A 60,948-nucleotide genomic window follows, 5' to 3' on the forward strand; every position below is an offset into this window, starting at 1 on the left:
TTTTAATTGATCTTTACGAACACATGAGTATCTACACTCTGAACATGAAAAAGGTTTCTTACCAGTATGAGTGAGAATGTGTACTTTTAATTGATTTTTACGAATACATGAATACTTACATTCTGAACATACAAACGGTTTATCACTAGTATGAGTTAGCATGTGTCGTTTTAGATTATTTTTTAGAATACATGAATATTTACATTCTGAACATGAAAAGGGTTTCTCACCAGTATGAGCAAGAATGTGTGTTTTCAATTGGCTTTTACGAATACATAAATACTTACATTCTGAACATGAAAAGGGTTTCTTACCAGTATGGTTAAGAATGTGTCGTTCCAAATTAGTTTTTTTAATGCATGAATACTTACACTCTGAACATGAAAACGGTTTTTCACCTGCATGAATTAGATTGTGTCGTTTCAAATAACTTTTATCAATACATGAATATTTACACTCTGAACATGAAAAGGGTTTCTTACCAGTATGACCGAGAATGTGTAGTTTCAATTGACTTTTACGAATACATGAATACTTACATTCTGAACATGAAAATGGTTTCTGACCAGTATGATTTAGAACGTGATTTTTCGGATTACTTTTAAGAACACATGAATATTTACACTCTGAACATGAAAGGGGTTTCTTACCAGGATGAGTGAGAATGTGTACTTTTAGTTGATCTTTACGAACACATGAGTATCTACACTCTAAACATGAAAATGGTTTCTTGCCAGTATGAGAGAGAATGTGTACTTTTAATTGATCTCTACGAATACATGAATACTTACATTCTGAACATGAAAACGGTTTATCACCAGTATGAGTCAGCATGTGTCGTTTCAGATTATTTTTAAGAATACATGAATATTTACATTCTGAACATGAAAGGGGTTTCTCACCAGTATGTGTGAGAATGTGTTCTTCCAAATGACTTCTACGAATACATGAATACTTACATTCTGGACATGAAAATGGTTTATCACCAGGACGAGTGAAAATTTGTCTTTTCCAATTACTTTTTTTAATACGTAAATATTTACACTCTGAACATGAATAGGGTTTCTCCCCAGTATAAGTGAGAGTGCAAGTTTTTAATTTACCCTTCTTTAAACATTGCAGTGATGAGTCTAATTTCTTAACAGTATTGGCTGCGTTGTGTGAAGCTTCTGATGAACGTGTATCAGTGTCTTCGGGATATTTAGGACGAATCTCGCTCCTTCTAGGACCTAAAAAGAAAAACAATGAATTTTACCAGACTTAACGTAATATGTAAGTCTAAGCGTCTACAGGGCGTATGACCTGTCATTGGCTGGTTCAAGTGGCCACTTTACACACTGTGTAACATTCACCATTCTGTCCATATTTGAACATCGGTATTCCTTCAATTCTTTCATCTGTTTATGTTTGTGAAGTCAAAGAGCTGAACCTCTTTTTATGCCAGTAATCCAGGGTTAAATATACCAACCGGTGCAACGAATCTACTGCTACCACTACTACCATCACTCCATTTCTCCGTAGGGGTAGGCAGAGAGAATGGACAGTCACACACGTCTATCCTGTCATACATTCCTAGCTTCTTCCACATTCACACATTTCTAGCTTCTTCCACATTCACACATTCCTAGCTTCTTCCACATTCACATGTCTTGTCATACATGCCCTTCGGTTCTGCCTGCTTTTGACATGACCATACTCAAGATTTTGGTTTATCTGATCATGCCACGTCTTCCTCGGTCGTCCTCGTCTCACGCCACCGTTCATTTTTGCCATGTATACTTGTTTTACCATCCATTCGTCGTCTATTCGTTCTACGTGACCAAACCATTTCAGAGACCCTTTTTTAAATCTTATTTATTTATTTATTAACGAACATTGTTCATGTATACAATTTATAGGGTTTAAATATTACAATAAAATAATATTTTTAAAAAAGAAAAGAAGCATTGACAAACATAAGGGACATCGAGACAAGATCTGGACTATTTATTTAGTGCTCGTTTAAATCACTGCAAACCTAGACCATAAAAGTCCAGATTTATCTCGAGTTAACATTACGACAAATACGGGTCATTGGAGAATTACGGCCATAGTTTGTTCTATGCTGCTCGATGAACAGTACTTCATTGTTTCTCAACCTACGAGTCGGAATATTGAATTTTACTTGTCCCAGTAATGATGGAGCATCGATTATACCATTCAGTATGCCGAACATACACATGGAATCAATATTAGTTCTACGTTTTTGTAGACTAGAAATATTTAGCATTGACTCTTATATCAGCATAATTACCTCTCTCTAGTCCTAGCATCCACGCTACTTTTCGAAGCGAGCGATGTTGGACTGATTCAATGTGATTTATGCGATTCACATAAAATGGAGACCAGACCACGGAGGCATATTTTAGAAGAGGGCGAACAGTTGAACAAATAAAATATACTTGACTCAGATTTACACTCTCGCCTGATTTCATCATTTGTAATCCCTATCATACATTGATTTCCCACACATATGTCGAAGAGATCGCATTTCAACCGCGTTCACTCGGCTTTCATCCCTCATCTGCCAGTTTCATGTTTCACTTCCATACATAAGTATCAGGACTAAAGCTCCGTTGAAGACTGCCAGTTTAGCTTCGATTGACATATTTATATTTTCAATTACTGTGCTTAGTGCGCCGTTCATTTTTTTGCCCGCATTCACTCTCCTTTCCACATCTTTTTCTACTCTTCCATCCCTTGAAAACATGCTTCCCAGATACACAAATTCTTCTACTTTTGCAACGAATCCCCGAATATTAATGTGGAAAGTAGTAATAATCACCTTCAATAGATGATTTCAAACATTCCTGTTTTATATCAGGATAATCTATGTCAATTTCCGTAAAGATCAGTATATCACTTTCTATTTTATAATGTTGTTTAAGACTGGTCTTCGGATCAGCCTTCGCGGTGGCGAAATATGGTCCCTCGCTTCTATAGGGGCAAAACGGCCCTTCTCCAGTATGGAGAATATCTCCTTTTACGTCGCCGGTCCCCGGTTCAGCCTTAACTGAAGCTAATTCCATAATCATGTACTCGAGAATGAATATAAATTAAATCTTCTAAACTCCTGAAAAAACAAATTAGCTAATTCGGTTATTCGAACTATTAGTATTGATAATAATAAATTAACATCGGTTACGATTAAGCACACCCCAACAGAATTTGTCAGATTTTTACAACACGTGTGAAGAGGTGACACGTTTTGTATGCGTTTGCTCCTGCCGGGTGGATTTGCGTGGCATGTGTGAAAACGGCCATAGGGGTCATCGGTTCAAGGCTTAAAGGGCTGGTTTTAAAATAATCTACCGAATTTCCATAAATGCATGAACCTTCCATAACGATAGCGGATGTTTTTGTATTTTTGCTAACTTAATATAATCAACCAATTACAACAAGAATGGAGAACGTTTTAGAAAAGAGAATATGTAAGTCAAGGCATTTACAGGGCTAATGACCTGTCATTGGCTGGTTTAAGTGGCCACTTTACACACTGTGACGTTTGAACATCCATATTTCTTCGATTCTTCCATTTGTTGATTTGAATGAAGTTAAAGAGCTGAAACTTTATTGTTGTGAAGAGATTCATCTGACCAGTCCAGTCTTTTGTCTACAAATATTTGCACAAACTGAAAATATTGTGGTATGTTTTGTTTTCATTTTAATAATAAGTTCAATTAATGGTATGAGACGTGATTTATTTACTAGAATCATATATTTTTTTTGTTATAGTCCTTAAAATATAGCTTGATTTGAATGGCGGTTATTAGAAAAAGTGACGATGTAATTTTGTACTAACGTCTAAGTAGTGATTTATATTGACACACGAAAAATCATTCGTATCTGGCACGTTAATGTTTGAACGTCTATATTTCTTCAATTCTTCCATGTGTTGATTTTAGTGAAGTTAAAGAGCTGAAACCTTTATTGTTGCGAAGAGATTTCTCTGATGAATTATTCCACATACTAGGCTACGCCTTAAAACAATTGTCGAATTTTCAAACTTCTTGGACCAGTTGGTTTTATATCAATATTTTGAGTTTGTCCAAATGTTTGTAGACAAAATACTGGATTTCACCATCTAGGGGGTCATTAAGATTAACTAATTACGACGGGGATGGAGAATAATTTAGAAAAGGATTTATTGAAGTCTTGGCAGTTACAGGGCTTATGACCTGGCATTGGGTGATTTAAGTGCCCCCTTTATCCCTGTTGTAATTTTTCAATCTTAATGACTCCCTAGGGGGTGAAATTCAGTCTTTTGTCTACAAACATTTGGACAAACACAAAATATTGTATCCAATATAATTTTTATTTTTTTTGAATAATACATTTTATCATATTCACTTTTTTGTACGCTTTGCCCAGCTAACAAGTGTACATACCCTGTTCTGTAGGAAATTACATTTTAATACTTTACAAGTTATATACATATACACAATACACACATACATATACCTATGCAGCGTTGGATGTATTTATCTAAAGCACATTACATGGGGTGGTACCGTAAAAGCATACAACGTGAGATTTTCATGCAGTTTGAGACAAAACTTCCGCGGCACATAATATTACATGTAATATCATTGCTATTCAGCCAGCACTGGCAGTGTCCTTCCAATTTTTTTGTTTGTGAACGTATAATTGCTGTCAAGAGGAAATTTAGACAAAGTAATACTTATTGAAAAATTGACGTTGATTTTTAATTACATATGCCTCCAAACTCTATTATTCGTAAAACAAAACTGTAGTGATCTAAATCAATTCAATAATACGATCTCGTGAGGCACTTTTCCGTAAACAAGTCAACGCCATGTTTGAAACTTTCGGCGTAGGTTGGTAAAGTGAAATAAAAAATTCCCAGAAATGAAAGCATTTTTTTTTTGGAAGGTAAATTGAGACTCTCAAATTAGGTGCATAAGTCTCAATTATTAAGTCTCAAACTGTCTCAAATCTCTACTGATAGTTATGTTTAATAATTAGGATCAAAATCAATTATTTTATAAATAGGTACGACTACAGTAGTTATTTTATAACAGAAAAGTACGGACTGTGAAGACAGTGTATGCATTTAAATGTGTTTATTGTTCTAGCATTATACATGTCTCAAATTACACGTCTCAATTTGAGACGTCTTTTCTTTTGGCATGGTAGGCAAACGCACTGGCCACTACACCACGCGGCCAAGAATTGTTTTAATACAAAAGAAAATAAATATCGATTTAAAACACTTGAAAAATTTACCATTCTGCTCATGTTTATATTTATTTTTTTATAAATTTATCGATTATAATTTTAAGTTGCTAGAATTCCTCTCGTCCATGCACTTCTATATATAAATACATAGAATAATAATATACATGTAGGATTAGGTTGCTGAGAGTTGGGCTCCTACTCTAGTCAGAGATTAACAGAAGACACAGGTTACTGTTTAATACGCATTTATTACATGGGGAATAAATAATGAATTATGCCGCGCGAGTATTACAGCGATGTGGTGTTAAAGTAACTGTAACTAATTGAACTAGACTGACTGGGCGTTGCCTGCGCCCTGTGGTCTCTTTACAGGCCACGTTTCTTTGTTCTTCATATCTCCATGGTAGGGACGATGCTAATGTACTGCAGGACGTTGATCTCGTGTTTCGCAAAATTATTGAATTATTAGTATTTAATTAAATGCACAATAATTTCACATGGATTATTCAGCAAGTGTGTGTTTCATCGATCATGGACCATAGTCCATGGGTTCATAAACCCCTCATACAGAAGGAGCGTAGAATCATAATGATTTGAATACATCGTAAAAGCCAAAAATTGGCCAAAAGCCCACCGAACGTCCCCCCTCTACCCTGCTTTCGCTAGCGCGCATGCGTGAAGTCACCGCGTAATGTTGCCAGATCGCGAACAATATTATCAAAACACAAATATAAGATAATTAGTTAAATAGGTGCGAAGGTTTTCACGGTCACTGTTATAATATTGATAAGATAATTATATTGAGAAAAAAAACATTTCTTTAAAATTTTATTGTACTCACGGAAATATTTATTTATTTAAAACTTCAAGTACAAAGAAATAAGTACTTAAGAGGATTTCTTGCTAAAAGCAATATTTTCCAGCCATCCAAACATCCAAACAGACCGGTCAAAAGAAGAGATTGGTCAAAATTTTGTACTAAAAACCATAAATATATATTAAAAGATACGCACGTGTTTTAAACAAAATATTTTTTAAAAAACGAATTAATTAAAAAGTACAGCTGTTTTTTAATTGGAAGATGAGGCTTGCATATGATAATAATTATAATCGTAGTTTATTAACAAAAATAACAATAACTTTATCTACTACATACACACTAATGTAATAGATTTCTCCGGATCATCTAGTCTGCCTAACTAGGTATAACTATATAATATAACACTCAAATAATATTAAATTCAATACATTAAAAAAAATCGTATTCCTACATAAGTACACCACTTTGTTGGTGAGACGACCGGAGTTTGACGTTTGCAAAAAGAATGCCATATTTGAAAAAATATTTATTTTATGTTTTGAAATTCAACCATAAACAAGTACCTACTTAAATTAATATTTTTTGAATATCAACAATTTTTAGTTTTGGAATTTAATCACAAACAAGTACCTAGATGAAAAGTATTTTTCCAAGATGATAGCAGGCAAGCCAACGTTCGGGCAGGACAACGTCTGTCGGGTCCGCTAGTAATGTATATATTTATTTAATTGAAAACATTTAAAAGAAATTTATAAGGAGCCTGGCATATCGTTTTGGTAACATTGAAAATGATTACGGTGCATCTTGGATTAATTTTAATATGGAATCACTACAAAAAGGCGCCTTGCGTGTGATTTAACTTTTCTTTTCAAAATTCTAAATAATCTGGTTGATTCGCCGCATCTTTTACAAAATATTGGTTTCCGTTGTCCTCTTCGCTATACCAGATTAAATTCCCTTTTTTATGTACCAATTTGTAAAAACAATTATACCTCATTAGAATTAAATTCATTCATTAGACGTACCTGCAGACATTATAATGGACTCGGTATTGATGTAGACATTTTTAACTGCACGTTGCATTTGTACAGAAAATTTCTTCATGGGGTCGATTATTTGGGATAGTTGCTGAATGTGCATATTGAGTGGTTTGTGCTATGTATATGTGCCGCATTAATTTTATATGTTTGTGTATGTTTTATATGTGCGTTCATGTATTTGTGCGTGGATGGCTCGGAGTGTGCATTCGGTATTTTTATTTATTACCAACGATAACCTCCATAGAAAACGAAAATGTCAATTATTTTTTTCTCAATCAAATTTATTTATTTATTTTTTTGACACATTTAATGTTTACATCTTTTGCATAATTTATGAAAACTGAATTGGTCTTTTTGTGTTAAAAAATTGTTAATACTTATTGTGTATGACTGTATGTTTTCTGAATAAAATAAAAATAAAAATAGTATTTTATGTCAAAAATGTCGGGAATCGAACCCGAAACCTCATGTGAGGCAGGCAAACGCGCTGAGCACTACACCACGAGGCCGAATTTGTATAATACTTGCTGCCATTATGTTTTAAAGATAATGTCGGTCAAATGTCCACCACGGCTTTGTTCAATAGTCGTAGAGGTCCAATTTTCGATATAATTTGTGAATTCGCTATGAAATGTGATCCCATCCTATTTCTTTTTTATCCCAGCAGTATTTTTACACTTTAAAACGATACAACACGGTATTCAAATCGGGAGTTACGTACTGAGCGACGTCTATAAGGTAGTTAATGGTCAAAACATAAAACTAAAGCTAGGGTTTCCTAGGACAGCGGTGCCCGTATTTTAACGGCCGTAGTGAACGGTGATGCAGTGGACAGCCGTCGTAAAGGTGACTAGAGTGTGGTTTTCTAGGAAAACGTTGTTATTAACACCGTTTTCCTAGGAAACCACTCTTTAATCACCTTTACGACGGCTGTCCACTGCATCACCGTTCACTACGGCCGTTAAAATACGGGCACCGCTGTCCTAGGAAACCCTAGCTTTATCGAAAACAAGACCAACTTACTTCAAGGTCGGTTTCAACTGTCAAAACCAGAATAATCCCAACTGTAGACTAGGGTTCCCACAAGGACAAGGCAAGAGATCACCCCATCGCGCGCCGCGGGGAATATAAACTTAGCTGGGGATGTATACAGCGTTTTTCCTGGGCAACTGTCATCTGCCGCTATCAGTACACAGAATGGCGGCCATCCTGCGGATAATGTTGCCAGCCTAAAGGTATTTTATGTTCAATTGTTATGAAGGAGCAAGACTTAATATAATTATAAACACGTTTTTTAAATAGGTACCGTCAAACGTAACAATTCTGTCCAGTTTTAACAAACTTTTATAATATCATATTTTTTTGTATCGGACTACTCCTATCCCTTTTGTTGAATAGTGATACTAATTATTCTGAGCATTTTTACAAGTACAAAACGTTTGCTTTTCTTTTATTTATGCAATTTTAAAAGACAAAACATGCTGGGCAAAATTATCTCCACTTGTTGACAATTTTGCCCACTTGGTAATTAACTGTTATTTTTGGTTTTATCATCCTTATCATACGGTTTATTGCTACTTTTTGGGCGAAAAAAACTGTTTATGTTTAAACTATAGCATCATTGAGGCATCACCATTATAAAATCAATGAAAAAAACCGGTGGGCAAAATTGTCAACTATTTCCTCAATTTTTCTATACAATGTGGATCTGTGGGCCAGGGTTGGCACATAATTGGATTTTTAACAAAACCAAAGGAGTTTGTCTCTAATCCTTTTAATTTGTTCGTGTTTGACTATGCATAAGCTATTTTTTTTTTTTTTTACAAACCATTTCAGTTCGGATGCGATTTTCGTAATTAAGGGAGCTTGCCCCCAAAACGATTTTTCTTTAAATGTGTATAAAAAAAAAAACGATCTTTATTTTTTTTGTACAGCAGTGCAATTATTTGCCATATTATTCATTCTTTGAAATTGTATTTTATGTACAGAATTCATAATATTTTGAATGTTTTATTTTCTTCTTTAGACTGTTAAAAATATTTATACAAAAACATTTAAAATAAAAAATAAGTATAATATCACAAAAAGCTGGCAAATTTAATAAATAAAACTTTCTAAAATGTGGTCAGATATATTCTAACATTTTTTAAAATGGTTTAAATTATTTTTGAATGGTAAAAATTCAAATTGGTTTTTTTACAACAATTTTTAATTTACTCACAGAAAATGACTCAATCTTGCAGTTTTTAACATTGAATTTATGAAAACCTTGACGCAAGATTAAAAAATTTCACTATGTTCCAATTAAATACATCAGCAATACCCTCAACTTGAGATCACACAAAGCTCCATTACGTTTGTGTCTTACAAATGACATAACAAAATTAAAATTGTGGTAGTTGATGCGCTGATAACTTAACCAACATAATATTCGTCATTTCGCGTATTAACAGTGTTAAACTCTACTTAAACGAAAGCGACTTCTTCACCGTTATTAATTTCAAGCGGATCAGACACAGACACAGAAGATTCGGAGGCACGTTGTTCATATTCGTCGTAATGACATATGATGAATATCTCGAAATCTGTTGATTCATCAACTGAGTAGGCATCAAAGTCTGTTGTTTCCGTGTCGCTATGACATTTTTTTCAATGTTCTCCTCTATAAGGTGTAGGTATCTTTTGATCCTGATGGCAGAGAAAAATCGAATGGATTGTTTACCAATTGCTGTGTGGTATAAAAAGTTTAAATGAACAGCATAACTGGCTTGTCATTTCAGCGTGTATTTGAGTTAAAACCCCCATCAGATTTTGAAATCTCTTTTGTTAAATCTTTGGCAAAAAATCTTATTTATGGGCCAGATTGAACAAAACATCCCGTTAACTCGTTTAAAATCATGTTTTTGCCATTTACTTTATTTTCTTTTATATTTTTTACTTTGTTTTCTTCGACTTTCTTGGATAATGTTTTTTCAATGTAGTATGTAGCGACAACCCTAGACGTGGGCAAATTTGTCAAAACACTAGCTAAGAAATCTAAGACAATTTTGCTCACTTAAATATCTATTGTGTTTGTTCAAATAGATATACAGAAATACGTTCTATAGCGTCTTTATTATGTATGCAATTAAATATATAAAACTTACTTGCCTCCTTTCAACACAAACTCCGCAACAACAAAAGTTTTGACAATATTTGTAGATATACACAAACAGACCTTCAAGTTTAACTTCAAATTTCACGTGATCAACTGAAGCTGGCGGTAAACTAAATATTCAGTTTTGCCATGGAACTATCAAAATATACTTAACAAATGTAATTTTATGATACCAGTAACTTTTCTTACTTTAAAACTTGATTTTGTTAAGGATTTCGCCAGTGGGAAAAATTGTCATGGCGGGGCAAAATTGTCAAGTTTGACGGTACATATTTAATTACTAATACGACCAAGTACATTGATTAATGACAAAGGACTTATCCATATTTCTTTTCTTACATTATTTTCGTCAAAAGAGGCTCTAATTTATGAAACTCTTCATACAATGAATCTAAGTTAATAGGGAAAAATTTACAAACATAAAATATAGAACCGTTGTAGCCAAATAAATTAAAAATCATTATAATGTTTTTTTTAATACTTAATACGACAAAAGACAATAAATAATGGCAGTGGACTTATTCATGTTTATTTTCTGAGATTATTTCGTTAAGAGAGACTTTAGTTCACTTCACTAAAAAGGATAAAAAATTAAAAATACGTTTTTTCAGTACATATTTAATCAATAGGACAAAAGACAAAAATTATCGACAATGGACTTTTTCATATTTATTTTCAGAAATTATTTTTGCTAAGAGAGACTTTAATTTATTGAACTCTTCATACAATGAATCTAATTTCAAAGGGGAAAAGGTGTAAACATATAATTTAGTAATTTAGTAGGAAAATAAATTTAAAATTAAAACCATGTTTTTAAAGACTTACATATTTAATTAATAAAACGACAAAATACAAAAATTAATGGCGACGGACTTATTCGTATTTCTTTTCTGAAATTATTTTCGTCAAATGAGGCTCTTATTTACAGAACTCTTCATTCAATAAATCTTATATAATAGGAAATAAGAGATAAACGTAAAATTTAGTACTGTTAAAGCATACCAAAATAAATTCAAAATCATAATCGTTTAACTAGCGTGCGCTACCCCGCACTGCCAATAACCGACTGATTTTAACGAAAGAGAAAAACACACGACTGATGTTTTCCTTGTCTATTGCATGGTACATGTATCTATCGTCCTATCTGGATGCTCTTGTCTTTTTCACACAAACACCGACCACAAAACAGCGCCTCTAAACAGAGAACCAAAAAATCAATTTAAATAAATACAAAGAAGACTCTTTAATATGGGTTCTATACTTGTGTACTTTCTTATACATACTGATTTATTTTGTTATATTGGCATACATTTTATTAATTTAATTTTTCTTACATAGCAAGGACAAATATATTTTTTATTTAAATCCTGTTTATCTATACAAATTTTGCTTTCCAAATCCGGTGTGAAAATGTACATTTGAAGATTACAAAAAATACAACTCCTTAAAAAAATAAAAGAGATATAATATCAGTCTTGTATCCTGTGTAGACTCGTGTTACATCATAGCCACAAAAGAGTTTATTGACATTGACCCTCTATACTCTATAGAATGTTGGCAAGAAAAAAACTATATCTAAGATTGGAATTTTAGACCCAAGCCACAGAAATCGTAGATCGCAATTTTTTATTTTGTTTGATTCTTGAGACTGACAAAAATGTTTATTTCCAATTTCATAATTACTAATAAGAAACGGTATTTTGGTGTGCAATAATGTAAATGTTGGTTGGATCAAGTACCTTAATTTTTTAATGGGAGTTACTTGTTTTTTTCTTGCTCATTATGTGCAAATAGGTATGTTCATTCTAATTGATTAATTAATTTATTTATTTCGACGGCTTGCGCGTTTGACAAAGTATAAAATAATATCGAAAAACAATTATAATGAAACAAAACACCTGAACACAGTATAAAAAATATAAATACCTGCATGAAATAAAATCCGCAGAAAATAAGGAAATAATAGAGAAAAATTAAATAAGAAATTATAACATAAATATGCAGCAAATCAACCATAAATAAAGGGCTTTAATATAAAAAGTATTGACGTAACAGAGGCGATGTATCATGGCATAAACAATAACACAAGTATAACACTTCGTACATTTTTATAATTTAGAATAGAAGTGATTAAAACGTGATGATTTTAATTGATATACAGATAAATTAAATAAGTCTAAGTTTCCATGTTTGTTTGCTAACATGTGGAGCCGCGGAAGAGGTGAATATTTGGCATGGTTTGAACTATGCAAATCAACAGCAAAATAAATATTTTGGCTCGTCCTACGCTGTCTCACATAAAAATTTACACAGTTTAAAAGTTTGGGTTGCTTTAACTATTGACTCTGTAAGGATCTGATGGAATAGTTCGCTGTGGCCATGTTAAGGAATTTCTCCGCATATCCTTACTGAAGAGGAAACCACAAAAAAACTCAGCCATGGGTGCTATTCTGAGTCTTCTTTGCCCCCTGGGTAGTGTTTATGACTCATTACGGTTGCGATATCTCCCTGATCCTCATTTTTTTACATGGAGTCTCTAGCTAAATTTGCTCTAAAATGAAAAGGGGGTTTATAGTTGAATATTTTATTTCAAGCCTTTTTTTATGTTATTGTACAGATTAATTTGTGTTTGTTTAGTTTTAAAAATAGTTAAAGTGATTCAAAAATAAAATAATTTTGTACTTATTTATTTAATCACCAGGAGTTTTCCTTTTCTCTTTTTTTTCCTCCCTAGGGTTTAAATTAATTTAAAGTAGTCCCAAACCGATGATTATTATTTAATTCACACCCACTCTCCCATAAATCAAACACGGTACATTAAGAATCATAGGGGTGACATCATTGCTGAACTTATGTCCACTTAATTTTAATTTACTGAATTTTTATTATAAAATAATAGTCACTTAGTCCAAATTTTTAGTGGTATTTCACAGGTGGAACTATAAAATTCATTTAGTATTAAAGCGTATTTCTCACTACCCTCTTTCGAAGCATTTTAAGTTTAAAATTATACCAAATAAACAAACAAATACTCTGCAAAATGTCATATCGTAAGTACAACTTGCCCCGATTTCAACGGTATTAAATTGATCGTTTTTCAGGTTGTTGTCTATTCTCCATCCTTAACTGATCATAAAATGGCCGCTCGACATTGGGCGTCAGAACTGTCAGTTAGTAATTCATGTTATCCAGCGGTAAGTGATAATTGTCACGCCATATATAATTGTTTTACCACTCTCGAAACCCCCTTACTAGTTTCTTCTCTTGTATAGATTACTGTATAATGAAACCTGTCCGATATTAGCTCTTTCCCTGCTGATTCTATCTCATTGTCTCCATCAATACTTGGATTCTCCCATTAAGAGACGACAATTCAACCGTATTCATTCTGCTTTCATTTCTCCTCCGCCAGTTCCATGTTTCACATTCATACATAAGCGTTATGTGTAAAACCAACTTATATCCATGATATAACATGCCCGCGTTAAAAGTAATATTGTTTTTGTTTATCAACAAAATTCATTAATACAGTTTTATTATTTTGTTTATTGACCGACGAGGGCTTTCGCCTAAGTAGGCATCTTCAAGGCTCGTAAATCGTTTAGAGCATTAAACTTTTGTGATATTTTTTACAAGTTTTTAAAGGGTATTTGAATTAAGGAACAGACAACACATTTATAATAGCATACTCTTATAGATATACGGGCATACTATATCCGTAGGACAATGGATTGGCTATTTGGTATATTTACGAAAACTGTCATTAGATTACAGTGAATCATTTCATTCAACAGTGTTTTGAGTATGCCGAAATGCTTGCAAACTGGCTGGATTTTCTCCCTAATGAGTTGTTCATATTTCAATTTATTGCAACAGAGGGGGAAAACATGTTTGAGAAGGAAATATGGAATATACTCCTTAGGGAGAAAATCCAGCCAGTCTGCAAGCATTTGGACATACTCTAAACACTGTTGAATCAACTACCAGGTAAAAAAAGAAGTATAAAAAATTTGAAAATTGTTTTCAGGCGTTGAATAGGTGAATTGGTTCAGCCGGATGAATCTCACCCACATGATAAAGGTTTCAGCTCTTTTACTTTACAAAAGTCAACAGATGGAAGAGTTGAGTAAATGTGGATGTTCCACAGTGTGTAAAGTGGCCACTTAAACCAGCCAATGACAGGTCATTAGCCCTGTAAATGCCTAGACTCCCATATTCTCTTCTGAAAATGTTTTCCATCTCTGTTGCAATAAATTAGAATAATTTCATCTTGGGTCACGGTGGATCGTTTTTAAACAAATAAAAATTTTAAGTCATTTCCAGTTTCGTGGATTTTCAAAGGCAGGTCCGAGAAGAGAGAGAAGAGCAATCGGAGTTTGCTGCTTCCGTTATCTTTTTTTCTCATTTCTTACAAATTCAAACCACCAGACAAGTCGTTAGCCCTGTAAATATCTAGACTTCCATATTTCCTTCTCAAAAGTGTTCTCCGTCTCTATTGTAATATGTTAAGCTAGTTAGTTATTTAAATATAATATTATGCATTACATACTCCTTAATCAAGATGGACCTTATCGGAACTGTTAAAAGTGCGGAAGGTAATAAATATGAATTAAGCCGCAAAACATTTTTCAGTCTACACCCACTTAGAAGATTGCAAATTTTTTTGCCCATTAATACTAAATGCACTCTCGTACAAGCATAACTACTACCCATTCTAGATTACGCTGATGTTTCCATGACTGATTTATAAGCTGTGAGCAACGCAACTAACTTGAACGACTTCAGAATACATGCATAAGGTACATTTTTGGTCTAAGGAAATGTAACCACATTTCTGACTATCGTAGGCAACTGAAATGGCTCAAAATTAAACAGCGGAGAAACTATCACTCTCTCTCACTTCTTTTCAATGTGTTTCATAGTCCTAACGCTCATATATACCTGCGTTAAAAATTTCGACGCTTATCAGTTCATGGTTTACCTCTTCGTTCTAATTCTCAAGGCACTCTCTTAATACCCATCCACAATTCCTCTTGGTTCTCTAACTCATATAGTTTCCATGTGGCTTGACTGGGGAATCATCTCCCATCCACCATCAAAGATGTTACTACAATACCTCTGTTTAAATCACGTCTGAAGAAACATCTCCTTTCTCTTCCTTAATCTCTTCTCCTTTCCTCTTTCCTCTTTTTTCATTTTTCCCATTGAGTAATAGTTTTGATTTAAGGTAATTTATAAATAAATAAGTTTATTTCTATTTTTATATATCTTAAGCTTGTTAATCTTTATTTTCTATTGAATTGGTTGGTTGTAAGAAATTGCCATTTGGCAAAAAGTACAAAAAGTTAAATAAATAAAATAATAAATGATGTCAAATCTTTGTTTCAGGAATCCTTATTTAAGTTGTACGCAACATGAATTCGGATAATCCAAGCTCTAGAAGGGCTGATACTCCCTGTACCGTCAAACTGGAAATCGACGAAGATACGACTCCCGATGTTTTAAAAATTAAGACCGAACCGGGGACCAGACCTGAAAGGGAATTGGGGGGATTCACTGTAGAAAAGGACGCGCATACAGATAAGCATATTGGTTCTGCTAATCAAGATGAATCCCCGAGTACTGTGAAGCAGGAGCCACGAGATCATGGCATTCCCACCATTAAAGCTGAACCGGGGACCAATTATGAAATGGAACTAACGTTGTATACCGTTAAACACGAATCATATACTGAGACAGATATTAGTTCTGCTAATGAATATAAACCCCCGACTAGTACGGAGACACGCGACGTAGATGTTAAAGGATCTAGTGCTGTGAAGCGGGAACCACAGGACGATGGTTTTTCTGCCATTAAGACTGAACCGGGGACCAGCGGTACTACAGAACTCGGTGACCAAATTGACATTCAATATCCCGACATTAAAGAAGAATGCTTGCAATCCTCAAATAAGATAAAAAATGAATCGGGTAAGTTTACATTAATTAGTTTACGCAAATATCAACGCTAAATGACGGCTTTTAAAAAATAGTTTCCTAAAGAAGGCATTAGATACCCTAGGAATAAAAACCGCTAATATCAATGAATTATTTTTTTTTTTCGACAAAATGAGTATAAAATTACGAATGTTTTGTTCACACATAATTAATAGTAACGTTTCTACCTCTCTTATATAGTGAAAACTCGTGTTTGGAGAGGGAGCTCGTTATGCATTTTTTTGTATGTATAAATGGGGATATACAAATATTTACTCACATTCATTTAAATGTTTGACCCCAAAGTTAAAATTTAAATAATAATTTTTACTTTTCAGATGCTGAGCCGCCCGAATACCAAACAACATTATTAGAGTGTAAAGAGCTACCGTCTAGTAGCAAGAATAATGTTTCCCTCGCCAAAAGTGATAAAAGCTTCAAATGCCCAGAATGTGATTATTTCACTCTATGGAAAAGGTGTTTACAAGATCACATGGCGACTCATACTGGCGAGAAACCTTTCAACTGCTCGGAGTGCAGTTTTTCCACTTCACGAAACAATACATTAAAACAACACATGTTAATTCATACGGGAGAAAAGCCTCACCGATGCCCAGAATGTAATTATTGCGCTTCACGTAAAGGTAATATAAAAAAGCACATGGCAAGTGTTCACGCCAAAGAAATGCTGTTCGAATGCTCTAAATGTAATTTTTCTTCTTTTCAACATAGCGATTTGAAACAGCATATGATGGCACATTCTGGCAAAAGGCGTGTAATATGCCAAGAATGTAATTATTCCACCATATCAAAAACAAATCTTGAACGGCACATGCTGCGTCACACTAGAAAGAGACTTAAATGCTCGGAATGTAATTTTTCTTCTCCGTGGAAAACGGCTCTAAGGAGACACGTGTTGACTCATAGCAGTAAGAATTCTACTAATATCTTGGCTCATAGTGGAGAGAAATTTTTTAAATGCCCGAAATGTGAATATTCTACTACACATGGAAAGTATTTAAAATATCATATGTTGACGCATGCTAAAGAAAGACTTTTTAAATGCCCCGAATGTGATCATTCCACTACACATATAAAGTATTTAAAATTACATATGCTGACGCATCCTAGAGAGAAACTTTTCAAATGCCCTGAATGTGATCATTCTACTACAGATGCAAACAATCTAAAATTACACGTGTCTTTGCATACTAGAGAGAGACCTTTTAAATGCCCCGAATGTGATCATTCCACTACGCATGAAAGGTATTTAAAAATACATATGTTGACGCATACTAAAGAAAGACCGTTTAAATGCCCCGAATGTGATCATTCTGCTACACATGAAAGCTATTTAAAGATACACATGTCTACGCATATTAAAGAGAAACCTTTTAAATGCCCCGAATGTGATCATTCTACTACACAAGCAAGGTATTTAAAAACACACATGTCTAAGCATACTAAAGGGAGACCTTTTAAATGCCCCGAATGTGATCATTCTACTACACATGAAAGATATTTAAAAAGACATATGTTGACGCATACTAGAGAAAGGCCATTTTAAACCCCGAATGAGATTATTTTACTATGCATGCAAGATTTTTTTTTATTTAAGAGAGAGAGACCTTTTATTTATCCCGAATGTATCATTCTACTACATATGCGTTTAAGTTATTAAAAATTACTTATGTATACTAATACTAAAAGCGGGCCTTTTAAATGTTTTCTTCTTCTTCATCTTCGTAGCCCATTTCTCTCCACTGCTGGATATAGGCCTCTTCCAAACGTCTCCACGTTTTTCTGTCTTCTTTTCACGAGTTTGGCGACGTCGTCAGTCCATCTCCTCTGCGGTCTCCCTACTTTCCTTTTACTTTCTGCGGTCTTGAGTTTAGTATTCTGGGGGTCCACCTATTGACTTCGTGTCTCGCCACATGATCCGCCCACGGGCATTTTTGTCTTCCCACTCTTTCTGCGATATCGGTCACTTTCGTACGGCGTCTTATCTCCTCATTCCTTATTCGGCCTTTTAAGGAGACGCCCAACATTTGTCTTTCCATAGACCGCTGAGTGCACTTAATTTTGCGAAGACTTTACACGAGTGTGTAAAGTGGCCACTTAAACCACCCAATGACAGGTCATAAGCCCCGTAGATGCCTAGACTTCTATATTATCTTCTCTAAAATATTCTTCATCTGTGTTGTAATATGTTAATATATTTTTTTAGTCTATTGCAATATCGAAACTCGAAGGGCTTCGAACTGCGGTTTATTTGAAAATGTATGCGAACTATTTTATGGCCTTTTAGTGATAATAGATTTAAATCAAACCAGTTATTTAATAAATTTATGTCTATATAAACTTTTTCTTTAACTCCTTCCAAAGTTGGTTAATGTGCGGGAAATTTCTTTAGGTGAATTGAAAATTTTCCGTATCAAAACAATAAATCGCCCAAATTGCTAAAAAGCTCGGATATCGAATTGCCGTCAGCCAGGGAAGTAGTACTTATACGACCTTAATTCCCCACAGGAAGTATAGAGTATCAGCAGATACTCTGTTACCCTATCTAACAAAGTACTTCGTCTTATCTCTCAGTGTTCCTTATTGTCGCGCATTTCACAGTTGTAAAATCTCTGTTCTCTAAGATATTATTATACCTACTCAATTTCACTGTGTGTTTAGTATTGGGGTAACATTCAAACCCCTACAAATGTACTAATAGGACAGTATCATCAGTGTAATACTGCTTAAATTTAAAGTGAAAATTTCATTGCCAAAAGTGTCCGGGCGAATTGAAAACACAGTTCTATGCGTGAAATAAAACGAGAATCCTAGACGAGTGCTTCTGGCTCGACGGCTGCGCTCGGCTAAAAATTCTGAATAAGGAAATCGAGTGAAGTCCACTTCGTAGTGTAGCCGTCAGGGCGTTCGCCTACCATGAGATTAAGGTCCCGGGTTCCATTCATGGGAAGGTCGACATGAAATATTGATTATGATGGTGGTTCTGCACTGCAATATGTCACGTTCCTGGACTGGTACCTGAAGCGTAAGGCGTAATGTAGGGTATACCTTTATGTAACAGATGATCGATGTACGCTGCGTCAAGTATACCGATGCAGTGACCTATACACCATCGGGCGCAGACAGGGGTATGATGATGGTAAATAATAATGGACCCAAAACGCTCCCTTGGAGTACCGAACTGAAAGAATGTAGATGTAATTTTTTTAGATAAAATAAACACATTCCACGCTTTCCACTACTTAATTTTATTTTAATATATAATATAATTGTTTTTTTTATATAAGATTTTTACTGCTTGAAGCACTTTGTCAAAAAAATATTTATCGTAAGTAAAATTAGTCCAACTTTGTATTTTTTGTTTCCTTAGTTTTGAGTTATGACTAATTATTTCATTAACAAATAGATAGCTGTATCACAAGGTCGTAACCATTTAATCTGTCTATTGTTGGGATAAATATTAATCCCTATATTACCCCTTACTAAGAATACAATGCTCATATGTGTAATAATAATCTAGCCTCAATATTTGAGGGGTCGGATAGCTTTTTAGAAAATCTAGACAGTCACCAAAAACAAAATGATGAACCCCTCCACGAATGCCCAAAAATTACCGCTTTTATAAAGTAAATCTACATTTTGTGATTGGATGAACGACTGAATTCCAGCTTGTATTAAGTATTAAAAAAACTAGACTTATGCATAATAGGTGCGAAGGTTTTCGCGGTCACTGTTATCAATATGATTCTTTTTTGGGTGATACGTGTGTGTTAGATTTGTTCCGACATTTCGGCGACTATTGCAGGAGCCATCTTAAAAACGAGAATTAATCAATACATTGTTAACAAGAGCGACAGGAATATGCGAAGATTCCGAAAAAGAAGAAGAGGTCAACATAATTACAGATGCGTTGGAGCGTAACGGATATAAGAAACAGCAAATTGACAACATTATTAAATCGCAAGCTACAAAGAAGAACAAGGAAGAAGATTTTACCAGAGGGACTGCATACCTTCCATATTTACAGAATGTTACTGACAGGATAGCCAAAGTGCTGAAGAAACATAATATTGTAACAACGTTTGGGACTGTGGGAAAAATAAATAACCATTTATTGAGCCCAAAAGATAAGAATCCCCTGGGAACGGAAGCTGTTAATAAACTAAGTTGCCAAGGATGTGATAAAGTGTACATAGGGCAAACAGGGCGCGCAGCAAAGAAAGGGATTGACGAACACAAAAGAGCGTGTAAACTTGGGCATCCTGACAAATCTGCAATAGCGGAACATTTTATAGACACCGGACATTTTTTCGCTTTTGAACCGAAAATTTTGCATAAACCCAGTAATTACAGTGCACGAATAATAAAAGAGCCAATTGAAATACACAGACACCCAAATAACATAAACAAAGATTACGGGCTTAAATTAAGCTCAAAATGGTTCCCAGCACTACATACTACAAAAAAGAACAGAAATGTGCCTACTACCGACTGCGACACGGTACCAAAAAGAAACATTGAGAATGTTTATGTTGAGTTACGTTAGCAGGCGCTACTAAGAGCGATTTTTTTACGTTGCAAAATTGAACAGCGCTTATTGATAACGAGCGCCCGAGTGATTCCGAAACATCTAGAACTGGAGGCGTGGGGAAACCGAAGCATTTAAAATGATAACGCTTCGGGTATTTAGAAATATGCAGACGGGTACGACTCAGAACTGGTAGAGGTTAAAAATCGATATGTGATTATATGCACCTATTTAATAGCATAACGCGAAATTTTTGACCACATTTTAATACTTTAATAAAACAAATTAATTGATTGATAATGGACACTAAAACGCGACGCGAATACATTGCGAATGAGACGCAGCACAAGAAACCAGAAAAACTTAGTTTAATTTTAAGATCGTCTAAATCCTTTCTGAGATTTTAAACTATTAAAAAATACAAAGTTCGTCTAATTTTATGAAAAATTGTATAGATTAGTTTTGTTTCTTCAACATATGGAGGCGTTTATGTTTGCTCAGAGTACCAGACTCAGAGAAGCTAGCGCTGCATACGTCACAAGTAAACGGTCTCTCTCCCGTGTGGATCCGCATATGACGCGTGAGGTGACGCGATTCAGCGAACCCTTTACTGCACACCAAGCACACGAATGGTTTCACCCCGGAGTGACTGCGTTGGTGCCTTCTCAAATAGTAAGACTCGGTGAAGGTCTGTTTGCAGGCATCGCAGGAAAATGGTTTCACGGCGGCGTGGATCGCCCGGTGCCTCACCAAGCGATTGCGTTCGGAGAACGCGCGCAGGCAGATGTCGCAGGCGTACGGCTTCACGTCGGAGTGCGTTCTGACGTGTTTCTTCAAGGAGCTGGGGTCGGTGTAGCAGTCTCCGCACGTGGTGCAAGAAAATGGCTTGATTCCCAGGTGGAAGCGGTAGTGTCGCTTGAGAGAGTTCGCGTGGCTGAAGCTGGATTCGCATTGGTCGCAGATAAATGGTTTCGCAGTTGCGTGAGACTTCTGGTGTAGTTTCAGCTGACAATTGTACGGGAAGCATCTGCTGCAGATCTCGCACACATTGCTTCTCGCGTCGTCTTGTGGGTTGAGCGGCCATTTGATGCTCCCGGGTGGGTTTTGCGAGATCGCTTTTGATATTCGATCTTGTATCAACTCGATCGTTTGGCGGTGTCTACACCGCTCCGGTCTACTGCCGGAGTAGCGGCAACTGCAGTTTGCTGTAAAAAGGCAACAAAAACTGAAAATAAATCCAAAGTCGATAGTGGTAATAATTAATGATCATAATAGATTATTATCAAAAATAACAATTACTTTATCTACTACATACACACTTAGGTAATATATTTTTCTGGATCATGTCTAGTCTGCCTAGGTACAATCTGTTTTAAGGCAGACATTTTTATGCAAAAATAAACAATAACATTACTACCCACAGTTACATAAAATTAATATATTCCATTTATTATTTAAGAGTGTATTTTGAGTAAATTTTCTGATTTTTCTCGACCAAAACCCAGTAACTAATTTTGGACAAATTTATTAAATTGAATCCGGGTCGTGGTCTTCCAATATTTGGGTAACATATCGAAATTTTGGGGCCCAGAAACCTGTAATTTCTTTGCCCGAATTCAAAGTTTGTGATAGACCCCATGACCCATCCTCTAGTTTGACTTCTGGAAATGTGGAAGTGTTCCTTTGTATCATAAGTCAAGCAAAACTAGTATATTCAGTAGCTCAATCATAAATAACTATCGACGTGCTTATTAGCACGTGATAACAATTTCTCACCATGGTTGTTTATCGTATTCGCGATCACAATGCAACATCCGTGAACGCCTAATATTAAATGTCCAAATATTTACGTTTCGTGACGTATAATCCTGCTGCGCAATCACATATTTGAATTTCACCGGTGTATTTACAAAAATATTCTAAAACTGCCATTTTAATTTATTATTTATCATGCTATTTATTGCATTTAGCCGGAGGTTGGCGAGCCAAATGTCAAGGAAAGCAGTCGCCATAGTATTGTAATTTAATTTTCACTTTTTTGTATTAGATACTCCTTACTATTTTGCAAATGCAATATATTGTATTATTTTTTATAGTAAACGCCGATTTTTTGCCAATGAACTGTCTTTTATTTTTATCTTTATTTACGAGGAAAACAATAAACAAACAGACACGAGCGTTGACTTAGAGATTACACACGCGTTGACTTATGACTGCGATAACTTAAACATTGTGATCGCTCAAATGCTTAGCATGTTTTGAGCACGTCGATAGTTATTTGTGATAGAGCTACAGGTATACTCCTAACCAACTCAGACCAATGTGCCAGTATTTTATTTTACTGTGCATATTTACCTATTTTCTTTGCAGTGTTAGTGCATGAATTAAAAGAAGCATCTCACAGGTGACACGTGACTTCATTTGTGCCATAAGGAGGCGCGACTATCGGAGTGTTATTGATTTATTTACGGTTCTGTGAACCTTTTACATAGTTACAATAAAACCAATGAAAAAAAATACAACAAAAAATTGCATAATATTAAAAAAAAAACAAAAACATCGAGAAAAGTATGCAATGGTGAACAGTATTTATATTTTTTTTTTAAATATTACATCTGTAACAAATATAAATATTTACCTTTATAAAAGAAAGGTAAATTAAAGAAAACGGCAGTTTTAAAAAAGAGGAAGAGAAGAAAAAAAAAGAAAAAGAAAGTGCTTTAAAAGGAAAGTTAAAAAGTTTACTTCGTGGTTTATATAAATATTGATACTAGACAATAATAAATTTAAAAAATAATTATGCGCACAAGAGTAAAAAGTTGAAACAAAAGTGAAGAACTAATAATTATTTGAATTTTTAATTCTTTTTCAAAAAACAAGACTTGATCATCAGCGGCGTGGTGTAAAATAAATCTAAATCATCACTGTATTGATTTGCAAGTCGCTGCATGAGAATAATTGGTGAATTCAATGAATAATTAGAACCACAATGCTGACTGTAAAACAACAAATTTAGTATTGTTGGTCTATGTGGAATACGAAAGTTTATCAAAGTTAACAGTTCGGGGCAATCTATTTTATTATTTAATAATTTTTAAATATACAAAAGGTCATTTATTGTCCTCCTGCTTGACAGTAATGGTAAATTTAAAGCAGCCATCGGGGATTTATAATATAATTCTGACACAGGTAGAGCTAATTTAAATTGAATATCTCTTATATATAACAAAAAAAACCTTTAAGATATTTTTTTATACATGAAAACGTGGACATTAAACTTCGGATGATTTCGCCAGCTAATAAAGCTCGAAAAATGACATGTAACTCCATTTTTAACTTATTTTCTCAAATATTGTCATTTAGAGGGGTTTATCATTGCACCGACGATATTATTTTATTATTTGTAACGTTATTTTGGTCTAATAAATTAATTTGAACGCGTAATTCGCTAAATATTCGATGCAGCTAGTAATGGAATAACATGTCAATTTATTATACCATTGTACTCGGTGTTCGATATTCCCAAAGCTGTATTTTCAGAAGAAACACTACCAAAGGCAGGATCCATTTGTAATAATCGTCTTGTCTTGTAAGTTTGCGATCAGAAATTGATTTAGGACATTATTGTCGGCTTATATCGCGGCATTCGATTAAAAAGTACGTAAATATTTTGACGGTTTGACAGCTCGACCCCTCCTAAGACAGATTTCCATAGACGAATCGCGGCGCCATTTGCAATACGAAGCCACGATAAGGAAAAGAGTTGTCTTTGGTTTGTAAAAAATATCGTAGGTACCTACCCAATTAAATTAACACAAACAAATCATCACGCCATTTCTCCGTAAGGGTATGTAGAAAGGATAGAATGCCATATCACTGTCTTTGCATACAGATCTCGCTTTATACATTCATATTCGCCGTACCTTTTACAAAATATTGATTTCCGTTGTCCTCTTCGCTTTACCAGATTAAATTCCCTTTTTTATAAATCAACTTGTAAAAACAATTATACCTCGAATTCATTCATTAGACGTACCTGTAGAAATTAAAACGGACTCAGTATTGATGTAGACATTTCTAACTGCACGTTGCATTTGTACAGAAAATTTCTTCATGGGGTCGATTATTTGGGATAGTTGCTGAATGTGCATCTTGAGTGGTTTATGCTATGTATATGTTTGTGTATGTTTTATATGTGCGTTCATGTGTGTGTGCGTGGATGGCTCGGAGTGTGCATTTGGTATTTTTATTTATTTCTAATTATTACCAACGATAACCTCCTGAAAAACGCAAATGTTAACAATTATTCTTTCCTCACTTAAATAAATTTTTTTTAGTTACATTTAATTTTAATATCTTTTGCATAATTTATAAAAACTTAATTGGTCTTTTTATGTTAAAAAATTGTTGTTTTTAATACTTATTATGTGTGACTGTATGTTTTCTGAATAAAATCAAATAAAATAAATAAATACATTTTCTCATGAATGGGCGCCGACTATTTTTACGTTTGACATGCTGTATTTGTTAAATTAGAACATGCCGTGTCTCTTTCTCAGTCTTCCTCGTTTTCTGTATCCACCAATATTCGTTCTTGCGGCGTCCATTAGCTCCACATGTCCAAACTAACGCTGAACTCTCTTTTTTATGCTCATCTCTCATCTCAGCCTGACATAATGCAAGGATGTCGAATTTTTTTATTTTTTTTATTTGTTTATTTTTCCATACAAATATTATTTTCATAGAAATATAATTACAAAAATACACTTTAGAAAAATACATCTTAAAATCAAGCTATAAATTGCAAAAATGCCCACAAAGACTTCAGCATCTGAGCGTGGGCCATTCCTTTTTTAATTATTAATAAGTTTATAGCATATATATATATGGTGTGACATGAAAATAAAAGAAGAGAAAAGAAAAATAAAAGAAATAAAATAAAATAAATAATTTGTACACCCATCATAAATATAGTTTGATCACACAGAGATCACATTTCGATAGCATTTATCCATGTTTTCCCAATACCACACCTCACTCCCATGCATAAGGGTCAGCACCAGAACTTGATTGTGAACTGCTCATTTTGTCTCCTGTAACAAACATTCATTTGCCAAGGTTATTCTCTAGTCCAACGGTACATAAAAAGCGTTTCAAAAGGGTCACAGGGGTTTCACGCAATGCAAACTTTAAATATAAATGTACAGTCTACAGTCTAACTTATGGTAGAAGTTAATTACTAGAAAGCAGAGTAGCTGCTAAACTGCCGATATGTACAGGAAAATAGATCAATATTATCCGCAGAAAGTAAATTGCCTTATTGATGGGTGAATTCTGACTTGCATTAGTGTGCGTGCTTCTGGGTGTGTTGTGTATTAGGTGAAATAATTCGGCCAGATAAATCTTACCCACACCAATATAGGATTCAGTTCTTTTGCTTCACAAAAGTCAACAGATGGAAAAGTCGAGGAAATGTTATTTTATTATATTTATATTATTTTACATGCCCCTTAATTTATGTAAAAATTATGACTCATTCTTTCTGGCTGCAATACGATCCCACTTGCTATTTAATGATGCTCACACTTACACACATCTGAACACTTACTCCCACACAAATACACATAAGCACACCTCTACACTTACTCTCATACAAATACACATAAACACACCCTTTTGTTGTACCATAATTTCATATGTTTCTCTTTTGTGTATTTTTTTTTCTTTTTTATAATATGTACGTATTGAATATATTTTTGTAATGTATATGTTATATTTAAAATAAATGAATTAAATTGAATTGAACTGAACAATTTTCCAATTTTGATACTTCTTAGTTTAATCAACAATGTTTTTAGTATGTCAGGTCCCCTCGACGGTGGCGATCACTGCAGCGAAAGCATCTCGGTCCTGCGCTACTCCGCAGCCAGGACAACTGCTTATTGGAGAGTGGTTTCCCGTTGCCTTTTCTAGTGGATTTTTGTATCGGGGTTACCTTCCCTTAGCTGGTTGTTTCTAGTTTAGAGGCCCCAGAATCTCGCCTTTCATCCTCTCGTTATGTTTTATAAAGTATTTTTTCTTAAGTTAGCTTATATTACATAGTATATTATAAACTAATATTTACACAATTACTTACATATATATTAACGTAATTTTACATTAAACAAAAGATTTCTTTTTAAATTCATTCAAACTCTTTTCATTCTTCATACTTTCAGGCACCTCTTTATACATTTTCAAGCCTTTATAAATACACCATGATAGAGAGGGGTTATCTGTATCTCAGGGAGTATGGATATTAACCGTGGCTTTTCCAGACTGACTCCTTACTAGGAATGCTGGGCTACCAATCATTGTTGGGGAGAAGGGACATTCATTTGGGTGTTCACTTTTTTCAACTCATTGGTGGTCGCATACATAATTCCGATATTCTGAATGAATTCGGTCTATTTGTCCCCGATCTAAACACAGGTTGTCCTACCTACCATGATGCAGAACCAACCTGCCAATGGTTATGCCGGTGGGTAGAGCAATCGTGTTATTCAATGGTATCGCCTTGGATGTTGATGTATTTTGTGACAGTGGGATTTCTCTTAGGAAGGCAATTTCCAAATTGTAATATGTATTAACATATTACAACAGAGATGAAGAACATTTAAGAGAAGGTAATACAGAAGTCTAGGCATCTACAGGGCTTATGACATGTCAATGGCTGATTTAAGTGGCCACTTTACACACTGTGTAACATTCACCATTCTGCCCATATTTAAACATCTATATTCCTTCAATTCATTCATCTATCGATGTTTGTGAAGTTAAAGAGCTGAAACCTTTATTTATGCGGGTGAGATTAATCTAATTGGATTATTTCACCTACATACTAGGCAACGCCTGAAAATGTTATTTTTTCAATTTCTATACTTCTTCATGGATCAGGTGGATTTATCAACAATATTTTGAGTTTGTCCAAATTTTTGAAGACAAGGACTGGATTCAACTTCCCGGGGAGCTGTTTATATTAACATATTACAACAGAGATGAAGAACATTTAAGAGATGGTAATATAGAACCATTAAGCCTAGGCATCTAGATGCCAATTTTTTTAAATATTTGTTTGTTTTTGTTAATCTTTGCTTTTAATTTTTGTATAAAATTGTAAGATTCAATATGTCCATGTATTTATAATTTTCTCAAACTAAACGGTTTGGGTAGGTAGGAAGAAATTGCCTTAAGGCAATATGCTCGCCCTAATATGTATATTTATTGTATACGTATATAGTGTCAAATAAATAGATGCATCATTGTTGTAATATGTATGTCCAATTTACATGACTTTTTTCACTTTTCTATTTAATAAATCTGATGTGTATACTTTAGAATGTATTGTGAATGAATTTTATACTATGTAAACATTACAATGCTAGTAAAAAATTAATAAAAGAATAAATACAATTTTGGAATTCTGATTTTTCTTTAAAATGTCTTTTATTGAAATATATTTCTAGTAATATAAAGGATGCGGCAGCTAACTCTGCTGATTTGTATTTGGCGCCATGCCTTGAGAGGGGGTCGTAGAAGGGTGGGGTTGGTCTCATTCAAAATAGGAGGCCCTAAAGTTACATTTGTCACCTCGTCAGTAACCGCCATGCAGTGGACCATTGAGCAGCGTGCGTTTGCCATCGAAGCGTTCTTTTCCAACGACTGCTCCTCACTTCTTCGAAGAAAATGAACGCACTATTACGGTGACTTCAGCTCGCTACAGCAAAATAATTGAGGATTTTTTCTCTGGACTCAAGGGTTGTGCAATTTCAGCAGGATGGAGCCACGACACACACTACACGACGTTCAATAGATCTTTTGAGGGAACACCTCCCCGACCGCCTCGTCTCTTCGAGAGGCGACCTTCCATGGCCTGCTCGGCCGCCTGACTTGGCTCCTTGCGATTTCTTTTTATGTGGTTACCTCAAATCGCTCGTGTATGGTTGAGATTTTTTCGTCTGGAAAATCCAATAATATACGACTACTCACTGAACGATGAAATATTATCTTCTGTGTCTAGTATACGAGATTTGGGTATTATACTTGACACTAAACTTTCTTATACAATTCATATTGAACATGTTATCAATAAATCCTATAAACTCTTTGGATTTATTAACAGAAGCACGACTGACTGTTTGTCAGCAGTTTGTGTCAGAACTACGGGACGCGAACCTGACTCGGGAGGATGCACAGGAGCTGGCAGCTGACAGACGCCTGGAGGATCTTCGTGGACACCATAGGCTCCAACTAGGGAGCAGACGTGGAATGATGATGATGATGATGAAGCAAATGCAACCAGGTTCCACGTGTGATATAACCTTGTTGCATTATATTATTTAAATAATTATGAAGAATCTCAATGATATAAGGTCCTTAAAAATGAATTAATACTCCTGTTTTCCTAACAAAGCTTTAAAATTGTTTTGTGATTTAATTTAATGATATTATTAAGATAATATTAATTAAAAATATTAGATTAAATAATATCTAAATTTCAAACTATCATATATCAAAACAATGTTGAATTTACATAGAACCTTTTTTCCCCAATGCGACAATATTGACGCTGGAAAGGCTATTTACTTTAAGCGACATCGCAGTTTTAATAACGACGAACTAATTACATCAAACGACACGGGACTTGTAAAATATTTTTAATAAATAGGCGAAAATACATTAAATAGGGTTTACCCCATCTGTAGACGATGTTCTGAATGGAGGTATTTTTTTATTTTTAATTTTCAAATGGCTCTCCTGTAAAGTTTGCAAAATGTAGGTTACAATCTGTATTGAATGCCGCAGCAAGACTTATTTTTGGAATCTTTAGAGATTCAGTCATATCACTCCACTACTTCGGGAACTACACTGGCTACGTTTTCCACAGAGGGTCGAATACAAACTCTGTTGGCTTATGTATAAGTCACGGCACAATTCTGCTCCGGAATATCTAAGGGAACTCTGCATTCCAGATGAACTAGCTGACAGGCGTCTCACGTTTAGATCAGCTACGTCTACGGCGAGAGGAAAAGTTATTATACCTCTACGCAAACAGCGCACTAAATTTAGTGAACGCGCATTTGCGGTCGCAGGCCCTATGGCATGGAATGCTCTCCCAGCAGAGGTGCGAGGCTGTGAAAGTGAAGTGATGTTTCGGAAAAAACTTAAAACCCACTTGTTCTCTAAATCATTTGAATAAATCCGTAGCATGTGACAACAAAATAAATTGTTTTAATTAAATTACAAATTTAAAGGCTTCAATTAAATTAATTTAACAATAGAATCACTATGTAAAGCGCCCTTGAGGTATTTTATTACGAAAATGGCGCTATATAAGTTATTTATTTATTTATTTATTTAACTTTTTGTACATAATGTTATTTGTACATTGGCGGGCTTATTGCCAAATGGCAATTTCTTCCAACCAACCAATAAAATAAAAGTTTTATTTTTATAATTCAAGTTACAGAACATATTCAATAGAAAAAAAAAAAAAAGATTAAAAAGTGAAAAATATATAAAAATAGAAATAAACGTATTTGTTTATAAATTACCTTAAATCAAAACTATTACTCAATGGGAAAAAGGAAAAAAGCGGAAAGAGGAAAAAGGAAAGGAGGAGAGATTAAGGAAGAGAAAGGAGATGTTTCTTCAGATGTGATTTAAACAGAGATAATGTAGTAACATCTTTGATGGTGGGTGGGAGATGATTCCACAGTCGAGCCGCATGGACACTATATGAGTTAGAGAAGAAAGAGGAATTGTGTATGGGTATTAAGAGAGTGCCTTGAGAATGAGAACGAAGAGGTAAACCATGAACTGATAAGTGTTGAAATTTTTCACACAGGTATATAGGAGCGTTAGGACTATGAAGTACATTGAACAGAAGTGAGAGGGAGTGATAGTCTCTCCGCTGTCTAATTTTGAGCCATTTCAGTTGCCTACGATAATCAGAAATGTGGTCATATTTACTAAGACCAAAAATGTACCTTATGCATGTATTCTGAAGTCGTCCAAGTTTATCGAGTTGCTCACAGCTTAAATCAGTCATGGAAACATCAGCGTAATCTAGAATGGGTAGTAGTAATGCTTGTACAAGAGTGCATTTAGTACTAATGGGTAAGAATTTTTGCAACCTTCCAAAATAAGTTATCCAAAATAAAAATAATAATAACCCTTTATGGGGCAAATTAATTATTTTAGAATTTGAATTTCAAAAGTTATACGTTAAAATACTTATTGCCCAGATAAAATAAATTAGATTTAAAAAAAAAAAATATTTTTCCGATTTTCAGAAAAACTAAATTTAAAATTGCTAAGAGTCATGTTAGAAAATAAACTTACATAATAATAATACAAAGATATTATTTACAAAATATTATTATAAAATATAAACAATTACAAATACAAATATAAATATCGCTGAGTTAAAGATATTGGATGTAAGACAATTGTTTGTGAGGTGCCTACTACTTAAATTTTATGATAAATTAAGTGAGGTCAAAAGAACCCAACAAAATATAAACACTCGTTCAGCAACACAAATTAACTGTATTGTCCCATTTGTATCAACCGCCTTTGGTAAAAAGCAATGCAATGTAATTGCTCCAAAAATATTTAATGATTTATTGCCAAATATAAAAGATATAAAAACAAATTTTAAAATAAAAATAACTGCACATATAAATAGTGTAGCGAGAGATTTTTTGAAAAATATATGTAAATCAAAAAATATAGTACTTTATTATTTATATTTTATATCTTTATGTACACATATTTTTTTTTTAATGCATTTTATTGCTTTATATTTGTTCTATTATATATTATCCTATATTATTAATGTTTAAATAACATGTATTCTTGGCACATATAAATACTTTATATTTGTATAATAATGATTTTTAATTTCTTACATTTGATTAGCTAGGCATTTATAATGAAGTAGTTTTAGTTTTTCTTTTTTATGTTATTGTTTTATTAGTATAGGACTACTCATGCTCTAAAGTTAGAAAATCTCCATCTTAGAGCAGGCTGTGCCATGTTAGATGGAGACTATCATAAACAGAGAACACTCCGTTTTCATTTTACATTAATTGGTTTTATATAGATTCCCTGTTATTCAGTTTGTATATTATTTTTTTTGCAATAGATTTATAAATAAATATAATAAGTATAGTTGAAATTTCTATGGGCGGTATTAGAAATATGACCCTTAAAGCGGCTGGTTAATATATTAACCTATTTCGGCCTTTTCCCTATAAAGGGTTTAAGTAAATAATCTTCCAGCGTCGATATGTTGATCCTGTCCTTGAACGTATTGTATACCATTATTTAATTTCCCTTGTCTTTGCTACATACTTTTATGTTCATTTTTTAGTTTCTTGATATAACTGTTGTTCGGACCGACTCTCAACCAAATCCATATCTTCCTATGAACCTACCTGTCCTTCCCATTTCCTGGCGCACTCCATGTAACAATAATTCTACGAGTGAGTGCCAGAAAAACATTATATTACCAGTACTGATCAACATCAAACAAATGAAGTGCTCAAAAAATCTTCCAGCAAGCGAGCTGTGTCAGCGTCCATTCATTTAGACCACCAGCTCCATACGAGCTGTGCCAGCTTCTCGCGACCGCCAGCTTCCAGGGTTCCAGCGCACGTCACGCCCCATCATCGGCAGGTTAGTGGAGTTGCGCAATCTTCCTTCCCCACAATACAGTCAACTCTAAATTTTCCTCCTCCTAGGACGAGGTATTCTTCACACCTCGTCCATTCCCCAACAACTGTTGTAATTGACTTAGGCCGTATTCGAGTCAGCAATCTGACGATTTTATGCAAATCGAGTTGGGGCCCTATTTAAATAGTTTTTGCTTATACAGTAACATCTTATTAAAAACATAAATTTGCAACAAAAAAACAGATTTAAAAACATAAATCTTATCAAATGCAGCAATCTGCGAACGTGCTTTGTAATCATTTTTTTGCTTTTTATTTAAAAGTAAAAATATGAGTCATTAAATTTTTAAAATTGTATTAATAACTAAATAAAAGTAGGTAGTACAAAAATAAGTGATAAATATTTAAAGTAGATTGAAACAAAAAAAAATATGTTTTAATTTACACAACCCTATTAAATTCGAAATTGGTAATAATCAAAAACAGCAATCCATGAACATGACAAAAAACAAAAGCAGCAATATAACATTCGGTTAGAATCATATCCAGCTAAGTTTGAAATTCAGTATCAAAAACAGCAATCTGAAAAAATCTATAATTATTTATTGTTTTAACAATATTTGAGTATGTCCAAATGCTTGCAGACTGGCTGGATTTCCTCCCTAGGGAGTTTTTCATATTTAAATTTATTTCAACAGAGAGGAAAAACATTTTTGAGAAGGGAATATGGCCGTCGGGGCATTAACAGGGCTTATGACCTGTCATTGGCTGGTTTAAGTGGCCACTTTACACACTTTGTAACATTCACCATTCTGCCCATGTTTAAACATCTGCATTTCCTCAACTCTTCCATCTGTTGACTTTTGTGAAGTAAAAGAGTTAAAACCTTTGTCACGTGGGTGAGATTCATCCGGCTGAACCAAATCACCAACTAGGCGACGCCGACGCCTGAAAACAATTTTCCAATTTTTATACTTCTTCTTTTACCAGGTAGTAATTCAACAATGTTTGAGTTTGTCCAAATGCTTGCAGACTGGCTGGATTTCCTCCCTAGGGAGTTTTTCATATTTAAATTTATTTCAACAGAGAGGAAAAACATTTTTGAGAAGGGAATAATGACATGGGCCCGAACATGGGTAGAATGGTGAATGTTACACAGTGTGTAAAGTGGCCACTTAAACCAGGCAATGACAGGTCATAAGCCCTGTAAATGCCCAAGGTCCATATTCTCTTCTCAAAAATGTTTTCCCTCTCTGTTGAAATAAATTAAAATTATTGTTTTAATTAAAACTGAATCTATTCGAGGATGAATAAAATATATTTAGAAATCTCTAGCTAAAGTAATTCAATACACATGCTATAATTTTACTCACTGTTTAAAGCGTAAAACAGCCCCTTCTTTATTTACATTTAATATAATATTTAAATTGTTCCTTTATCATTCTTCTTTCCTTCCCATCCCATCCCCTCTCCTCTCATCGTAGTATAGTGTTAATTTTTAAAAAAATATTTTTAGTTTGTTAATCTTTGTTTTTAATTTTAGCATAAAATTGTATAAAATTGCATAAAATTGTAGATTCAATAAGTCCATGTATTTATAATTTTCTCAAACTGAACGGTTTGGGTAGGTAGGAAGAAATTGCCTTAAGGCAATATGCCCGCCCTTATATGTATATATATTGTATTGCTTTTAAGAAATGGATAGTGGAGGTGGGTTGCGCACGGATCGATGAGTGGATCAAGCCAAATAGGTAAAATGTATGCACTGTTTATGAAACTTTTTTAATTGGTCTATATAAATTGGTTATGTTTTTTATGAATATTTTGTTTTTTATTGTTTATTATGTTAATTATAATTAGGTTTCTTGGATAAATTACGTTTTTTTTTATTTCTTCTTATCCCTTTCCCCTTCTCTATGATTACCAAATGGAGCTTCTCGCTACTATCCGTGGCCCTGTTATAGGTCCTGTCGGATATACAGATCTGGTGGCTTCTAAAAAGAATTTCAAGGCTTTTAAAAAGTTTTGTAATCATTTCGGCGAATTGATCATGTCCAATCAATTTAATCCCAGTCAGTGAAGAATTCACTTCCCTCTCTTCTCAATCCAATGAAGTACATATTATGTACTTCTGGATTACTTTCTTTCAGCACAAAGATGCTAAGGCTACCAGATTTCAGAGAGCTCCTTCGGGCAGCTTTTCTCGTTTGACAACGAGCAAATTTTCCGTGTATGTGGGCACCGCCAAGGAGACTTATGTCCTCAGATGCGGTGTGCGGTATGTGGTGGGTAAGCTGTTATTATTATGTTAACTTGGTTAAATAGCTAATCTTAGGCATGTTTCACATTTTGTACAATGTTTCCCTCGGCACGGGACAGCCCAGTGAGGGAACATAAAAAAAGAATACAAACAATGTATAAGTATAAAAAAATAAATATGTCTGTATAAAGTGTCAAATAAATAAATAAAACAATTTCTCTTGTTTACCGCAAATTAGTAAAAAGTCAGATTGCTGGTTTTGATTTTATACAACTTAAATACCTACCTATAATAAATAAAATAAAATGGCGTAAAATAACTTTACAGAAAAATCTTTAGTGAAAATCTTTAGTTAAAAAAATCTGTAGTGTACGACTGATGTTGCCTTGTGTAACAGATGATCCGAGTAAAGTTGCATTTTGTTCGCCACGCTAAAGAGCCTTCGCGCTAGTGGGTGCGGATAGGAAAATTATACAGTAGATAGTGTTGACCCTTTTTTAATTATACCGTTAATCCGAACACTACAGCGGTTTGTTTTCACTGTGAGTTTGCATATGCGAATTCAAGTGAGATTTCCGCGCACACTTATACTGGCACTCAGAGCACGAATACAATTTGATGCCGGCATGGGCTAAAATGTGTTCTTTCAACTGATTCTTCCTGACACATCTGTACTGGCACTCGGAGCAGGCGAACGGTTTCTCGCCGGAGTGCGTCAAAAAATGATCTCGCAGCTGGTACTTCCGGGAGCATTTATACTGGCAATCCGAACAGGAATACGACTTGACACCGGTGTGCGTTAGCATGTGCGATTTCAAATCTCCTTTGCGGGCACATCTCATTTCGCACAGTGTACAAGAAAACGGTTTTTCATCTTTGTGAATAACCATATGCGAGCGCAGTGTCGAAGACCGCGAACATATGTACGGACACATAGAACAAGAAAGCGGTTTATCGCCAGTGTGCGTAAACATGTGGGATTTCAACTGATCTTTCCGCGAACATTTGTAAGAACATTCGGGACAAGCAACTGATTTTTCTCCGGTATGCGTAAAACCATGCGTTTTCAAATCGGCTTTTCTCGAACATTTAAAAGCGCACGACGCACACGCGAACGGCTTCAATTTAGAATGCCTCAATTTATGAGATTTCAAAGCTGCCTTATGCGAAAATTTAACATCACACTCCGTACATGAAAATGGTTTCTCACCAGAGTGCGTGATCATGTGCGATTTCAAATGGTATCTACGTGAAAATTTCAAATTACACTGTGGACAAACGAATGGTTTCTCGCCAGTATGAATAAAAATGTGCGAATTCAAATTTCTTTTCGACGAGCATTTAAAATCACAGTTTGGACACGAATACGGTTTTTCTCCGGTGTGAGTGTATTCATGTTCCTTCAAATCAGCTTTTCTTGAAGATTTGTATTGGCATTGTGAACAAGCGAATCGTTTCTCGCTTGAGTGGATTAGCATGTGTTGTTGAAGATAACTCTTTAAAGAACACGCGTAATCACAAACAGAACATGAAAAGTGATTTTTTGTGGAATCTTTGGTATTCTTCTCGGATGGTTTTAGACCTACAATAAAAATCAGTTATAAAATAATCATTTACACATGTTGATTTTATGGTGGAACATAAACTGTATTAAATAATGCGACGTGTTATCCATTCGAGATCTTTCGGAATCCACCGGAAATGGCTTCGTAAATAACAGACGCGTTAGATGAAGATCCTAACCGCGTCATGCACCCCAGTAATAATCGAAACAAACCAAATTGTTTTATGAGACACATCACTGCCCCTAGTTCTTGTATGTTCAATAGACCATTTTTAGAAAATTGAGTTATGAATTTATTTATTTTATTATATATAAGCCCAATGGGCATTTTTAAGGACATATTTATAGATAGAAAATCATTATAAAGGAAAGTAGAAAGACACAATGGTATACAGTAGACTCGGTGGGAGTGGAAGCGGGAGAGAGGTGTTTATAATTGAATTTGATTCCGTGATCGTTTGAAAGAAGACAACTTGTAATCAAAAATTCAAGACTGGTATGTTTGTTGGCAGACCTAAGAATTCTGGGCATAGGGGAATGAAAACCATGGTTAGTTCTATGGTTATCGGTATGAAAGAGTAAGTTTTGTCTGAGGTTTTTAGTTGGGATATTTAATTTTATCGAGCTCAGTAGATCAGGCGCATCAAGAATGAGTTGAGAATTTTAAATAGGACTAGAAGGTGGGATTTATTTCGATGGTCTTGAAGATAAGATATATTTAAGCTAGTTTCTTACTCATTATACATAGTCGTGTCATGCAACAGACGATAGAAATACGCAGCATTTGGTTTACAAATGCAGTGCCTTATGCACCATTGGGCACGGAAAGGGAGGATGACGATGAATTGATTGTAATATGTTAATGTGTGTGGCCTTTGCTGACGTGCAATTTTTTTTGTTGATTTTTTCATTGATAAACCCTTACGGGTTACATACATTTAACAAAATATTTTTACTTTTAAAATTCACATTCTACTGTTCATAATAATATTTTTAACATCTTTTGTAAAGGTTGTCTGAGTCTTTTATTTAGTTTTGTCTGGTAGTTTCTTGTATAATTTCAGTCCACGGTTTATTAGTCTCGATTGTCCTTTTCTCGTCTTAGAAGGTTGTATAATATGATATTTTTCTGATATTCTCGTATTGTGTCCATGTTTACTACATTTTTTTTCCAGTTTTAATTTTCCGTCTACAATTACATCAGTGGCTAATTTATGAATAAATTTTAAGGATTCTAGTTTAAAGAGTTCAATTACATTGAATTGTTTAGTTTGTTTAAAAAGTTCTTTAGTTGCTGTTAGATAAGAGAGGTCATATACTAACTTTAATATTTTATTTTGCTGTCTTTGTAGTCTGTTTATGTCATTTTGATTTCCTGTTCCCCATAGTAGTTGCATATAACAGATTTTAGTTTTTACATAGGCTTCGTTGATTAGATTTTTTTCCATTTTTGGAACAAAGTTTACATTTTTAAAAAAGACTCGATAATGTCGCCACATTGCTAATTAAATTGTTCATATGAATCGCCCACGTCAATTGTCTGTCTATTGTTAGTCCTAAGTATTTAACATGTTCAATTTCAGTTAGTCGTTCATTATTTATGTAAGCATCTACTTTATGACATTTTTTTTTAGATTCGAAATGGATAGTATTGCTTTTTTATCATAAAGTGTAAGTGAGTTTATGTTTAAATTTATTTCAACAGAGAGGGAAAACATTTTCGAGAAGGGAATATGGAAGTCTAGGTATTTACAGAGCTGATGACCTGTCATTGACTGCTTTAAGCGGCCACTTTACACACTGTGTAACATTCACTATTCTGCCCATATTTAAAAATCCACATTTCCCCAACTCTTTAATCTGTTTACTTTTTTCAAACATGGTCAGAATGGTGAATGTTACAGTGTGTAAAGTGGCCACTTAAACCAGCAAATGACAGGTCATAAGCCCTGTAAATGTCTAGACTTCCATATTTCCTTATCAAAAATGTTTTCTCTCTGTTGAAATAAATTTAAATATGAATAACTCCCTAAGGAGGAAATCCAGCCGGTCTGCAAGAATTTGGACCTACTCAAACATTGTTGATGTTTGTGTTTGTCCATTTAGTCAACATAGTAAGGTCTTCGTTTATGTCATTGTTTGTTAATACGTCTGTTTGATTTTTATAGAATAGTCCAATGTCGTCGGCAATGATACTCAAAACGGAATAAATATTCTTGCAAACAAAATTACTCAAATTGATTTCACCTTTGGTGCTCTGGGATGATTCTAAACATTCTTTTTTAATATCGGGATGATATTCGTCTATATGAGGGGAGCTCACGTTTTCAGGTTCTAACTTTACCGGAGCTAGATTTGTTTCGTCGCTTCTATCAAAATTCGAAGCCTCTTCCTTCGGATAGATGGAATTACATTCATAACTAGTTCCTGGTTCTAGCTTGATAGTAGGAACTTCAGGGTAATTTATCTCCTCCTTTACAACGCAATATGTTGAATCTCTTCTCAATTCTAATTCCCTCTCAACATATTCTTGAATATCTTCAGCATCATCAATCCTTAGTTCAGTCTTCACAGTAGCAACACCTGGCTCGCTTCTATAGGAATACGACGCCACTTCTATAGTGTGGAGAATATCCGCTGCATCGCCAGTTCCCGGTTCAGCCTTTACGATAGCGACACCTGGCCCCGGGCTTATGTAGGAACATGACGCCCCTGCCCCAGTATGAACGTCACTTTCTTCATCGTCAATCCCCGGTTCAACCTTCACGGAAGTAACGCCTGGCTCCGCGCTTCTGTAAGAACATGGCGTCCATTCCTCAGTACGGAGAATATCTCCATCTACATCGCTAGTCCTTAGTTTCGGCATCAGATGATCTGATTCGAAAAATCTTGCGGTTACTAACACATCTTAAAGAGAAATTAAAATGACCTAATTTCCAATTAATTTCATAATGTATATTCATCTAAAGATCGTATGTTTCAAAGTATCGCCGAAATGTAAAATACCATCCGATAACGCAAATAGTATGTTAAACATGTCTTTGCGAAATAATTGTTATTCCTATACTGTAAACACGATTCACTCAACTGACATTTGAAGCCGTGGCCACAGGCGGACATTGTCGGATAAAAGCATAGACAATAAATCCCCTCACAGACAAACGTAAGCGAAAAATTATATTTTGCAAGTACTTACTTGTTTGAAAATATGCATTTCAATATAAAGTAATCAACATAGTAGATTTAAAAAGCAATCAATCCAATTTATTACCCCTTTACGCTCATTTTCTATAATTTTTTTAAATGATGTATTTATTATGGAAATTGAAGTTTTTTAAATAAACACAAGGTACAAGAAAACAATTTAAAAAGTCAGACCAATTACAAATTTCACAATAATTTATTATAAGTACAAAAGAAAAGGAAAAAAATGAATACCAAAAAATAAATGTTCAGAAAAATAAAATAAAAGTACATAAAAGGGAGAAGACATTGTAAAGTTCCAACTGTAGTTTCCTCCCCTCTCTCTCTGCTTCCATTAACATTTATATTTATTACTAAAAACTCACATCTAACGAATTATCGTTAACAACATTTTGAGATTGTCTAAATGTTTGTAGACATGGACTGGATTCAGCTCCCTGGGGAGCTGTTAAGATAAACATATTACAACAGAGATAAAAAACATTTAAGAGTAGATAATAAAGAAGTCTAGGCATGGCATGAATAGGCATTAACATTAGGCAGCTCCTCGGGGAGTTGAATCCAGCCCTTGTCTACAAAAAATTGAAAAAACTCAAAATATTGTTGATAAATAAGTATGTATACAAATTGAAAAAAAAAATTCAGGCGTTACTTAGTATGTAGGTGAAATAATTCAATTACACGAAACTCACCTGCATAAATAAAGGTTTCAGCTCTTTAACTGCACAAACGTCAACATATGAAAGAATTGAAGGGATGTGGATGTTCAAATATGGGCAGAATGGTGAATGTTACCCAGTGTGTAAAGTGGTCACTTAAGGCAGCCAATGACAGGTCATAAGCATTAGAGATGCCTAGACTTCTATGTTACCTTATCTAAAATGTTCATTATCTTTGTTGTGATATGTTAATAATTCATTAGATACAAGTAGTAGATATAAAGGACAAAATTAAATTAAAGACCAATTTTGAATTGACTCATTTATGCCAAAAAATATTTGGAAACAAGTATCTATTGTATTGAATAAACTATTCATGATGCAACACTTAAAATACGATGCTAGACAAATGTGATAATTAAGTATTTGAACATAGAATTAAGAATAGTCTAGAAGGAGCGTAGAATCATATTTGATTACATCGGACTGTGTCCGAAAATTCCCCCCCTCCTTTGCATTCATGATGTCACCGCAGAATGTTGAACTATGGGAAAAATCATCATCTTAACACAAATGTAAGGTAAAAAAATGAAATCTGTTAATTTCTCTAAAATATTTTTGTGCACGTGGAAATATTAATTGACACAACAGAGTAAATAAGTAAGGGTCAGTTAATGATAGTAATTTAAATAATGAACTTTGAACTTAAAATATAAAACAAATTTTATTTTTCATAAAACGGATATTTTTATATCATGTTAAATAATATTTGATGTTTTCACGATAATGTCTGTAAAATGTTCACCACAGAGTTGTTGAATCCGAGGTCCAATTTTCATTAGTTCTCTCATTAGATGAGCAAAGTAGGGTAAAAAAATACTACCCTGGCAACACTAACAAAATGTCCATTTTGTTTCTTCGACAATCTGACAGATGGAAAAATAATTTAATTTTTGTGTTATGCATTTGCTACTTAGACATTCATTTGCTAATTACACATGAATTGTGATACCATCCTGTTTCTTTAAGATCCTAGCAGTATTTCTACACTTTAAAAGGACACGACACGGCATAGTTGAATTCAAATCAGGAGTTGCGTACTGAGCGATGTCTACAAAGAAACTAATGGGTCAATACGTAAAACTACTCATTTATGAGTAGTTTAGTCGCCTTCTGTTTGATGCTCGTATACGATTTCTGGACTATTCTTGATTCTATGGGTTATCCATAAAACAAATAGATTCCGCGTAGATTTATAATTATTAAAAAATAATGGGTTTACTCCCCGGTTTGGTTTGGGATCGATCAAAACTCTATTTTTCTGTTTGCTACGTATTTATTTATCGGGATAGTGTTTTTTTTTTTTTATTCACCTCATTACGGCTTACTTTATATCTCGTCTTATTAGAAAATGGAAATCAAGTTGTGGCAAAACGGGGTTCGGACATCGGACCTTTGATCCGTGAGTCCGGACATGAGCCACTGGACCAAAACGTTGCTAAGACTTACCCTTTGGAAGAGGTTTACGTCTGACCAACTTACACCGAACTATTTTCGATTGGTTAGAAGGAAGATATTTCTGGAAGTAATAAGTTAGCCTGTGTATATAATACTTGAATTAAATAATAAAGAAGGTTAAGTTACAAGTAATTGATGTAGTATTTTTTAAATATTTATTTAAATGAAAAAATGTTTGCCTTAAAACCACTAAGTACTCTACAGTAAAATAATTTAAAAAACAAATCAAGATATGTGTATAAAAATATATGTCAAGAATGACAAGAGTGAGATAATTTTGTGTTTAAAGTAAAACAGAATAATAAAATAGAGTGTTGATGTATGGGAGCGAAGTATGGAATTAGAAAAATAATTATGAAAGTAGGTTAAATGCTGCCGAAGTGCAATCCTTCAGGCGAATGTGTGGTAAAACTATGTATGATAGGTGCACAAATGTCGAGATCCGTGAACAGAGTAAGGCTGAGACATGCATTATCGACATAATTGATTCTTATTGATTACCAACGCAGCACCCCTTTCTTGAGAAAGGGGTGCTGCGTTGGTTTGGACATGTGGAGCGAATGGACAGCGAAAGAACGGCTAAAAGGATCTACGATGCGAATGTTGATGAATGCAGAAGACCGAGAAAGACATGGCACGATCAAGTCCATCAAATACTTGAAGATGGACATGTCGAGAGTAGGAATAATCGGCGAGCGTGCATGAGAAGATGTATGAATGTAGTGGAAGCGAGGTCTGTATGCAAAGATAGAGTGATATGGCGTTCTATCCTCTCTACCTATCCCTACGGGGAAACGGCGTGATGGTTTGTTTGTTTGTGTTTGTTTTGAAAAATAATACAATAATAATTGGTGTGAAATAGAACCAGAACCCTGGACAAGTGTTTTCAACTCGATGGCTGCTAAATCGAGTTAGACCCACCTCTTGATAGCGGTTGGCGCGATCCTCTACTACGCTTGAGGTTCTGTGTTCGGTTCCTGCGAAGGTCCACGTGAATATGTTATGCATTTGTGTTTACACTGCAATATATCACAGTACTCGGGCTAGCACCGTAAGCGCAAGACTGATCATCTTGCCTTCACGTAATAGATGATCGGAAAACTCGCATTTGGTACGTTTAATTTTTTTTTATTCTAAAGTGTGTCTGCACATGTCGCATAATGCTCAGTTTTATAGACGCAGTGTAACTACAGTGTTCACAGGAAAATGGCTTATCTTTAGAATGTACGTGCATCTCGTGCTTTTTTACATCAGACTTCTGGGAGCATTTGTAATCACACTTGTCGCAGGCGTACGGTTTCAAACCAAAATGTATGAGCGTGTGCTTTTTCAAATCGTATTTTTGAAAGCATCTGTAATCGCATTGTTCGCAAGCGAACGGTTTCTCTCCCTTGTGGATCATCGTGTGTTTCTTTATATCGGATTTTTGCGAGGATCTGTAACTACACAGCTCACAGCCGTAAGGTTTCTGCCCAGTATGAATGAACATGTGTCGTTTAAGATGTTGATTTTGAGTGAATATGTAATTACACTCCAAACATTTGAACTCTTTAGGCGCACCACACCTCGGTAAGCGGATTACAGGTTTTGTTTCTAAATGAATTCGCGAGTGACTAGTTAGATTGCCCTTAAATGTAGCTTTGTAACTGCACTTATTACAAGCGAATGGTTTATGCCCGGAATGTACATTTAAATGGCGCTGGAATGTTTGTTTTACAGACGTAGTGTAAGGACACTTTTCGCACGCGAACTTCTTAACTTTCGCTATCTTACGCTTAGGAGATGCATTACGCGGTACTTTAACTTTCTCAATAATCGTCTGTTCCTTTTTTATATCAGTTCGAGGCAAATTTGTGTTTGAATCTTTCGTAATTATATCACCGCTCGTCCCCGGCTCGGACTTAATAAAAGTACCGTTAGAATTATTTTCTATGTCTGGGTGCAATTGAGTTTTGATCTCATTGCATTCAATTGTGATCGATTCTGACTTTACTTGAACGAAACCATGGTCTTGTAAGCCATTCGGAAGAGTATGTAATTCCGTATGGAAATGTGATTCTATATTGTCAGTTATAGAATGTTCTGGGCAATGCTGAGCTTCGCCTATATTATCATCATCGCTTCCTGGTTCTATTTTTACTTTAAATACATCAGAACATGATCTTATTTCATCGATTGATTCGCCTTCCGCTTCTGGCTCAATTTTGATGCGTACTGAAGCGTACTCCATTTAATATACTGTATCGCCTAAAAACAAAGAAATGTACATGATTTTTTATATAAATGAAACACGAGTGATACTTTAATCCACAAATTTGGAATATCCAGAGACCGGTTTCATCGCTTTCGCGACATCTTCGAGACTGGTATCTTTATCAAAAAGTTAAATGTATTAATAAAATACATAAATATATTTAACTTTTATATAAAATACATTTAACTCTTTAATAAAGATACCAGTCTCGAAGGTGTCGCGAAAGCGATGAAACCGGTCACTGGATATTCCAAATTTGTGGATTAAAGTATCACTCGTGTTTTATTTATATAATAAATTACAATGAACTTCCATCAAGAATTTTCACTTACAAATTTAAATGTTTTAAATGTACATGATTCTCAATCTTATTCTGAAAAGGGGGGGTCAGTGCTAAATGCGCTCTCGCCGTCACTAAGACTTGTGTAGATCTATTGTGACGGTTCTCGTTAATAAGTTCTCGCTCTCCAAATCCAGGCTTTTAAAGAGCCTGGCTACTGAATGCGAATGGCGAGTGTTCTCATATTGCTTAATCTCCCCCTACAAGCCCAAATCCTTAAGTATGGGGCTGCAGGTGTAACTTTCGCTGCGGTTGTAACGGCTAATTTGACTTAGTTTTCGTTCAGTATGAACCGTTTTAGTAATTAATTAAAATGCTTAATTTTATTTTTGGAATAATAAAGTGACACTAAAGTTGGAAGTTTCAATATTGTACAGCTGGCGGTTGCAGCTACGATCTGTTTTGAGACGAAATAACATGTTTTCCATTTGTTTTCCGTTCTCAAAAGCTTTTTTACCGATAGGATTATTAAACTTATATCACATATAATTGTTTTTATAATTATAGAATGAACAAAACAGGAGCGACAGCAGAAAATATTAGGGGAGGTATGAAAATCGCTATTGACATGGCTATAACTTACATTTAATAATTTAATATACAAGCAGAAGATTGTAACTGAGCGAACTAAAACAAACCTTTTATCGTGTGTTTGAAATTTAGTAAAAGTAATGATTACGGGCGAACAGTTTCGTTTTAATTAAATTATTATCATCATTAAACATCGACTAAACTGACACATCGCGAATCACCGCCATTTTGAGTATCGTCCATAGAAATACATCATAGACAATAAAAACTATATGCAATTCACTAAGTAAGTACTTTATTAAATACAAAAAACTCACCATCATACCCCCCTGTCCACATCTAATAGTGCATAGGGCACTGCAAGGTAAACTCAATGCAGAGAATATCGATATTACTTAGTGTAATAACAATACATGTTCCAGATGGATTTGTAGACGGTACCAGCTGTTTCATGTACCAATGAGTTAAACTTTTTCAGTGTACAATACTAAATTTAAAGACATGTCTAGACAAACATCACTCCGTCCGATTTAAATGGACTCTTAAAATGCATTACGTAACTTGGTGGACACTACAATAATATGTATGTACATCTCCCTTCCTCTTATTATACTCTCTACATGCATCCCTGTCCTAATCTGCCCATTTACAGTTCATTTAAAAAATATATAAAAAAACATTTTTATATGAACATATTACAACAGAGATGAAGAACATTTAAGAGAAGGTAATATAGAAGTCTAGGCATCTACGGGGCTTATGACCTGTCAATGGCTGGTTTAAGTGGCCGCTTTACACACTGTGTTACATTCACCATTCTGCCCATATTTAAACATCTGTATTCTTTCAATTCTTTCATCTGTTGATGTTTGTGAAGTTAAAAACATCAACTCAACGAATATGGATGTTCAAATATGGGCACAATGATGAATGTTACACAGTGTGTAAAGTGGCCACATAAACCGGCTATTGACAGGTCATAAGCCCTGTAGATGCCTAGACGTCTATATTACCTTCTCTTTAATGTTCTTTATCTCTGTTGTAACATGTTGACATGAACAGCTCCCCAGGGAGTTGAATCCAGTCCTTGTCTACAAAAATTTGGACGAACTCAAAATATTGTTGATTTTTATATGTATGAACTATATTTGAGATGTGTTAAGAAAATAACGGGAATTTTTAATTTTACTGGTTTGGAGTCCAATTGTCAATTTTTTTGTTTTATTATGTTGGTATACATGCCCCTGAAGTATGCTAAATTTTTTAGCTGTATTCATTGTTCACTTTGTCTGTAGCAGCCGCTAAGGTTAGACGTGTTCAGCGTGCTCGGTGATTTTCGTCTTGGCGATCCAGAACGCCTCCACTGGGACGATTGAGCCATAGTTTCGACGTCATATCCGTAAACCCATGTTTCGTCACCTGCTATAACACGTTTCAGAAATTCTGCATCTTCGTTGACTTCATTTAGTGACACCTGAGCAACTTCCTTTGCCGCTGTTTTTGTTCAAAATTTTAAAAATTTGGAACAAATTTTGCTGCCACGCGTTTCATACCCAAAACATTCCAAAAAAATTCACGGCACGAGTCAAACGATATGCCAACATCATCAGTGATTTCTTTGATTGTGATTCGGCGATCGTTCATAACCATTTCATTCACTTTTTCACGTTTTCATTGGTTGTTGATGTGCTGGGGCGTCCGGGCCATTCGTCATTTTCAGCGTCTTCACGGCCATCTTGGAAACGCTTATACCACTCGTAGACTCTTGTTTTACTCATAGCAGATTCACCATAGGCCTTTGTTAACATTTCACACACTTTGTTACTGTTTATTTCAATTTTTACACAAATTTTGACACAAATTCTTTAATTCATTTTTTTAACAAACGAAAATTACCGAGCACACCGAACACGTCTAACCTTAGCGGCTGCCACAGACAAAGTAAACAATAAATACGGCTGAAAATTTTAGTATACTTCAGGGGCATGTATACCAACATAACAACTCTACAAACCCACAAAATTTTAAAATTTCCAGTATTTTCTAAACACACCTCGCACGAATTATATTTTCATTGCTAACTTTGTACAATTTGTGGAAATCTGTTATTGGTTCTGGGTTCATTAAATATATATCTGTTGTTTACTATAAATATGTGCGTAGAACTGTTAGTTTCCCAAATAAAATAAATAAATACTGTCAATTTGTACCACTGAAGACAGCATTTGTAATCCCTGTACGGAAGGCTGTCAATGACAAACTTTCAGCTACCTTTTACTACTACTGGGGGTTCGCGATAAAGTCTTTCGGCAGCAGATTTTGCAACACTGCGACTCGAATAATTTATGAGACAAGAAAATAATATTTCCAAGCGGATACTCCTTCAGAATAAATATATTTCAACTATAACAAGTATTTACAGCAAATAACAGTGTAGAAAATAAATAACAAAAATAAACATTATAAATTCAAAACAAACTATTTTAAAATTGCACTAATTATTTCTAATATTAGAATTAGACATTGAACATCTTCTAATCATCATCAATCCCTCTGCTACCACCGAGAGTTTGCTTAAAGAGGCCACGGTGCAATCTAAATCTGTTGCAACAGAGAGGGAAAACATTTTTGAGAAGGGAATATGGAAGTCTAGGCGTTTACAGGTTGCAACAAATTGAGATCTGATCTCTAGGGAGGAAGTCCAGCCAGTTTGCAAACATTCAGACATACTCGAAACATTGTTGAGTCTATTGTCAGCTAACAAGAAAGTTCAGTATTTAAAAAATATATATATCGTTACCGCATTTTATCGCTAAGCCGGCTTCACTTTAAAGGTAGGAAAAGTAGATCTACTCGATTACTTCATTGGGAAAGGGACAAGACCACAGGTTTAAAGTGACAATATGAAGAGATAGTTCGGCCGTCTAAACACCATGTGTTCCTTCGCCCGGGTCATCCCTAATCACCCCCTGTCGTGAACAATAATTGCTGCCCCTCAGTCTGTAAAGTCAGTGCTGTCAACCCGTGCAACCAACGATATTGTGTTTATTTAATTTCCTGGTGCTTGTACTGTGTGTAATGTATGAACTAAAGCAATGAATATCTTTGAAATATAACCAGACGTATTATAGCACCTAATAGACTAAAGTGTAAATATGCGGGCAGGAAAATTGTAAAAACTGTCTGTTTTGTTAAAGAAACGTATAAGGATTTGATGAAAACTAACCCCAGAGGACATTGGAACGAAACGAGATAATCAAAATTCAATGCCCCTTAAGCAAATTAGACACTTCAATTCAAAATCCGATTTTTACTAAAATTTCTTATAAATCCAAATAACTTTTAAACAACTGAATATCGCGGAACATCAGGTCTTCCATTGCTCTGCTACCGATGATACACCCTTCCAGTTACAGGCTGAAAAATCTCATTCAGTGAAACAGACATAGAATTATAATAGTCCAGAAACCACATCAAACTGAAGCTGACTTACAAATGAGTAGTTTTAAATTTTGGCCATTAATTACTCTGCAGACGTCGCTTAGTACGCAACTGCCGATTTAAATTCAATTGCGCTGTGTTGTGTCGTTTTCAAGTGGCAAAATATTGCTGGGATTAAAGGGGAATATGGTGGGATCACACTTCATGTGTAAGTAGCCAATTCACAAATAATAATATTTAAGAATTCGATTATTTTGCCGTCTGTCATATTGATAAATAAAACAAGGCGGACATTTTGTTAGTATTTCCAGGGTAGTCAATTTTTTTACCCGGCTTTCTATTAATAAACTTTGGTATAATATTAAACGGTATTAATTTAATTAGTTACTAAATGATTATTTAAGGTTTTTTTTACGTTTGCCTAATGAAAGTACTTCTTTTTTTTATAGTCCAGGAAGTAAAATATTTTTTGTGTTATGATAATATATTGTTCGTGGTCTGGTAACATTACGCGGCCACTTCACGCATGCGCGCAGGCGGGATGTCAGACTTTTGGGCACAGTGCGATGAATGCAAACATGATTATACGCACCTTCTGGTATATTATAATTCTACGCTACGAAGTACGGAATCAGTTGAACACTTTTTAAGTAAAGTCGACTTGTGCATCCTGTGGCCTCTTACGTCTGGCCGTCTCGCCCTTCGGAGTCGCCTCTTGTTCCCGTCTGCGTCCCTACCACCTAACGTAGAGCCGGTACTGATCGGTGACGGCGACCCTCTTGATGGTCTCGTAGCCGAGGATGATGCTGAAGGAGAAGCTGGCGGATTGGACCAGACGGGCGGTCAGGCCTTTGGTCACGAGCCCGTGCAGACCCTCCTCTCTCCACAGGGATCGAAAGGCAGACCTCATTGAATCTAGCCTCTGCACCTGAAAAACCACATAATATTTAATATATTACAACAGAGATGAAGAAAATTTTAGGGGATATGGGCACGCACTCACTCAAGGAACAGCTCGACGTTGACACGATCGAAACTCAACAGAATCTCCGCGTCCCGTGTCAGCTTCGGTTCAGTTAGCTTTTTGCTCTCTCTCTCTAATTTAATCATTATTTGTATAATCTTGTATTCATCAGATTATCTATTAAATCTTAGAACAATGTAAGTGAATCATCTACAGGACTTATGACCATTGAATTATTTCACCTACACACTAGGCAATGCCTGAAAAATTTATTTTTCAACCAGCCAATGACAGGTCATAAGCCCTGTAGATGCCTAGACTTCCATATTACCTACTCTAAAGTGTTCTTCATCTCTGTTGTAATACGTTAATATATTTAATATTTCGCCTACTTTAATTAAATCAAACATTATGTCAAGTATAGGTAAAAACAATGTTTAAATTAGTCACTCATTTGCTACTTTATTATTGTATTGATGAAATTACCTTTCTACATTTGTTTATACTATAAATATGGCTGTGCCTTTTTAATTTCTTTATTTCATGTATTATTCTTTCAGATATTGTTCCAGACGCGTAGTATAAAATACGTAGCTGTATAAAATATAATCAAATAACTAGCTAGAATCCCCGGTATATGTACGACTGAGCGCTAGGCCCCCAATAAAGATAAATTATTCACTTTCGAGCCTGGCCTCAGTATTACCGGGGCAAAATACAGCCATAGAATATCTTAAATAATGTTAAAAATAAAATTGTAATCATCATGTTGCGCGCGTCGCGGCTGCCGACGAAATAGCCCGTATGGGCGCCCGTATTTGCGCCACCTGCGGCCGGCGGCATGTAGCGAGTGCGGGGGGGTGAGCTACCCCCACCACTCCCAGGCAGCCGGAGCGGGTGGGACGGCTGACTCACGAGGCCCGACGTGCATGGCATTATAAGACGTGATTTTGTATCATTAAATCAGTTGAGTTCCTAACTCTGAACAGTTCAGACGTGTTTCATTCAGTTCTCCGCCCTATTCATTTTTTACATTTTTACTTTTTTTAAAAAATTTTTTTCTTGCACCACAACAGGCCAGGAGGCCTAATTACAGCGATGAATTACATCACAGAGCACCCAGGCTTGAGAAAAATCACATTTTAATTTTTGTGTTCTCACCGGGAATCGAACCCGGAACCTTCCGTGTGTGAGTCAAGCATCTTGACCACTGCACTACGGAGGCCGCCGATTCGCCCTCCTGCACTCCGCGCTTCGCTCCGCTCTGCCGGCTGACTGCCTTCGCCTCTCTACGCCACTCGGACCGGGTGGAAAGTCCTTTTCAGGGCTGTTGAGGTGGACTTGCGGTCGGCGCAGCTGTGCCCCTACCTTCCGACTTTGTCTTTGACTCTGTCTGGGAGGGCGGCTTCTCGTTTGCGCCGGGAAGCCTGACTGCGGCAGACGCGGGTGACGAACCAGCGCACACGCGTGGTGACGCGTACGTTACAGATATGAAATTACACTTTGTAAAAAGTAAACTTCTATCGTATCTTTTTAAACATGTTCCTTATAACTTTATTATAACTGCTACCCATTACTGATTATAAACTTTATTATTTACTATAAAGGAAAGTTTGTATTGTAAAAGCCCCATAAAAAAATATTTTTAAATAATTTACCTGCAGACGAGCCCTCACTATGTCCAGGGGATTGGTGAGGATGGTCGTGGTGAAGCCCCCAAGCGTACCAGCCACGCACTGGATCAGCAGGTGGGACACGTAAGCTGGACACACGCTGAACATGTAATCTGCAATGTCACCGTGGCAAAATTAGCGCCCTCGGCGAGCCACATATTAACATCACATAAATAACAACAAATTGATAGCTGGGTCTTGATTATGATGGGAAGATAAAGACGTCATACCTTCACCTTGACGGCATAGTTGAAGATAAATTTCCTCTGGCGATTATAAAGATATACAACCGAGCCCCCCCCCTACACTGGCTACGTTTTCCACAGAGGGTCGAATACAAACTCTGTTGGCTTATGTATAAGTCACTGCACAACTCGGCTCCGGAATATCTAAGGGAACTATGCATTCCAGATGAACTAGCTGACAGGCGTCTCACGCTTAGATCAGCTACGTCTACGGCGAGAGGAAAAGTTATTATACCTCTACGCAAACAGCGCACTAAATTTGGTGAACGCGCATTTGCGGTCGCAGGCCCTATGGCATGGAATGCTCTCCCAGCAGAGGTGCGAGGCTGTGAAAGCGAAGTGATGTTTCGGAAAAAACTTAAAACCCACTTGTTCTCTAAATCATTTGAATAAATCCGTAGCACGTGACAACAAAATAAATTATTTTAATTAAATTACAAATTTAAAAGCTTCAATCAAATTAACTTAACAATAGAATCACCATGTAAAGCGCCCTTGAGGTATTTAATTACGAAAATGGCGCTTCATAAGTTATCCATAATTATTATTATTATTATTCAAGTTTTGGGTAGGTACATCGATATGAAACAAAGGGAAGCGTATGTCACAGTACACATATCTACGTTCTAAAATGACATAGCTTCAGAATGACGTCATAGTTGAAGATAAAACTCCCGACCGACTACAAAGGTACACTACTGATACCCCCACCACCAAGTTTTGATGTAAGTACATCAGTTTATACCAACGGGTCTAGAACCCCTCGATACGTTTATCTACGCATTAATAGCGTCAAAAATTATGTTCGACCGAGCAATTTTTCCTTTCATTTTGATTTATTTAAATTTTTAATCGTTTTGAGGTTTGCACTTTTTTTCTTAAAAGCCTATTAAAAATATAAAAGAGAAATAAGTAAATTTTGAAGTCAAATTAAATTTCGTTTTTCAAACATTCTTTGATATGTACTTTTAAGAAAACGCTAGGTAGGGTTTGTGGAAGGGATGTTAATATGAAAAATTAAAGATTTTCTTCAAAATTCTTTTTTTAAGAATTTTGAGGTCGGCACCAGAAACTCCGTGTATATGAATTTTACCTTACCTTGGTAGGTGTGGTAGAATGCCCACCAGAGGGCAGAGTTGGGTACGTACGCTGCCAGCGAAGCGAGGTAGCCTCGGTAGTAACCCCTCAACCCGTCGTGTTTGTATATGGACTGGGCTATGTCCAACGTTAGCCTGATTCTGGATCTGCCCGGACTCAAGTCTATACCTGCGATACAAACAAACAGTACAAGTTGTGTAGACACAGATGTGGATGTGGGAACAGTTGTGTAAACGCAGATATGGGAACAGTCGTGTAGACACAGATATGGATATGGGAACAGTTGTGTAGACACAGATATGGATATGGGAAAAGTTGTGTATGCACAGATATGGATGTGGGAGTAGTCGGGTAGACACAGATATTGGAACAGTTGTGTAGACACAGATATGGATATGGGAAAAGTTGTGTATGCACAGATATGGATGTGGGATTAGTCGGGTAGACACAGATATTGGAACAGTTGTGTATGCACAGATATGGATATGGGAACAGTTGTGTAGACACAGATATGGATATGGGAAAAGTCATGTATGCACAGATATGGATGTGGGATTAGTCGTGTAGACACAGATATTGGAACAGTTGTGTATACACAGATATGGATATGGGAACAGTTGTGTAGACACAGATATGGATAGGGGAAAAGTTGTGTATGCACAGATATGGATATGGGAACAGTTGTGTAGACACAGATATGGATGTGGGATTAGACGAGTAGACACAGATATGGGAACAGTCGATTAGACACAGATATGGGAACAGTCGTGTAGACACAGATATGGGAATAGTCGTGTAGACACAGATATGGGAACAGTCGTGTAGACACAGGTATGGGAATAGTCGTGTAGACACAGATATGGGAACAGTCGTGTAGACACAGGTATGGGAACAGTCGTGTAGACACAGATATGGGAACAGTCGTGTAGACACAGATATGGGAACAGTCGTGTAGACACAGATATGGGAACAGTCGTGTAGACACAGATTTTGGAACAATGCACAGATATGGAAATAAGGACAGTTGTGGAGACACAGATAAAGGAACAGCTGTGTAGACACAGATATACAGACACAGGTGTATATACACCTATGAACAAAAAGAAATTAGAACTTACCTGCTATCCCTAACTATAAGTTTACCTTTCTCAATTTCTTAGAAATTATTTTATTATTTTACAATTGCTTCTGTGTATTGTTTAGGACTGTATACATTTAAAGTTATAACTTTTTTAAAAGCTACATCGATCTTTTATAAGCTACGTCTAAAGAAACATCGCTACAAAAGTATGGAGAGTTCGGGTCAAATGTCTAACGCGATAAAATTGCAGTCACAGGAAAATATTTAGAATCGTAAAATTTCTCGAATCTTAAATCAAAAAAATAAAATTGCCAATTCGCTCTCCAGGCATACATCGTACATTCTAGAGACTATTTGTTGCAAATCGTCTTTGCTGCTTGCTAACAGAACTGCATCATCAACATACAACAAGCAGCTTACTGAAAAATTATCCATATTTGCTCCAATACCCATACATTCTATCTCTTCCATACAGTTGTCCATGTATAGATTAAACAACCATGGTGACATTACACATCCCTGTTTCATGCCTTTTGAGATGGCAAACCAAGATGTGAATCCCCCATTAACTCTTACACACGCTGAACTCATAGAGAGACGATACTGCACGTATGAGTTTATTGTTTACTCCATACTTTTCCAACACACCCCACAATTTTATTCCATCTACTTCATCATACGCTTTTTGCAAATCAACAAATGCGCAGAATAGTTTCTGACTTTTTTCCAAATGTTTACAATTGATAATAATATCATTTCATAGAACAAAACAACCGACTTCCTTCGAGTACCTAATAGAAAACTCCGAAATTAATGTAGTTAAGTCCATCAGAGATTTAGGAGATGTTTTGGACTGTAAACTGACAAACAACGAGCATATTAATACAGTCAATAAATCACTGAAATTACTTGGCTTCATTAACAGAATATCCTCTGATTTTACTCATGTCCGTACAATCAAAACTTTTTATTGCTCGACTGTTCGCCCTCTTCTAGAATATGCCTCCTAGAATAGTAGTCTGGTCTCCATTCTATGCGAATCCCATAAGTCACATTGAATCAGTCCAACATCGCTCGCTTCAAAAAGTAGCGTGGATGCTTGGACTAGAGAGAGGTAATTATTCTTATGCTGATATGGTCAATGTTCAATATTTCTATTCTACAAAAACGTATGCATTACAAGTAAAATACCATATTCCGACTCGTAGGTTGAGAAACAACAAAGAACTGAACAAACTATGGCCTAAGTTCTCCGATGACCTCCAAAGATCTGGACTTTTTTGGTTTAAGTTTACAACAATTTAAACGAACACTAAATAAATAGTCCAGATCTTGTCTCGATGTCCCTTATGTTTGTCAATGCTTTTTTTCTTTTTTTAAAAATGTTTTCAACTATTCTTTTATTGTAATATTAAAACCCTATAAATTGTATAGATGGACCATGTCCGTTAATAAATAAATAAATAAATCAAGGTAGCGAGTCGGAAGTAATAATGCAGATAATACGATGCACCGAGTCAAAAAGACCAAACTGTCTTGTTGAATTGCTAAAGCTCTCACTGCAGAAATTCTTTACCTTTTTACCGCGTGTCCGAACGCATGCGACTCACCTAAAGGATTGAGTCCTTTGCCTCCGTCGTGAGTGACGAGCCCCAGCACCATGACGTGTTGACTCAGAACGTCGAAGGGGACGATGATGGTCTGAGAGACCAGAGACGCACAGCCGCCAGCTACGAGAGCCTGAAAAGAGTTTTTATTTTAAAATAAAATAAATATGAACAATGTTTGAGTATGTCCAAATGTTTCCATACAGACTGGATTTTCTCTCTAGGGAGCTAGATCACAACACGTCTTGCAGCTACAGAGCGCAAAGATAAAAAGGGCAAAAGGACAGTTAAAATTCTAGACCCTATTGATGAATTTCAAGTATGAAATAATTTGTAGTACCCTCAGCCTGTAATTGGTGTCCCTCCCGCCCAGCAGGTGGCGCACGCCCTCGTACGTGGAGATGTAGAACACGCTGGACACGACCTGCGGCGAGGAGGCCCAGAAGCCGCGGTAGAGGCCCAGCACGCCCTCGCTGCGGCGGATCTTGCTCGCGGCGTCCAGCAGGCCCGAGTAGGCGGAGCGGCGGTGCTGGACTTGCAGCTGCGTCTTGATCAGCGTGAGGGGGTACAGCAGGCAGCGCACTGGGAACGGAGGAAAGACACGTCAATTTAACAAATCTCATAACATTCAATGTTCCTGAATCATATTAACAATATAACGTTATTTTATATTCAAAAATCTAGTACTTATTAATATATTCACTTGCTCGGCAATTAATTTAGCTCTATTGATATATGAGGACCGGCCATACAAAAATTGCGCGTGAACAAAATAAATATCTTGTAAAACATAAAATTTACAACTGTTACAATTATTTTTATATTTCTTCAAGACCGTCGAAATAAATCCGACCTTCTAGTCCTATTTAAAATTCTCAACTCACTCTTTGATGCGCCTGAACTACTGAGCTCGATAAAATTAAATATCTCACCTAGAAACCTCAGACAAAACTTACTCTTTCATACCGATAACCATAGAACTAACTATGGTTTTCATTCCCCTATGCCCAGAATTCTCAGGTCTGCCAACAAACATACCAGTCTTGATATCTTACAGAAAACGAGTTGTCTTCTTTCAAACGATCACTGAATCAAATGCAATTATAAACACCTCTCTCCCGCTTCCACTCCCACTGAGTCTCCTATATACCATTGTGTCTTTCTACTTTCCTTTATAATAATTTTCTATGTATAAATATGTCCTTAAAAATTCCCATTGGGCGTATATCAGGGGCGAATGCTCCTTATAATCGATTACATGCAGCTTACCATATTTTTTTGACATCGTAAGTAATGTTTTATAATACTGTAGTATTATTAGGAAAAAACACATCACCAAAAAAATATATTACTTTTCTTGGGTAGGTACATTTATATCATATTCCTTTACTCCATACAGCGACCAGTTGCGCCTCTATTGGCCAAAATTATTACTACTGGATTACACGAGATTACTCTGCTCACTTTAAAATCACTAATTCAAATGCGTCTTTAACCTAAAACTTTAGAATCTCGTTCGAAAAATTACACTTGCGATTACAGCTAAATCTTACAGCTTTCATTAATGCAATTTAGTCTTTCAATACTTTTTCATAAGGGCTAGTATTCTTTAAAATACATCAATTTGACTTACGACAGTCTAAGGGAGGTGATAATATGCGCACTCATTATGTGTGAGAAAGAGATAACGAATATATTGTGTATGCCTTAACAGGGAAGCTACAATAATCAGTAAGTAATAATAATACTTATGTTTCGGTGGTTTGAAAGTAAATTTGCTTTAAAATAAATTAATATTTTGATATTTTAATCTAAACGAATTGATATTTTAATCCATAATATAGTATAAATCCTTTAGTGCGTTTTAAAAAACAAAGATTCGCTAATTGTTTTTGAATTGTAATTTGTTTTTGTGCATACGATGACAGTTGAATATTGTAGGTTATTCTTCAGTATCTATTTAAACTTTTAAAATTTAGTTGTGATAAAAACATTACTAGTGTATAGTGTTAAGAATAAATATACATGAAGAATTATAAATATGCATAACTTATGTCGTTTTGTGAATAATAATGTGATATAAAAGTCGATGAAACAATGATTCTTAAAACGTAATTTATGTTTTGTTTGGTGAACTATCGTACTCGGTAAGGAATACTTTTAAATTATTTAATTATTATCATTTATTAAGAAATAGTGTTTTATTTCGAGACAAGTTATAATAGTCTGACTTAACCAAAGATGCACCGGTACGCTAATGAATTATCTAGTTTATTAATTACTTTTTCGACGCCCAGGCCAAAACGCGAAATAGCTGCGCGGATGGGTCGTTGCTTTCTAATGAAGCAGGCGGGGTTCGAGTCCATAGGGGTTCCATTTTTTTTTTGCAATTATGTTTTTTTAAATTGTATTTTTAAATCAAATGTTTGTGCTACATTAGAAAATATTTTTACTGAAACTATTAGCCGCTGGAGCCATTTGTTAGGAATTATTTATTAAATATAAAATAGACTAGTTTTTTATATGCCATACTACCGCTATGGACATTTTATCAGAATTTTCATAGCTTACCAATTTAAAACTCACCGCTCGCCACTGGCGTATACATATAAAAATAAATTTAATTAAATTATTGTTAGATAATTTATACAGCGCTATTTTCCTGAAAATCACCTCAAAGGCGTTGTACAATAAATACATATCCCAGCACGTCTTGCAGCTACAGAGCGCATGGACGGTTGGGATTCTAGTTCATCGTTTCCAATAGGGAAATATCACATACTACAAATACCGATAAACATATGTGAAACGGAGAAAAAAATTGTATTTTCAAAATCAAAATGGATATTGTCGAGAAATGTTTTCATACATAACTTTAAAAAAGCAATTATTAATAAATATGTCGTGACAAAAACGCGACATGTTTGGCCTTGATAATTGTGACATCAAGATTCGTGACGATATTCTTTTTAAATTTAAACAAAGTTCGAAATTTACACGAATCGTAATGTATTAGGGGCGTGACCAATGCAATGAACCGTTTTTGCCGTAATTATAAATTTAAAAATATTTTTTATGCTAATAATTTGACCAGTACGCCCGTTACCACGCAAATGAATAGATGTGTGCGGGGAGAGCGCCGCCATATATATATTTTTTGTTTGAAGGTATTGTGCCAGATAACTAATTTATTTATTTATTTATTTATTCACACTCTTTATCAAAATACAATTCCATGTTCACTTTGCCCAGCTAACAAGGGTACATACCCCATTCCAAGCTAGGCAATTACATTTTAATATATTATAATAGTTAACAAATTAATATGAAGCACAGACAAACAAAATATAAACTTATTCGGATACACATTTTGATTCATATACATACAGACATACACATATATACAGACATATATATATAAATATACACGTATATACACATGTACATACACACATACGTACATACACCCATGCGCATACACATACATACATTCATAAAAACATAGACAATTTATTTATGCAAAACTTCATGGTTGTCATCTATAAATATATATATTTTTTAATTATTCCTTATTTTTTATATTTTATTTTTGACTTTTTTTAAATTTTTTATTCAATTTATTAAATACAATATTTTGAGTTTGTCCAAATTTTTGTACACAAGGACTGGGGAGAGTTTGAGTTTGAGTTTGAGTTTGTCCAAATTTTTGTACACAAGACTGGGGACCCTGGGGAGCTGTTTACATTAACATATTACAACAGAGATGAAGAACATTTAAGAGAAGGTAATATAGAAGTCTAGGCAGCTACAGGGCTTATGACCTGTCAATGGCTGGTTTAAGTGGCCACTTTACACACTGTGTAACATTCACGATTCTGCCTATATTTGAACATCTATATTCCTTTAATTCTTCCATCTGTTGATGTCACAAAATTTTGTATTAAAAATATCTAAATGGGGACAAAGTAAATTAAATTTGGAGCAGCTACGATAAATAAAAGAGTTTTAAACATGATTTTTTTTTGGGCAATGAATTATAAAAAAAAATTAACATGTCGTGTTGACTTTACGGGACAATTGATTGAAATACGCTCCGAGAGATATGGACTATCGATAAAATTGTTTAAAATTTTGAAGAGGAAAGACAGATCAGAGCAAATCGGACATTTTTCATTCCATTTCATTTCGTTTTTTTGCACCACAACAGGCCAGGAGGCCCAATTACAGTGGTGAATTATATTACAGAACAACCAGGCTTGAGAAAAATCACATTTTAATTTTTGTGTTCTCACCGGGAATCGAACCCGGAACCTTCCGTGCGTGAGTCAAGCGTCTTGACCACTACACCACGGAGGCCGACATTATATGATGCAATACATTTATAAACTAAAATAAATAAAAGATCCAATGTTCGAACCCCCCTCTACCACAACTTGATTCCCATTTCCTAATAGTAAGTTATTTTAAACTCGTTGAAAATTGAAATATTTGGGTAAACGTAAATATTTCTTTTAAAAAAAAACTTGTCAGGAATCGAATCCGAGACATCCTGCTTGGTAGGCAAACGCACTGACCAATACGACACAAGGCCGATTATTAGATAAATTAAATTGTTAGTAGATCAAAAAAATTACCTGAAAAACTGCTCAGAACAGAAAGAGGAAAAAACTTAGTTTTATCCATCATCTCCCATTCTATGGTGGTGATCAATATAGGGGGACGATTATCCGACATTTTGTTATTTTTATTAAAATAACCACTTATTTAAATTGCAAACACTTAAAAAATATCACATGGACCGGTTAACACCAGCGAATAACATATAAATAACATAATTTAGACAAAAAACACAATCAAACCACTTCAAATAACGATTAAAAACAATAATTACGCAAAACTCGCGTAGGTACTTTTGTAGTCAAAAATTAAAAATTCGAAAAAATTCAAATTTCATTTTAGCGCTTTTGAAAATGGCGGCGGGCGCGCGGAAAATATGTAGGTTATATTTTCTTTAAATGACGTAATAATGCGGGAGTTATCCGAAGTATTTAAAACGTCGCTTTTAAATATTCGTTGCGAGGGCTTTTCTGACATAATCTTCGTTCCGTGTTTGACGAATTTGGGAAAATGGTGGGCTCGTTGACAAGTCTGAAAATTGCACAGCGTAACCTGAAAAAATCAAAGAAATAATTATCAAATGATCAATGTGAATAATAAAAAAAGCGATTGATCATGTGTTTTATTAATAGCAAACGTTTCGTCGTGCAGAAGTGAAAGGTTATTCAATTTTTAAAATACATTGAAAATATATTCATTTGACGTTGTTCAGTTGTCAAATGATGCAATTATATATTTTGTTGTAAAATTCCTAAAAATGGTTTAATTACACGTGGTTTCGATTTTGTTGACAGCGTTTTTTTTAGTTTGTTACATATTTTTGTGTTAAGGGCACGACCTCGAAGTAGATTAAAATCAAGGTTGATATTCTTACCGTCGATAAGCGTATTTCTGAATGGAATATGTCTGGCGGGTGTTTACGTTAGCTCGCTCGCATAATCGTATGCAAATTAATGCGATTTTAGAGGATCGACACAGCCTCTTGTCAATATTATGTATAATTACGATGATATATTCACTCGCACTTGGTACAGACGGTCAGCTGATTAGCAACATTGTAAAATAATTTATTGAAGCGATTATAGAGATATGACACATCTGTATCTGCGGTGTGAAGATAGCTGCAAATGATAACAAAATGGCTGCCAGCGGGAAAAATTTATTCAATAAAGTACGCACTTAACTAATACTAGGATAGTAAAAGAATTGTGGATTGGCCTTATAATTAAAATAATAAAATAGTGATGTACATGCATTTGTGGACGATATTTTCGAATGATAGAATATATTTTTTTTTATTTAACACTTTATATACATATACAATATATCGTCGTTGCACATCAAATATGAGCCATGTGACCTGGAGCATATTCTGAGAAAATCATCAAAATGCGA

The 60,948-nt window shown here is 35.0% G+C and overlaps 4 protein-coding genes and 1 long non-coding RNA gene across 5 annotated transcripts; 1 reads left to right on the top strand and 4 right to left on the bottom strand.

The window, feature by feature from the left end:
* The first annotated feature begins 13,375 nt into the window (after positions 1–13,375).
* Positions 13,376–17,486, top strand: LOC148275455 (uncharacterized). Its single transcript, XR_015824018.1, has 3 exons — positions 13,376–13,449; positions 15,644–16,225; positions 16,570–17,486. It is a non-coding gene; the product is annotated as an uncharacterized LOC148275455 (long non-coding RNA).
* Positions 17,487–19,540: 2,054 nt separating this feature from the next.
* On the bottom strand, positions 19,541–24,497 carry LOC148275456 (uncharacterized). The gene is made up of 2 exons (XM_088235693.1): positions 24,279–24,497; positions 19,541–21,985 (listed from the first exon to the last, which is right to left on the bottom strand). Exons 1-2 carry the CDS (start codon positions 24,346–24,348, stop codon positions 21,237–21,239), a joined length of 819 nt encoding a protein of 272 aa, XP_088091819.1. The 5' UTR covers positions 24,349–24,497; the 3' UTR covers positions 19,541–21,236.
* Positions 24,498–35,238: 10,741 nt separating this feature from the next.
* On the bottom strand, positions 35,239–39,433 carry LOC148275457 (uncharacterized). The gene is made up of 2 exons (XM_088235684.1): positions 38,569–39,433; positions 35,239–36,339 (listed from the first exon to the last, which is right to left on the bottom strand). Exons 1-2 carry the CDS (start codon positions 39,185–39,187, stop codon positions 35,279–35,281), a joined length of 1,680 nt encoding a protein of 559 aa, XP_088091810.1. The 5' UTR covers positions 39,188–39,433; the 3' UTR covers positions 35,239–35,278.
* Positions 39,434–41,819: 2,386 nt separating this feature from the next.
* Positions 41,820–45,081, bottom strand: LOC148275458 (uncharacterized). The gene is made up of 2 exons (XM_088235689.1): positions 44,935–45,081; positions 41,820–43,949 (listed from the first exon to the last, which is right to left on the bottom strand). Exon 2 carries the CDS (start codon positions 43,930–43,932, stop codon positions 42,820–42,822), a length of 1,113 nt encoding a protein of 370 aa, XP_088091815.1. The 5' UTR covers positions 43,933–43,949; positions 44,935–45,081; the 3' UTR covers positions 41,820–42,819.
* Positions 45,082–47,205: 2,124 nt separating this feature from the next.
* LOC148275459 (solute carrier family 25 member 44) lies at positions 47,206–60,693 on the bottom strand. Its single transcript, XM_088235692.1, has 7 exons — positions 60,428–60,693; positions 59,571–60,105; positions 55,277–55,518; positions 54,940–55,069; positions 52,249–52,416; positions 50,891–51,018; positions 47,206–49,196 (listed from the first exon to the last, which is right to left on the bottom strand). Exons 2-7 carry the CDS (start codon positions 59,668–59,670, stop codon positions 49,002–49,004), a joined length of 963 nt encoding a protein of 320 aa, XP_088091818.1. The 5' UTR covers positions 59,671–60,105; positions 60,428–60,693; the 3' UTR covers positions 47,206–49,001.
* Positions 60,694–60,948: the final 255 nt, after the last annotated feature.

The sequence above is a fragment of the Micrasema longulum genome, unplaced genomic scaffold (assembly GCF_059751315.1).
Source record: "Micrasema longulum isolate JH-2025_06_02 unplaced genomic scaffold, ASM5975131v1 h1tg001416l, whole genome shotgun sequence".
Lineage (NCBI taxonomy): Eukaryota > Metazoa > Arthropoda > Insecta > Trichoptera > Brachycentridae > Micrasema > Micrasema longulum.

What these genes read in the sequence shown, in the direction of transcription:
- LOC148275456 (XM_088235693.1), bottom strand. Translation starts at nt 24,348, where the DNA reads ATGGATCCTGCCTTTGGTAGTGTTTCTTCTGAAAATACAGCTTTGGGA. An exon ending in ATCGAACACCGAGTACAATG is followed by an intron (nt 21,986 to 24,278) that starts GTATAATAAATT and finishes GCCTTTTTACAG; the next exon opens with CAAACTGCAGTTGCCGCTAC.
- LOC148275457 (XM_088235684.1), bottom strand. Translation starts at nt 39,187, where the DNA reads ATGCCGAAACTAAGGACTAGCGATGTAGATGGAGATATTCTCCGTACT. An exon ending in ATCATCCCAGAGCACCAAAG is followed by an intron (nt 36,340 to 38,568) that starts GTGAAATCAATT and finishes TTTTTATTGTAG; the next exon opens with GTCTAAAACCATCCGAGAAG.
- LOC148275458 (XM_088235689.1), bottom strand. Translation starts at nt 43,932, where the DNA reads ATGGAGTACGCTTCAGTACGCATCAAAATTGAGCCAGAAGCGGAAGGC.
- LOC148275459 (XM_088235692.1), bottom strand. Translation starts at nt 59,670, where the DNA reads ATGTCGGATAATCGTCCCCCTATATTGATCACCACCATAGAATGGGAG. An exon ending in CAAAGGACTCAATCCTTTAG is followed by an intron (nt 52,417 to 54,939) that starts GTGAGTCGCATG and finishes TTTGTATCGCAG; the next exon opens with GTATAGACTTGAGTCCGGGC. An exon ending in ATTCTACCACACCTACCAAG is followed by an intron (nt 51,019 to 52,248) that starts GTAAGGTAAAAT and finishes GTGACATTGCAG; the next exon opens with ATTACATGTTCAGCGTGTGT.